The sequence below is a fragment of the Brachycentrus maculatus genome, unplaced genomic scaffold (assembly GCF_059751285.1).
Source record: "Brachycentrus maculatus isolate JH-2025_06_01 unplaced genomic scaffold, ASM5975128v1 h1tg000285l, whole genome shotgun sequence".
NCBI classification, from domain to species: Eukaryota; Metazoa; Arthropoda; class Insecta; order Trichoptera; family Brachycentridae; genus Brachycentrus; species Brachycentrus maculatus.
Window position 1 is genome coordinate 1,796,423 of NW_028281036.1, and position 72,089 is coordinate 1,868,511.

At 31.8% G+C, this 72,089-nt stretch overlaps 1 protein-coding gene across 13 annotated transcripts; it reads right to left on the reverse strand.

Moving 5' to 3' along the window:
• Positions 1-26,145: 26,145 nt before the first annotated feature.
• On the reverse strand, positions 26,146-56,156 carry LOC148305157 (fructose-bisphosphate aldolase-like). Of its 13 annotated transcripts, XM_088267248.1 has the most exons (10): positions 56,112-56,156; positions 44,522-44,678; positions 43,450-43,541; positions 42,310-42,484; positions 40,388-40,591; positions 39,869-39,984; positions 37,997-38,096; positions 36,405-36,604; positions 34,216-34,290; positions 26,152-27,202 (listed from the first exon to the last, which is right to left on the reverse strand). In XM_088267248.1, exons 2-10 carry the CDS (start codon positions 44,631-44,633, stop codon positions 27,107-27,109), a joined length of 1,170 nt encoding a protein of 389 aa, XP_088123374.1. In that variant the 5' UTR covers positions 44,634-44,678; positions 56,112-56,156; the 3' UTR covers positions 26,152-27,106. The 13 variants fall into 13 exon arrangements, with proteins under 13 accessions (XP_088123368.1, XP_088123362.1, XP_088123370.1 ...); XM_088267242.1 differs by lacking the exon at positions 34,216-34,290 and having other exon boundaries at positions 26,146-27,202; XM_088267236.1 differs by lacking the exon at positions 34,216-34,290 and having other exon boundaries at positions 26,146-27,202; positions 42,310-42,487.
• Positions 56,157-72,089: the final 15,933 nt, after the last annotated feature.

Genomic DNA, 72,089 nt, shown 5'->3' on the forward strand with positions numbered 1-72,089 from the left:
TAATGCTATATAAATCATCCAAATTTATTATTATTATTATAACCTTAACTGATTTAATTCAGAAGATACCTTGAACGTTCGAGTTGTGGTCCCGTGGTTAGTGTCGCGGACTACATATTCTTAAAAATAATTGTGCGTGAACAAACATGTGACCTCTCCGTTGGAATGAATGTGACTTAACGAATGCTGGGCCTTAATGTAGATAGTGTAGATAGCTGAGTGAAAAAAAATAGTAATTGGGAAAATTTTGGAACCGGTAGGTGATTTCGTATATTTAGGAAGTACATGTTCTAGGGATGGAAGGATTGATAAAGATATAGAAAGAAGAGTGAATGCTAGAAACAAAGTGTCCGGTTGTGGTCTCGTGGTTAGTGTCGCGGACTCTTGAGTCAGAGTTTCTCTGTTCGAAGCCACTATAGCACAATTTGATCCTTATTTCTAATAATAAGCCGCTTAGGCTCACAGAAATCGTATGAATTTGAAGTATTTTTGATAATTATAAAAACACAAATATTTCTCTTTTTATATAAAAGAATTCAATAATTATTAGAGTATAAATCCACTATTCTTTTTCACCCCCCATGAAAATTAATATAGATGAATAATTACCATTATTGATAAATAAATGTTAGCTATTTTAGTTTTTTTCGTTAAATATTGTTTAGTTTTTTAATTCAATAATAAATTTTGATACTTTACATAGCAAAATAACAATAATAAATTTGGGTCTTTTATATAGCGCCATTTTCGTTAAAAAAAAATAATAAAAAAATAAAACGTTTTAATTTTTTTAGATGGTTAATATTACATCGATAGTATTAAATAAAGTACATATCCCACATGTTTTTTTTAGATTCGACATTTACGTTGGATATGAAATTTTGTGATACGTGTATAATAATATACATTCTTAAGGTATTGTAAAACCCAGTACTGTGAATCACAATATACTGGGTGGGGCAATGGTTATTCACTTGGAGTGTTTTCATGGATATTGCAGTCGACATGAGATCTCTTAGACGAATGTGTGGTAAAACAATATATGATAGATATAAGGAAATAATACAGGGCTGATACTGGAATGCCTACGTCAATAGACATGTATGCAACTCTCTGATTTTTACTACATATATCTCCCTTTCATAAGACATTATTTATTTATAGTTCACAAACAATGAAAAACACATTATAAGAAATGAAATACAGTGGAATACAAATTCTTTGAATGTTTTTCAACAATTAGATGAAAACACAACAGACTAACAGAAACAAATAAAAGTGCAGGTTAAAAAATACATGTATAAAGAATAAAAAAATTGTTGTAAAAAAGAGTAATAACAATTAAAAGTAATAAAATAAAAATAAAATAAAAAACTTTTACTTTTTATAACTAGTTAGTGTCCAGGGGCGGTAGTACTCGCTTATCGGTACTAACTTTGTAATAAACCGTTAATAAATATTGCTTCACCCTGTATTTCCATTCCTTCGGATATCTCGCATTCATGAGATTCTCCTATCCAACGAATACGTTTGCATATACCGCCAGATTTGAATATCATCCCGGATGTGTCATTCACAGTGTTGCCAGAACACGAAAACGATTTCTAAGAAAGAGAAAAATTCACAGAGCAGCTCGAATTTGAATAAAAGTACCTACTTAGAGTGACAGGAGCAATACGTTTGGGATGTTAATATGTAGGGTCTTTAATACGTTCAGTTTGACATTATCAATCGATCACAAGTTGTCATCGGTTGGTTAAATGATCACACGTGCAACATTCACCATATTACCCATGATTGACAACCACACTATTGAAAATTTTGGAACTCCTACATGTGTTTCTTTTTTGTCTTTTTTTTATTAATAAAAAAGATCCCACAAAGGCATGGCCTGTGTGTGGGTACCTATACAATATAATTTAGTCATAGTAAAGGGTTTAAGGGTATAGGTTTTATAAGTAGAGCTAGAATAAAGTGTTAATATAAAATACAAAAAATACTCGACTCTCAGAAAAAAATATTCTTTTAAATAAAATTAAAAAACTTAAAACATAAAAAAAAGAAAAAGTAAAAAGTAAAAAGCTAGCGAACATGCACTACAAGAAAAATGAGCTTAAATCTGTCTCTTCTATAAATAATCCAAGCAAATTTTAAAATTTTAAAATTTTTATGAAAAAATATAAACATACATATAAACATATGTACATATAAACATACATATAAAAATAATCACATAAATAAATTTATATTTATATGATTATTTTTATGTGTATGTTTACATGATTATTTTTTGACATCTCATCAAAGATGAAGAAGATCCTACATGTATCATTAATCTTACACACTGCACATGTGAGTTTACTGTATCCGTCTACGCTTGGATTGGGAAAGCTTTTGTTCAACAGAGACCCTTTTGTTTGGCTGTGAACCTCAATAGTGTGATGGTCACCCCGCTCGGCTACCGTGCTGGAGGTCCCGGGATCGATTCCCAGGGGTGAGGTCAAATAATTATAAATGATTCTTTCACTGTAATATTTACTCTAACCGAGGGCTGATAACCTTTTTCATGTGTTAACTATAAAGATAACACTGCGTTTATATGATGCAGTGCCCTATGCACCATTAAGGTGCGGATAAGAGTTTGAAGAAGAAGAAACTCATCCATCCAAGAAGTTGGTGCCGAAAAGTAGCATGTGAAAAAAAGTATAGTTGAAGCAAAAATATAACTTTTGAAATTAAAGAGTGTGGTTGTTATTAAATTTTTATTTATTTATATAGAAAAATTAAAATAATTATTACATTCTCTCTCGTTTTTTCTAAAAAGGTGTCAACAGGTGAAAAAAGTCAATCGTCATTTCTGCGAAAATTGTGACGCTTTTATTTTTGAGAATACCGTAATATCTATTTAAAGAAATCACCAAGTAGTCTAAAATATTAATTTTCACTTAGCGTCTCGCAGTAAGCTGACAGAATTTTGTTTATTTAACAAAAATTGTGAAAACATTCCTCCGACGTCACTTTTGACTGATCCCGGAAAAAGTATTGTAGCATATTTGGGACGGAGGGAAACGCCAGTTTTCGTATTGTGTTTGTAAAAAACAGTCTGTCTTCGTCATAAATGCTTTCTAATGAAAATGGCGTTCTACGTCAATCTGAAATTTCTGTACCAAATATATAAATAAAAAATTAAGCAATAACATTTTATTTATTGTTTCGGCATTAACTTTGTGGTAAGACATGTTACAATGATTAAAGAAAACACTTGTTTTAAAACACTTGAGTTTTATTAAAGACCACATGTTTCGGATGTTAAATTTCCATCATTCAGGTCTGTATAGTAACTAAAATATAAAATATAAAATTTTTGTATAAATAAGGAGAGGGGAAAGTTAGGGGGAGGGGGTTAGTCAAGGGGCGGAGTTTTAAAACATAGGAAAAATGGAAAACAAAGGTGAAGAATTTTGAAACAATATCTTATTTAATAAATTATTATTAGAATTTTTTTTTTTTTTGATTTCAAATTTTTTTTAATAATTCTTAATTTGGCCTTTATGTGGAACTACGTGTAATCATTTTAATTTATGAGAGTGGAATGAGTGATTTGTATCTATTATCTATTCCGAAAAATCATTACTAACAAGACCGCTACGATGTTCTTTAATTCTAATCTTTAAATTTCTCGCGGTTTGGCCTATATATTTTTTATCACAATCTCCACACGAAATTTCATATTTTTTTGTCAACTGCATACCCTTTTTCGCACAATCTGATTCCAATTAAAGTGTTTCTTTTAAAAAAAAATCTTTCTTTTTAACAAATCCACACTTAACTACCAGTTAAGAAATTGTGGTATTTAAAAACTGTATTTAAATTCAAAATAAAATATTATATACATTCCGACTACAAGATACGAAGATGGTTTACAAAGTGTTAAGATTCTCTTCGCCCTATATGCCCATACCATCTCAATTGCCTTTTCTCTACCTCACTATTGATATCAGTTAAGATATAGTCGCATTTACCAAGTATACTTTAAATAAAAAATAAAATATTAATTCTAATTACAAGTTATCGCCCACATAATCGCATATGATACATATGTACACGAAACGGACGCGTCCGGACGGTGTCGCATATAAATTTACTACTTCTCTAGAAATATTAGGACTCGTGAATGAAGTCTGTTGAATGAAAGCTCACTGCTCCAAGTTTAGCAAAAGCGTAGGCTTACTATAAGAGACAAGTCAGTGCAATTTGTTGTGACTTGGTGCATAATATTCGTGTGTACACACACACACATACACACACATATATACATATATATATATTTATATATATATATATATATATATATATATATATATATATATGTATATATATATATATATATATATATATATATATATATATATATATATATATATATATATATATAATATATATATATATATATATATATATATATATATATATATATATATATATATATATATAAATATATATATGTGTATATATTTATCATATGTGTGTATATAAGGGTGTTTAAATAAGGGATGCTAATAAAAATATGAGATATTGTGCTTGGTATGACATTATGTATGTATGTATGTATGTATGTATATATATATATATATATATATATATATATATATATATATATATATATACATATATATAATATATATATATATATATATATATATATATATAAATATATATATATATATATATATATATATATATATATATATATATATATATATATATATATATATATATATATATATATATATATATATATATATATATATATATATATATATATATATATATATATATATATATATATATATATATATATATATATATATATATATTGTGCTTGGTATATACAGCAAAACCTCGATATATCGGACTAATTGGGGGGAGGGGGTGATCGTTAAAGCTGGTAGTACGTTATATAAAAATAGGTTTAAAATAAATGAAAAAAACCTTTAAAAACACTTTATTAAGATATAAATAAATAAACAATACAAAACACAACAATTATATTTATTGTCTTCGGACACTCGTCGTGAAGTGATTTTGTTGTTTGATATCGACGAGCATTTTTTGGTTATCCTGCTTTGAAAAATGAATCGAGTTAGTTTTTTTTAATTATTTTTATAATCAACTCTCTAATATTACGAAGATGCTTAAAATATAGTCGAACTTCGTTATCTGACGAAAAGTAAATAAATCATATTAGATCGTCTAGATGTGATCTAACCACTGATAACTTCATTTTTGGCAGTGTTGTTTTTGCTCCAGCTAGGTTTAGTCTACGAACAGGACGGCATTATGCCCCAAATTTTAGCGCTAGGCGTATGACGTGTTTATCATACCCGCAAAAATTGTTTACATGTGCCAATACTTGAATTTATGCATGTTTATTTTATTTTTATATTAATATATTTACATTTTTATTTATAACATAATACATTTGAAACATTTATACATATGGAAAACTTTTATATTTCGATTCGCTGTGCCTCTCCAAAAAGAGACTGAGTTCTTGTGCTTGGAGAGGGACTTACACTCATGGTTTAATGTTATATAATAAATGAAAAAATAGTTTTTTTGTAGATTTTTTCAAGATTTAAATGCACAGAGCTTTAATTTTTTTCCTAAGCATTTTTATATCATCTGTTTTTTATTTCTTTAGGGAGTTTATTGAAATAATTGATTGCCAAATATTTGAAATTTTGCTGAAATTGCTTAGTGTTGCATTTTGGAGTAGAATGTTTATGTATGCTTAAATTCAAGTATGACTTCTATTTGACGAACTTCTGATATAACATAAAGGTGGAATTGTATAATTGGCTTTATTTTCACTAATGTAACTATTTATTTTATTACTTTTTTAAACGTAAAGCTGTACAATTCCTGAACAAAGAAAAAAAACGAAAAAAATCCGCCTTAATGTGAAATAAAAAACATCCTATTGATATTATTATCAACAGGATGTGTTAAGTTTTTTTTACATTTCATTGGATGATTTATTCGTTATATCAGAAGTTCGTCAAATAGAGGTCCGTTATATGGAGGTTTTACTGTATTCGAAAAGCATTGCGTGACGTCACTTAAACGCTTTAACAAACTTTAACGCTTATCTCTCTTATTTAGTAATAGTTTGTCTCTTGCGAGTTTTCGCTTCAATTTATTTTCAAATATAAGTTAGATAATAACCCCATGATTTATGATATGATATTTTGGTCACTCACGCAATGTTAGACGTTTTGGAGACATTCTTATAAATAAATTCAACTCGAACCGCGCTGTCTCTAGTAAAAAAAATATTGTCTTCCACATAATTTAGGTGCGTGAACAAATTTTCGACGGAAATTAATGGCACCAATAATGAATGGGGTGTTTATTGGAAACTTTTATTTATCCACTTTATTTTTTTGCATATACAGGGTCGATCGGACAATATTTCTTCAGAATACATTATAGAGTAATACAGCTCAATAAATCAATAGTCAAGTAAACTCGTTTTTCTAGAAAATTCGATGAGAGAGAAGGTCGGAAAATATCTTACATAGCGAAAAATATATCTATATATCTGTATAAACATATCTCGGTATCTGCTATTTTTTTTGGTGGCGGAAAAAGGCACGAAACATTATCTTAAACAGCGAAATAAACACGTAACATAACCTTTATTTACGAAAAAATAAGTTACATTATCATTAACACTGAACAATCACGTTACATTATCTTTAATAGCGAAAAATTACATTATCTTAAATAGCAAAATAACAGGAACATAATCTTTATTTGCGAGAAAATAAGTAACATTATCATTAACACCGAAAAAACACGTTACTCTTAAATAGCGAAAAAACGTTACATTATCTTAAACAGCGAAATAAACACGTAACATAATCTTTAATTGCCAAAAATTAAGTGACATTATCATTAACACCGAAAAAACACGTTACACTATCTTAAAAAGCGAAATAAACACGTTACATTATCTTAAATAGCGAAATAACAGAGACATTATCTTTATTTGCGAGAAAATAAGTAACATTATTATTTACACCGAAAAAGCACGTTACACTATCTTAAATAGTGAAATAAACACGTTACATAATCTAAAATAGCGAAAACACAGGTTCAATTATCTTTAAAAGAGAATAAAACAACATTTTGAGTGTGTCCAAATACTTGTTTACAAATCTGGATTATCTCCAATTATAGGAGTTATTTTTTTATATTATTATGTGATATGTAGACTTCCTTATTATTCTTCATCTATGTTGAGAAGTAAAAAAAAAATTGATAATAAAACACATTACATTGTCTTTTATGCCGAAAAAAACGTCATACAATCTTTCATAGCAAAAAAAAAACACGTTACATTATCTTCTTTAACACCGTATAAATTTATAAAACATCATATAAATTTACACATACCTTCATGTGTGAGTTCTGGGCAAAATCTATGATTGAGTTAAGTAAGCATTTTATTTAGCAGAGCCCCTTATTTAATTAGATATATGCAATATTCTACGAATTATTTCACATACTAGAAAACGCCTGATTTTTTATATTATACTCATAGCTGGCCAGTTATTTGTTTTAAATCATTCTAAGTGTGTCCGAATCATAGTTCACAAATCTGGGTCTAATCACTTAAGGATTATTTTTATGCCAAATAAAATAAAAGGGGTAACATGTTGTGTCGGGTTGTGGTCCCGTGGTTAGTGTTATGGATAGTGTTAAGTTAGAGTTTCTCGGTTCGTACCTAACTCTACCACAATTTGATACCTATTTCAAATATTGAGCCGCTTAGACTCACAGAAATAGTATTAAATTGAATTATTTTTGTGAATAATAAATCTTTATATTTGTGATTTTATTATATTACTTAGAATTGGTGTCTGAAACCAAGGATTTACGACCTTCCCTTTATGTAAATTATCAACGAATTAATATAGTGCTAATTGGATGCAGTGCCCTATGCAAAATTTGGTAAAAAATATAAATTATGCAACATCCTAGAGGCGATTTCGAGAATAAGATAAATAGTATATGTGACAAGATTTATTCCTTGTAATTTCTATATGGACGTTAAAACAAAAATTTAAAATGTAAGAAATTAATTTAAAATATAATATATTTTTCATTCGAAAGCCATGGTGTTTTTTTCCGCAAGAGATGGAAGATTGCCAACCGGAACTTAATAAGCTCTCGTGATAAAGCTTTTATAACTATATGTGGTTCTCATCAGCGATGAGAGAAGAGAATTTTTACAATTTCATAAAAATATTCTTTAAAATACTTAAGAATTATATATATATATATATATATATATATATATATATATATATATATATATATATATATATATATATATATATATATATATACACTTATATATATTTATATATAAATATATATATATATATATATATATATATATATATATATATATATATATATATATATATATATATATATATATATAAATATATATATATATATATATATATATATATATATATATATATATATATATATATATATATATATAAATATATATATATATATATATATATATATATATATATATATATATATATATATATATATATATTTATATATATATATATATATATATATATATATATATATATATATATTTATATATATATATATATATATATATATATATATATATATATTTATATATATATATATATATATATATATATATATATAATATATATATATATATATATATATATATATATATATATATATATATATATATATATATATATATATATATACATATATATATATATATATATATATATATATATATATATATATATATATATATATATATATATATATTTATATATATATATATATATATATATATATTATATATATATATATATATATATATATATATATATATATATATATATATATATATATATATATATATATATATATATATATATATATATAAATATATATTTATAATCCCTTCAAGAACGTCATAAATCAAAAAACTTGATTTTTCAGGTGAACGTTTTTAATGTTTAAAAATAAAATACAATGTATTAAAAATACATATCAAGCCACCAGTTGAACTTTTTACTGTGCAACAGATCTTTTTAGGTAAAACCTAAAGGTTTTTTTCTCCAATCGAAAAATATTTAGTTCATTTAAAAAAATAATTCAACAAAACCTTTTCTTCAAAATGCAAAAACAATACTTTCTGCCCTGTAGCGGGTAAATATTAAGTTAAAAATATGCCCTTTTTGCTGGGATATAGTACATTTTCTGGGTACTCCGAAAACATTCACAACTAAAAATTGTCGATTTTTGATTTATGACATTCTTGAAAGGACTGAGCGATATGTATATTTACTTCCTATGTATTATTATTATTGGTTTTTTCCCTCTTTCTACTGCTGGATGTAGACGTCTTCTATTTTCCAGACTTGCTTGTTTTTGCTTATTTTAAATTGTTGCTTTATTTATTTCTAATTTTTCTAGATTACAGTCTCTGTTTAGATAATCTAGAAAAATTAGAAATAAGTAAAGCAAAGCAACAAAGGCTTACCTGCAATAATAAATAACCAACTAAATTTGACTACAAGTACACTTTTAAAATATTTCATTGTGATTCTAATGCCTTCTTTCTCTTTCAAAATTTTATTTTTGTACAAATGTCAGACGATCCCCGTTTATTCCCCTCCCTACAGATATCCATCTCATCCTGGCGAGCAGGAACCCAATTTTGTACAGACTGTTAGTTGTTTTTCTGAAATTAAATGCAAAAAATTTATAGTTTATCTTTATAATTTATAGTCTATCATATTTTATAATTAAGAATTCAATTAACTTGACATTGGCAAATGCATTGTATTACATGTGCAACGCCATTTCATATTAAAAAAAAAATGTCAGATAATAATTATTTTATTTTTAATGACCGGACGATGGAATGATTATTCTGAAACTGGTAGTCACGAATTAGTGTTTATAAATGTTGTATTACTTATTTATTTATTTATTTATTTCAAAACATATTACATACATAAATCATATATACATAAATATTCTTGATAAGTAATTTATATTTCTCATTTTGGGACATGGGATTAAGGTCAAGAAGACTGGAACACAAATAATAAAGTAACAAAAAAGATTTTTTTAAATAACCAAAACTAATACTTACACAAAGTAAACGATGAATCATAAGGAGAGTGTATGGTTTATGTGTATGTATAAGAGGCCATAGATTGTTTGCAATGACAGATTGATTTGGCGTTCAACTCTCTTTTGGCGTGATGGTCAGTTAGCAAGTCAGTTTTATGAGCAATCGAGTCCGGAGAAGTGCGATTTGATGATGGCTTAGTTCCGATGGTCACCTGATTGATTCGCTGACCTTTATTCGCAGGTGTTTCCCGGGAGCCGATATTCCGTTTTGGAACTCGGTGACAATCGCGTGGCTAGCTGGCTTGTCGCCAAACACCGCTCTGCCAAAATATTCATCTCCCAATATATACTCCACTCTGGACGCCGTGGTCTATTTAACATTCGAAGGGCTCAGATTACAAGTGACATAAATGCAAAAAAGGTCAATTTTTCTCATTTTTTAAACACCGTATCCGATTAATCAGAAAATCTTTATTACGATTAAGCATTGTTTGTTATATCAAACAGTATATCTCTCTACAACAATTTGAGTTTGTCGAAATACTTGTTCGCAAAATCTGGATTATCTTCAATTACAGGAGTTATTATCATATTATTTTTGACATCTCATAGCCCCGTAAATGCCCAGACTTCCATTCTTCTTCATCTTTGATGAGATGTCAAAATAATAAGTATATCTCTCTCTTACCTTTATCCGCATCCAATGGTGCATAGGGCACTGCATCGTATATGAAGGCAAGGTGATCACTCCTGTGCTAAAACAGTATACATATAAGAAATTGGATGTGGAACAGATCCGCTGAGGCGCTGTTTAAAGCTGCCTAAGATAAGGGCAATTACTCTCAAGTGATAGCCGACGTCAGAGGGACCTGACATGACATGTACAGAAGAAGAGAACATATCTCTTTCATGACTTCATCCCAACTTATCGTCTTTGTAGACTTTTGAATCAGCTCTCCTCGTCTTCAGGTTGTAGGTCCTTCTATCATATACAACGTCACCTAGGCCATGCTTTCGAATCATGTTATCTTTCTGCAGCATCCATGAATTGTTTGTCCTTCATCTAGATGTCTTTCGGGGAAGATTCATGGCGATTGCCTGGTTCATAATATGATTAGGTTTTCTACGTCCTATGTGCCTTTACCATCTCAATTGCCTTTCCTCTACCTTACTATTGATGGCTGTTACACCCAGGCTTCCATGAATGCGTGAACTCTTTATTTTGTTTTTTGACATCTCATCAAAGATGAAGAAGAATATGGAAGTCTTGGCATTTACGGGGCTGACGACCGTCATAGACTGATTTAAGTGATCACTTTACACACGTGTAACATTCACCAATTCAACCCATTATTGACAACCACACTACTCAAATTCTTGGAAGTTCTATATATATGAACAGATTTTAAAACATTATTCTTGAATCACTAGAACTTCACTAGAGATATCTATTGGTGAGATGATCTATATTTCATCATCTTTATTTTGTCTCTAAGGGACACTCCAGCTGACCACTGACCATATAAGCATTAGCATTTCAGCAGTTTCTAGTAGCCTAGAGTAGGTGTTAAAAATCGTCGAACATTCGGAGTCATAAAGGAGTTCGGGTCTGACAATTGTTTGGTAGACTTTTCCTTTTAGCTTGGCTGGCATTTGGTATATATGTATATTATATAAATACACATACATAAATGGGGAAAACGAATTTTTATTACGGAAATTGTTACTTATACCTCAATTGCCTCCACATAGCTGGCCGATGATGAAGACGAAGTGTGAACTGTCAGCGACACTATGACGCAAATTTAAATAACGACTCTTTTGATGGCAAAAATCAAAGTCACATCTTATCTCGGTCATCAATCATTATATAAGGTAAATAAAGTACTGCTAAACTTGTACACACACACACATATGTATATATATATATATATATATATATATATATATATATATATATATATATATATATATACACTGTCCGCCTCCGTAGTGTAATGGTCAGCACGCTCGGCTACCGTTCTGGAGGTCCCGGGTTCGATTCCCAAGGGGGGTAAAATAAATATAAGTGATTTTTTTCACTGTCATATTTATTCAATATTACCCTGGACTGGTACCTGAAGCGGAGGGCTGATCACCTTTCCTTCATGTGTAAACCATCAAGATAACACTGCGTTTATATGACGCAGTGCCCTATGCACCATTGAGGTGCGGATAAGGGTTTTTATTATTATTATATATATATATATATATATATATATATATATATATATATATATATATATATATATATATATATATATATATATATATATATATATATATATATATATATATATATATATATATATATATATATATATATATATATATATATATATATATATATATATATATATATATATATATATATATATATATATATATATATATATATATATATATATATATATATATATATATATATATATATATATATATATATATATATATATATATATATATATATGTATATATATATATATATATATATATATATATATATATATATATATATATCGAAATAGTTAACAAAAATAGAGAACAACCATTAAAGTCATAAAATAAAACTTATCCAACGAAATTATTATTTTCAACATTTACATAAAGTCTCTAATGTAGATTTCAAAAAACAGCAATTCTCCAAAAGGTGATAAATATTTTAATCTAAATTTATCTTTGAGATCCCAAAACGATAACCTTCCGACATATTAAAAATAAAGAAGATATTAAAATTCTTAAAATAAATTAATATAAAATATATTTAATACAATAAAACAATGCAAAGAATAAAACTCTCATATCATTTTTTAGGATTAAAAATAAACAATGAGTGTAAGCACCTCTCAATACTTGTTGAACAGAGAATATAACTAACGTTTTGATGAAAATATTGATGATGTAAATATTTCTCAAAATTTCCAAAATGTTTGATGTATTATTTAATCATTGGTTTTCCAAGTTTTGATTATGCAACGCTAACACCCGCGCTCACTGCGCATCAATAGTTAATAGTAAGGTCAAAGTCACTTCATATTATGATATATTTTTATATATTATTTACAGCACCTTGAACTTGATAAAAATATTATTTTTATAGTAGAAATATAAATGCTTCTTATCGACTTATTATTTTCTAGGAAAAAATATATGTTATTCTTTTGAATTGTGTTAAAATATTTATTTTTGTTGAAATATAATTTCAGTTCAATATCTGATCTTCTGATGTTTTAAAATGGTGTTTTTTTTTTGGTTTGCTACTAATTTCAGGATACATTGTCTCATCTATCGTTGAGGTTCAAGTCTTTATTTTTTATACTATGTGTACCCGGCCACGCGTTGCTGGGGCTCAGTCTAGTTAAAAGGAAAAGACAGAAAATAGGTAGTATTACTTACAAAAAAGAGAAATATTTGTGTTTTTATTATTTACACAAATATTTCAATTTCATACTATTTCTGTGAGCCTAAGCGGTTCATTATGAGAAATAGGTATCAAATTGTGGTAGAGTGGGTTCGAACCGAGAAACTATGGCTTTAGAGTCTGCGACACTAACCACGGTACTACATACAACCCGACACAAATATTCATTTCGAGAGATCGCATTGCAACTGCATTCGGTTTACTTTTATCCTTCTTTTGCCAACTCCATTCTTCCCTTTCGTGCATTAGGGTTAGAACCAGGAGTCCATTGTACATTGCCAATTTAATCCATAGGAACTTGGTTTAAGGCTCAATATACGAAAAATCACCAATAAATCCAGGTTACATTTGACGTTATTGAATTTTTTTGTTTAAAACATCGCTTTTTAATAGAAAATTAGTTTTTCTGCTAAATAAAATTTCTGTCCGCCTCCGTAGTGTAATGGTCAGCATGCTCGGCTACCGTTCTGGAGGTCCCGGGCTCGATTCCCAGGGGGGTTTAATAAATGTAAGTGATTTTTTCACTCTAATATTTATTCAATATTACACTGGACTGGTACCTAAAGTGGAAAGCTGATCACCTTTCCTTCATGTGTAATCGATCGAGATAACACTGCGTTTATATGAAGCAGTGCCCTATGCACCATTGGGGTGCGGTAAGAGTTTTATTATTATTATTATATATTCTGAAGCGGAGGGCTCATCCATTTTTCTTCATGTGTAAAGATCAAGATTACACTGCGTTTATATGATGCAATCCCATATGCACCATAAGGTTGCGGATAAGGGTTTGAAAAATAAGAAATATTGTAAAATAATCAAATTCCAATATATTCTATAAAAAAAATGTCCGCAGAAACACTAACGAGTAATTCTTTAAGTATGAATGCTGAATTAATAAACATGATACATATTTTAATTTATTGGGTTTGAGGAAATATTTTAATCGTTGACCTTGAACGTTTTCCGATCACAGAATTTAGTTTTTGTGAGACAAATCAAAGATTTCCTGGGTATTTCCCATTACTACTTCCGGGAGGCAAAAACTACCGTTTATTAATTCAATTAATTGTCTTCTTCCTAACGGTAGTATTAAACGAAACAAGGACACTCTCTTTTTTATCAATTAAGGTAAAAAAACAGTACACTGAACTTACTTTTTACACGTTTTTTAATTAAACGAATTTGAAATAACACGGTGCAAAAAGGAGAAATTAAAACATTCATTTAGGAATGATACAATTATTGATTTGGAATTTCCTACCCCTCTCGCTTTCCGAAATCAAGCTTCCATAACTTACCACGAAGGAATCTCTTAAGATCCCTTAGGTGTACTCTCAAACATACAAATTCAGTACGCGACTGTTGTCTGCGCGCATTTTTTTTTAGAATATCGTGTTAGTCCACAACACTAACTTATCGTATGAGTCCACTACAGCCATTTATAGTTAGATTGAGACAATCTAAAAATTAACTCCTAAATCCAAATCCATTAATATCTGGGTTTCTCCACATAGGAGTTATTGTATTATTTTATTATATATATTTTTAATTTACAATCCAACCATAGATGGCTGTAGTGAAACCACGCATACAATCACGAGATTAATAATTTATTTGTGAACAAGTATTTGGGCACACTAGAAATGTGTCATTTTTGTTAATGTTGATTTAAAAAAATAATAAATTAAGATACAAAAACAAATAATAATTTTATTAATTGATTCGGCAGTCACTTTGTAGTAAAAACTATTAATTTTTAATTAAAGTTTTTCTTAGTAAATACCACTTTTATAATAGTGGTATTTACTATGTAAAACTGAAATTATAATTTAATAAATATATTAAATAAAACCCTTATCCGCACCCCAATGGTGCATAGGGCACAGTGTCATATAAACGCAGTGTTATCTTGATCGTTTACACATGAAGGAAGGGTGATCAGCCCTCCGCTTCAGGTACCAGCCCATGGTAATATTGAATAAATATTACAGTGAAAAAATCACTTATATTTATTTTACCCCCCTTGGGAATCGAACCCGGGACCTCCAGTACGGTAGCCGAGCGTGCTGACCATTACACTACGGAGGCGGACAAAAATAATTAAATAAATAATCAATTTAATTTCTTGATATCCTGAAATGATTTTTATACTAGGAAACCTAATCATCATTTTTACTTATATTATTTCAGTGTGTTTTTTTTTTACACGGTATCGCTTTAAACGTATCCACCGTGTAAATGGAGGTCGTGTAAATAAAAACACCGTGAATGTTATACTAGACCGGTCGCAGATGTCGCAATACTCGAACGGGCATTTGTTTGAAGAGGAAACAAGCCACAAATCCGGAAGTTTAATTTTGTCCCCTAATCCATTTCCTCTTTGTTTTATGTAGCATTTTTTCCCAGATAGCAACATCAACTTGTTTTTATCGGAAAAGACGTTAAATAAGGTTTTTCTACCATCAAGGTTATGTGTTATTTAGTTACACCAAGTATGAAGGAAGAGATATGGTCTCGTTTTTCAAATTTCTTAGGACTTGCCAACAGTAATGTTCTCCTTCTTTTTCTTCTTAGGCATTGTGGTCTGTTTTTAAGAGAGATTACCCTCCTGCAATGTTGATTCCCAGCTGTCAATCCATCTCTTTGACGGTCTGCCCAGGAGTCGTCTACCTTGGGGTCGGTTTTTGTGTTTAGTTTAGTTCAGCGTTAATGTTTGTACAAAGATATAAATAAATAAAAGTAATATATGGTAACATAAATTACTATAATGTACAAATAATAACGGTATTACCACCATTGCATATACTTATATGAAACTGTAAAAAAAAAACAGACTAATGATGCTGGTTCAAAATAAACATAAATACAGCTCTCGATATTTGAGTAGTGTGGTTGTCATGGGTAGGAAAGGTGAATGTTACAAGTGTAAAAAGTGATCACTGTGCACAAAATTATGTCATACAGATAAACTTAAATTCGTGTAATTTTTGAAAACCTATAACTTTGTTCAAAATCTACTCTCTATTTAAACGTTATAAATACCTGTATTTTATTCAGTATAATCAATGACAATATACAAACATACACACACATATATATATATATATATATATATATATATATATATATATATATATATATATATATATATATATATATATATATATATATATATATATATGTATATATACATACATATAAAATAAACAAATATGGACATTTTTCATTACCTTTTGAACCCGTTTTTATGTCTTTATAATTTTATGATTTTTCATACAATTAACTTTTTAAAGTTTTTTTTTAAGTTTTAATTACGAAACGCTTCAATGATTAAAAAAACTCATTTCAACTAATAAAAAACGCATTTTATTTTTATGTTGAACTCGAGGTCCGATGCTCGAATGTTTTCGACAAATTGATAAATTTATATTTAATTATTTTTTCAATATCTTTAGTCAAGTGTTAACGATATTTATTGTAATTTTTAGCATCCCAGGGCTTACGACCTGTCTTTATCCAGCTTAAGTGATCACTCGTAACGTTCACTATTCTGATCACTTTTGAACATTTCCAAACTGCATTGATTTTTAAAAGATGTATATATATGCACTGTTGATGGATGCTTTTCAAATGTTGGTTGTTGTTTTGATAGATGTTGAATAGATGCTCACGGTGCTACACTCAGTTGAGAAATTTTCCGCTTCCATAGTATAGTGGTGAGCGCGTATAGCTACCGTGCTGGAGGTCCCAGGTACGATTCCACATGAGGTGAAAATAAATAAATGTAGTTTTTCACACTTGTATTTATTTATCGTAACCTTGGACTGGTACCTGAAGCGCTGGGCTAATCACTATTCCTATATTCCCGTATTTAACGATCAGGATAACACTGCTTATATGGCAGACGTCCTGCATCTTTACAAAAATAGACATAAACAGTGTCCTATGCATCATTGAGTGCAGATGAGTGTAAGAAAGGAAGGTTCTGATTGACTACTTATAAATGATGAAGTTATTTGAAGTGATTTTGAGTCCAATTTATATATTAAATGTTAAAATCAAAGACTGATTTTCAGAGTCTAATAATTTTTTTACAGATTTTACTGTATAAAAAAAAACACCAAAATAATATTATTGACAATTCATTCACCTTGTTATGACATTTTCAAACACTACATAATATAACTATATAACATTACATAACATATTTCACATAACATAACTAGTTTGAATATGCCATAACAAGACGAAACAATTATCACGTATTTTATTTTGTTGTGTTTTTAAAAAATAATAAAAAAACGACATAGTAGACTAAATAAATCAGTATTTGATTTTAACATTTAATATATAAATAACGAAGTTCCCTATGCAGCATTGGGCGTGAATAACGGTAAGGAAAAAACTAGCCTTGTTAGAAGATAGGATAAGCTATGCCTATTCATGGGAACTTCTGTTCATCTGCCTTGGGGATAAATGTATATGTATATGTAGGTATGTACTACATGTATAAATACGAGATGTCGTTTTGTCGTAAAATCACCTTAAGATTCAAGAATCGGACCTGCAATTAACGCTAGGTACATCTAAATTACAAGATTAATACGCTTAAAAGGTGTTTTCTCGGTAAATAATGCATCGAGTCTAAAGTTTTTCCATTAACAAATTAATATTTGCTCGATAAATTCAAGGGAAAACCTTGGATTCGATAATTTTGAAGTACTACTTATGTTTTTTTATCTTATAAGATTATTAATGCGGTGAAAATCATTGACACAATTACAATATACATTTTTTTGTTTTAATGTTTTTTAAACACAAATTATGCTCATCGCCGAAGATAACCGCGAATATCACTCTATTTTATATAGGTATATATATATATATATATATATATATATATATATATATATATATATATATATATATATATATATATATATATATATATATATATATCTGGATTGAAAATTTCTGCCACTTGAAATATCTACATCTATATATTTATTTAGTCAATCATAGGTAAGTATTTCCTGATAATATCCAGAATTTAATAACGTTTCCATCTATGTTGGGATCAAATTTAGGTTTTCCTAAATATATATATATATATATTTATTATTTATTTAATATTGGTCAGCACGCTAGGCTACCGTTCTGGAGGTCCCGGGTTCGATTCCCAGGGGGGGTCAAATAATAATAATTGATTTTTTCACTCTAATATTTATTCAATTTCACTCTGGACTGGTACCTGAAGCGGAGGGCTGATCACCTTTCCTTCATGTGTAAACGATCAAGATAATTCTGCGTTTATATGACGCAGTGCCCTATGCACAATTGGGGTGCGGATAAGGGTTTTATTATTATTATTTAATTATATTTATAATATAGTTAAATTTTTAAGTACAACATGGTACAATTTCGCTGTGCCACTCCAAAAAAGAGACTGAGCTCTTGTGCTTGGAGAAGGACATACACTCAAGGTTTAATGTTTTATATAATAAATGGTACAATAGTCTTTTTTACATTTTTTTAAAGATTTTTATGTGATGGGCATTATTTTTTTTTAAAGAATTTTTATATTTTCTATTTTTTTAAATTTCTATAGGGAGTTTATTGAAATATTTAATTCCCAATTTTTGATACACATACCTCTTTTACTCAAGAGAACAAAGATTATTATGCAATAAAGTTGCACAACCTGCTTCCATTATCCATAAAGTCATTAAAAAAATAAACTAAACATAAAAAGCTTATAATTAAAATGTAACTTTATTTTAAAATCACTATGAATTCATAGTGATTTTAAAACAAAGTTACATTGTAATTATAAAATGGAAAATCTCAAAGTTAGTACTCCAAATATAAATTATATAAAAAAAGCTATTCATACATGGATAATGATGGTTTTGTGCATTTAAAAAATAATACATATGAATATATCGTAGTCGTACAGGAGAAAGTGACTAACTAAGAAAACGCAAAATGTTCAGGAGGGTCATTTAAGTCACATTTGCTCGGCAAGCAAATAAACATCAATGCAGTTAGTCATTTTTAACAAGTCAATATATTAATTTTCCAAGTTTAAAAATTCTTTGGGATTTTTTCAGGGTAATATTAAGCCAGTAAGATATCAAATAGTCAATGATCACGTTTTAGTAAAAAATACACTTGGTCACTTTCTCCTGTATGACTACGATACGTACATTATAATTGGCTTTGCTGTCATGTAACTATATGTAAATTTAAATAAATAAATAAGGTTCATTAACAATTTTCATTCATTTAGTTTTTTTGTTTAGCATTGTATAATGCGCCCTCGACACAGGAAAACTCAGTAAGGGCACATCATAGTAATTTGTAATTATGTGTACGATGAAAATTAAATAAATAAATTCCGGGACATCAAGGAAGTCAGGCCGCATTGACTAGAGGCGTGCATAGATCGGTTTATTGATTTAAGGTCAGTTATCAGACGCTCTGTAATTATCCATGACCTTGGCCTAATCTCCGAGAAGAAATCCTAACTGGGCGGATGCAATAAAGGTACTCTTTCTGTACTTACATGGACAGATGAACCCACACGACAAAGGGACGAATGCTAAATACTGTAAAATAGGTCAAACAAAAGACTTCCTATAGGTGTCTCAAATTGAGACGAAGTATGTATTGTTTGGATACGGTAGATGATGGATGGATGATATATGATAGATGATAGATGATGTCCAGTGCAATGGTCAGCACGCTCAGCTGCCGTTCTAGAGGTCCCGGGTTCAATTCCCAGGGGGGTCAAATACATAAAAGTGATTTTTTCACTCTAATATTTATTGAATATTACCCTATATATTATAATATTAATATTATCTGAAGCGGAGGGCTGATCACCTTACCTTCATGTGTTTACGATCAAGATAACACTGCGTTTATATGATGCAGTGCCCTATGCACCATTGGTGTGCAGATAAGGGTTAGAGAGAGAGAGAGAGAGAGAGAGAGAGAGAGAGAGAGAGAGAGAGAGAGAGAGAGATGATGGAAGTCCGAGCATCCCAGGGCTTGCTGGGACTATCACAGTCTTTATATAAAGTTATGGAATGCTCAGACTTCCATCTTCATTCATAGATGTATCATATCAAGTTAAGACCCGAACTACGATAAATCGCATCTTAATTTTCTTTAAAACCGAGTTACATTTGGCGTGATTGAATTTTTTGCTTAAAACACCGTTTATGTATTGAAAATATAAGTTTTTCATCGGGTTTTGAAAAGAAAAGACTTATTGAATGGTAAGGAGCTAAAAATGTTTTTTTTTCATTATAAATTGTATTTCTAAAAATAAATTGTTCAAATCAGAATGCGTTCAGCTACGCTCAGGGCTGGTCGTGTGCTCATGCTCAATTAAAAAAAAAAGGATTTTATTTATTGGATTTTTTTGTTGTTTTTAATAAAACATAAGTATATGGATTTTTTTTACAATCCTTACCTTTCAATAACACTTTCCTTTTACAAAACCTTTTAATGATTTCGATGAAAAACTGATTTTTTTCAATGTAAAAACGATGTTTTAAAAAAAATCATTTACGCGAAATTTTGATTTATGGGATTTAGATAAAATAAAGTTACGACATAACGAATACTTCGGCTGTCCAATTTTAAAACACAGTAAGGGACATTTTTTTGTAGTACTTTTTTTTGCATTTTTGGACTAAGTAGAGTCTACTTAATCCATAAATGCAAAAAAACGTACTACAAAAAAAAATGTCCCTTACTGTGTTTTAAATTTGGACAGCCGACTTGGCATTCATATTTTTTCTTCACGTGTCCAAACCATCTCAACACACCTTTATGTATTTGATCGATAGTGCTTATCTCAGTCTTGCATTCTTTCATGAATATACCTTTAATTAATTTTGATTAGATAGTCAGAATTCCCGATTTATTACAATTTGGCACGTGCCACGCATATTTACTTTGGCAAGCGAGTCATAGAATCACGACTTTGTAAAATAATTTGATTAAACGTCTGTTTCAACGTAATTATGCAATATCCTTTACAAATTCATAACCAATTTGTTCCATGAATATAAACTAACTAACTAAAACTAACTAACCATCACGCCGCTTCCTCGCAGGGGTAGGCAGAGAGAATCGAACGCCACACCACTCTGTCTTTGCAAACATTCTTTGCCTCTTCTACATTCATGCATCTCCTCATACATACCCGACGATTATTACGACTCCTGACCCGGCCGCTTTCAAGTATTTGACATACCTGATTGTGCCAAGTTTTCCTCGGTTGTCCTCTGCTTCTTTTTCCAACTACATTCGCCCCATAAATTTGTTTAACCGTTCTTTCTTCACTCATATGCTCCACATGTCCAAACCATCTCAACACACCTTTCTTAATTTTATCGATAATACTTATCTCCGCCTTACATTCTTTCCTTATTTCATCATTCGAACATCTATCAAACATCGTTTTGCCACACATTCGTCTGAGGGATCGCATTTCGACTGCATTCAGTCTGCTTTCATCCTTCTTTTGCCAACTCCATGCTTCGCTTCCATACATAAGGGTTGGAACCAGAACTCCATTGTGTACTGCCAGTTTAGCTTCCGCTGATAGATTTTTATTTGCTAAAACTGATTTTAGTGCACCATTCACTCTGTTCCCAGCATTCACTCTCCTTTCTATGTCTTTATCAATCTTTCCATCCCTAGAAAACTGCTAGTAAATATGATTGTATGTTTATACATACCTTCCTCCTTCTCCCTTCGAACTTCTTATTTATTTTGAATTTAGGATTTTTTTCATAGATGTAAAAATTAACAAATAACAATATTTTGAGTGTGTCCAAATACTTGATCACAAAATCTGAATTATCTCCAATTACAGGAGTTATTTTCATATTATTTTTTGACATCTCATCGATTCTGAAGTTTTATATATATGAACCAATTTTGAAACGTTATTCTTGAATCAATAGAACTTCACTAGAGACATCTAAGGGTGAGATGAAAAGATTCGGACCCCACATACTAATAAAAGAGTTTCCGCCCAATAAAAACCTTCTTTTCATCTCACCGAAAGATGTCTCTAGTAAAGTTCTAGTGATTCAAGAACAATGTTTCGAAATTGGTTCATATAATATATAGAACTTTCAAGAATTTGAATAGTGTGGTTGTCAATGAGTATAATTGGTGAACGTTACACGTGTGTAAAGTGATCACTTAAACCAGCCTATGACGGTCGTCAGCCCCGTAAATGCCCAGACTTCTATATTCTTCTCCATCTTTGATGAGATGTCAAAAAATAATATGAAAATAAATAACAAATTAGTATGATATTCGTTGAGTCGCAACTAAGTGTTCTCTAAATATAGATAACATTTTAACTAATTGATTTTTTTCTTCTTCTTAAAATTGGCCGTTTTTTAATTGAAAAAATAAGTTTTTCTTCGAAGTAATTTTATGGTATTGAAAATAAAAGAGTAATTGAAAGGTAAAAACTAAAAAAAATATATAAAAATATTTTTTCTACGTATATTCTAAATAAGCAAATTAAAATCCAATATACCAACGTACCATGTATATATTTTATGGCACGTATGTACATTCTTAAAAAAATTGGGCGTGAACAGACATCTGGCCTCTCCGGTGGAATGAATTCTGTGTTTACGAATATCCCCTTTAATTAAAATCTCAACAAAGATGAAGAATATGGAAGTATAGGGCTTATAATGTTCAAGGTGTTGCCTCGGTACTCCCTACTGCTTAGATGTCCATCGTAAATTTTACGAATGTCCGTAATGGAGGGTTAAGGCCAGATAGTAGTACCATCTAAGTTTAAAAAAGCTAACTCGTTTATATATACATACATGCATGTATTTGGTTCTTGACAATTATGAACTGATTGGTCAAAATCTCGAATATTTATTTAATTCACCCTGGACTGATACCTGAAGTGTGGGACTGATCACTTTTTAATTATATAATTAACGATCAAGATAACACTGCGTTGATAATATGCAGTGCCCTTTGTGCCATTGAGTTCGGATAAGGGTTAAAAGAAAAAGATATGAATAGCAAAGTTGTCAAAAAAAATTATCGGCGCCTGTAGATAGGCAAACATTGTAACACATAAGACAACAATTTGCATTAACATGGCGCTAGTTTTATAAATGAAATTTATAAAACTAGCGCCATGTTAATGCAAACTGTTGTCTACTGTGTTACATTGTTTGCCTATCTACAGGCGCCAATAATTTTTATTATATTTTTTGACAGATTTGCCTTTCATATTTTTTTCTAAACTAACTTACTAACCATCACGCCGCTTTCCCGCAGGGGTAGGTAGAGAGAATCGAACGCCACACCACTCTGTCTTTGCAAACATTCTTCGCCTCTTCTATTCATGCATCTCCTCATACATACCCGACGATTATTACGACTCCTGACCCGGCTGATTTCAAGTATTTGACATACCTGATTGTGCCAAGTTTTCCTCGATCTTCCTCTGCTTCTGCAATCTTTTTCTTTTAAACCTTATTATACGAACTCAATGGTGCATGGGGCACTGCATCGTATCACGAAGTGCCATCTTGAATGTTAATAATATGAAGGGAAGGTGATCAGTCCTGCGCTTTAAGTACCGGTCCAGGATAAATAAATATATTATATATATATTAAATAAATATTAGAGTGAACATCACTGATTTATTTTGACCCCCTGAGAACTGAACACAAGACCTTCACAGCGGTAGCTTAACACGCTAACCGCTACCTTACGAAGCAAGAATGTTGTTACATTTACGCTATTTATTTCAAATAACAATACTGGCTAATGTATATAACCCCATTTTTGTACATAATCATCTCAAGGGTGTTTTCTTCATCATTTGACCCTTATCGACCCATCTAGATGGTATCAGGGTGTAAGCTCCTTTTTCCAATTACATTCATCTAATAAATTTGTTCTACCCTTCTTTCCTCACTCATTCGTTTTACATGTCCAAACCATCTCAACACACCTTTCTTAATTTTATCGATAATGCTTATCTCAGCTTTGCATTCCATCCTTATTTCACTCACATTTCACATTTCTGTTAATACCCAGAATTAAATAACGTTTTCATCTTTGTTGCAATCAATATTCTTAAGGTTCCTAACACATACCTCTTTGGTTTAAAGAACTTTGATTATTACGCAATAAAGATGTAAGACCTACTTCCATTCTTCATAAAATCACTAAAAAAAGAAGCTATACATATCGCTCACTCCTTTCAAGAGCGTTATAAATCAAAAAACTTGATTTTTCAGGAGAACGTTTTTAAAGTTTAAAAATATAATACAATGTATTAAAAATAAATATCAAGCCACTTATTGAACTTTTTATTATGCAAAAGATCTTTTTAGGTAAAACCTGAAGGTTTTTTCTCCATTTGAAAAATATTTAGTTTATTAAAAAAAATGATTAAACAATACCTTTTCTTCGAAATGAAAAAACAATACTTTCTGCCCTGTAGCGAGTAAATATTGAGTTAAAAATAAACCTCTTTTGCTGGGATATAGTACATTTTGGCATTCCGAAAACATGCACAACTGAAAATTGACAATTTTTGATTTATGACGTTCTTGAAAGGAGTGAGAGATATATAAAAAAGCTATTCATAAATGGATAATGGAGGTGGATAGATCTGAAACCGAGTCATTTTGCCATATTGTATTTGATTGCATGTCATAAACAATTTTATTTAATATAGATTTATAAATAAGCAATAATTAAAATGTAACTTTGTTTTAAAATCACTATAAATATTTTATTACAATCAAGTTATAATAAAATATTTATAGTGATTTTAAAACAAGTTTACATTTTAATTATAAAATGAAAAATCACAAAGTTAGTGCTTCAAATATAAATTATATTGTAAATAATAATAATAATAAACCCTTATTCGCACCCTAATGGTGCATAGGGCACTATGTCGTATAAACGCAGTGTTATCTTGATCGTTAATACATGAAGGAAGGGTGATCAGCCTTCCGCTTCAGGTACCAGTCCAGGGTAATATTGAATAAGTATTACAGTGAAAAAAACACTTTTATTTATTGTACCCCCCCTGGGAATCGAACCCGGGACCTTCAGACGGTAGCCGAGCGTGCTGACCATTACACTACGGAGGCGGACAAGAATTGGCGGACATATTGTAAATAAGTATTGTAAAATGATGACATTGTCGCTGTGGGGGGTAAAAACTGGCTGCAAGCAGCAACCGACCTCAGGAAATGGAAAGAAGGGGAAGAGGCCTATATCTAGCAGTGGAGGTCAGAGGGCTCAAAAGAAGAAGACTGTAAAATGTGTCCTCGGCACGGGAAAACTCAGTGACGGCACATTATTGTAATTTGTAATTATTTGTATGATGAAATATAAATACATAAATTAAGAATAAAACAAGTTTGGTGTTTTATAGACTGTATTTTATTTATACATAAGTTACATTTATTGATGATTTAAGGATGTGTTTTTGAACCTGCATTTCTCGTGTGTTTTAAATATACGTACATTAATTATAACTTGATCAAATTCCTACACATTAAACTATGTATAATATTCACTATACTTTTATATAAAGTTCATTTAAATATCAGAAAAATAAAAACATGCATTCTATTTTAACACACATAAAGAATTTCATGATAAAGATATAATTATTTACTAAGAAAACCCACCAAAGAGAAAACAGTACAATAAATATCAATTTGATAGATATAATATTTTTTTCGTTATAATATGTAACAAGTTAATTATTCCACACATTTACGTGTCTAATTCAACAGTTTTTTAATCGTAAACTTTAAAAGTTACATAACGAGTGAGAACATTAAAGGATTTTCAAAAATGTATATAATTATAAAATAAACACGAAAATGATCATGTATATAAAATAAAAATCATACTGTTCAAATATTTATCAGCTGTGAAACAAAATGCCAATGAAGCGACACTGCTTAGTAAAAATAAAAATTTTTGAGAGATCAACAAGCATACATAGTGGTTGATAATGTTAGCTTTGCCCATTTTAACGAGACATAAAATGGCAAGACTTCAAAAGATAATTAGAATTTTAAAAATAATAAATCATCTTTGAAATGGCTTCTGAAATTTGTTTTAAATTTCAACAGAGAACGATCAATCTTTGGTGAATGCTTTCCAAATGTTTTAACTTGATTAATTTCCTAAATTGTCGACAGATGTCGACGCTACGTTTAATCGAAGGAGAAAGCCATTAAAGAGACAAAGTGGATAGATAGACATTTATATAATTATAGCATTTTGGTTTACTAAACATTTTGCGTACACTTTTGAGGCAAAGGTTCTGACTATTTGAGGTTTGCTGCAGGATCAGCTAGGAGAACTTAATAAGCGTGGTTCTGAACGAACAGGGATGCATCGGCTCCGGCTCCCACGACTGACCCGGCAACGTATTTGCCAAGAGAAGCGTCTCCGTTGGCCTAGAAAGAAAGAAGAAAAAAACATGATAAAGTAAACATTTAAGTATTAACCTTTCCGTTTGTACTGCCACAACAGTGGGGACATAAAAAACCAGGTTTGAGGCATGGTGATTATTTCAAATTGACAATATTTATTTATTATGTGCATGCCCTATTTTATTATTTATTTAATATTCATTCATTCAAACCCTTATCCGCACCCCAATGATGCATAGGGCACTGCATCATATAAACGCAGTGTTATCTTGATCATTAACAGATGAAGGAAAGGTGATCAGCCCTCCGCTTCAGGTACCAGTCCAGGGTAATATTGAAGAAGAGTGAAAAAATCACTTATATTTCTTTGACCCCCCCTGGGAATCGAACCCGGGACCTCCAGAACGGTAGCCGAGCATGCTGACCATTACACTAAGGAGGATATATTTAATATAGTTACAAAAAATATTATAATTTTATATTTTGTATTTATAAAGTATTGTGGCAATATAATACACTCTTATCATTCACTGTCATGATTTAGTTCTTATTAAAGTGGTATTACACAAAGTGAACGATGAATGATAATGAGAGTGTTATATTATAATTTTATTCATTTGCTAGACATTTCTACTTTTAACAACGAATAAGCTGTTCTCTCCAAAAAAGAGTCTAAGCTCTTGTGCTTGGAGAGGGACTCATGCTCACTGTTTATACTTATGAATAATTTAACAGTTTTATTTTTATTTTGTGTGTGTTTTTTTCCCAATTAATATGTATAGAAGACATTTTATGTAATATTCAGTTTTGAAATTTAAAATGCATTTATGAAAAAAACTCACTCAGCAGGTACAATCTTTTCATTAATATCTTACTACTCAATCGGTTAATTTTATAAAACACCGAAATTTGCTATCAATGACCAAACTTTTCCTTTTTTTAGACCCTCACTCCGAAATTTTATACGAATCAATTAATTTTTTAACCCATTATTTGTGAAATGCGATGACAAGTATTTAAAATAAAAATATTACAATTCTATACTAGTGTCATCTGTCAACGAAATCATGAAACTCTAGATGATTTGTCAAAGTTATTATATACAAATCAGTAGCATTTTTTGTATGTGCGTAGGAAAACCATAAATGGTTTCATAATTTTGCCTTTTTACAGATTTTATCAAAATCCTTGGATTTTGACCATTTTTCAACTCTTATTTTGAACTTATTCCCTAGAAAGATTAATTTCGATCTGATAATTAACCATTTTTATTCATGTGTCAACCTACAAATAATTTTTCCGGTTGTACATAAACTTTGTGATGTGAAGGAAGCTAGGAGTGTATGTCAGGACAGAAGAGTGGCGTTCCATCCTCTCTGCCTACCCCTGCTTGGAAACAGCGTGATGGTAGTAGTAGTAGTAGTAGAAGTAGTACATAAACTTTTGTATCGTAGTGCTACTGTTTTGTATAATGGCATTGCCATGTTTTATAAATCTACATTTTTAATTTGGATTATAATTGCAAGATCGCTTCTTTAAATTGTTCTGGGTAATGTATTATATTTTTCAAGTCATAACTTTCCACCTCTTCTTACCTTCAGGTAAACTTTTGACGAGGATAATCTTTTTTAAAAAAAAGCAGAAAGGGCGATTTCGGAGATTCCTGTCTTTGATTCCAATACCCTAATCGTACGAAATAAGGACTTCCACATATAGCGACATCAATTGAATTAATTTACATCTTAATAAAATACTTGCCATCATCTAATTTGCGATCAGGAAAACACAGCATTGACACAAACCAGTGCCTTGCGCACCATAATAATAAAATACGAGTTTGCTTAAGAAACTACTTACCATACTAAGTGCTCAATTAATATACAAACCATCCAATTTCTAATCTACAAAGCAAGCAAAGCTAGGGAAATCTCAACATCAAAATAATAGGGTGTCAGGAATGTATTCTTATTCAGCTATGGATTGTGTTGAACTCCCCACTTACAAGGTAGATACAATAAACTCAATACCGAATAAAAAACGTGATCCCGTGGTTAGTGTCGCGGACTCTTAAGTCAGAGTTTCTCGGTTCGAACCCACTCTACCACAATTTGATACCTATTTCTAGTAATGAACCGCTTAGGCTCACAGAAATAGTATGAAATTAAAATATTTGTGTATATCGCTCACCCCTTCAAGAACGTCATAAATCAAAAATTGCCAATTTTCAGTTGTGCATGTTTTCGGAATGCCCAGAAAATGTACTACATCTCACCAAAAACGGCATATTTTTAACTTAATATTTACCCGCTACAGGGCAGAAAATGTTGTTTTTGCATTTTGAAGAAAATGTATTTTTTAATTATTTTTTTAAATATACCGTAAAGTGGGTATACTTTGCACCATGGGTGATACTTTGCACCACCTTCTGTAAAGAAATTGTAAAGCTGGTCATCTCTGATACATGTCATTTTTCATTCTACTTTCTATTGTTTCTGATAGATGGCACTTCAATCTACTTTTTAGTTTACTGAAGTAACAGTCGGTCGCTATTGCTTCAATGCGTTTTTCCTGTCCAAACGTAAAGAAAGTTTTCTGTCTGAAAATTGTGTCCGAAAAAATCCAGTGGAATCAGTATACTGAAACTAGTTACAACAAGTGAGTGGTCTCTAAATCGTAGGTAGATAGGCCCTGCTTTTCTCAAATGCTGTATTATTTAGTTACGTTGTCAAGTTTATGTAAAAATAATATTTTTTTAAGAACTGACTTGTATTGACCACATTTGGGGTAACATTGCACCAAGTGCAAAGTATCCACAAAAGGCCATAGTTAATTAATTTGATGAAAAGTCTTAAAAAGGCTAGTACAACTTGACATGTTTGCTAAATATCTATTGGTTTTGTGTACTTACTTAATTCCTGATGGTATATTTTTTTCAAAAATGTCAAGAACACACAAACAGCGGCCTTATGCCAGACGATACTGCGATTTTACACCGAAGAGAGTGGAGCAGTGTTTGGAGGCCATTCGAAATGGTACAATCAGTCAAAGAAAGGCTAAAGAAATTTTCAAAATCCCCAGAAGGACGATTAACTATAAGCTCAAAGGTCAGCACACAAAACCTGTGGGAAAACCTCCGATATGTGACAAGGGCGAAGAGCAATCCTTCGTAAACTGCATAGTAGACATGAGTGAGTACGGTTTCCCAGTGAGTGTTTTTAACATTCGCTACATTCTAATAGCCTATTTGGATAGATTTGGCAGAAGAGTACGAATATTAAAGAACAACGTACCAGGCTCTGAATGGATAAGATCATTTTTGTAAAGACATAAAACCTTGACTGTTGCTAAAACTAGTCAGTTGCTTAATCGGTTGCCATTAAAAGCGTATGACGATGACGTGCGCCAGAGTTTTCAACAGTTTTTGGAAGAAAACAGTTTCAACCCAAAGAATTCAGTCTTAAAACGCAGGAAAACGATACTGATAGAACCAGGTAAGAGCATTGCTCACGATCCAAATGTCGAAATGAACGTTGACGAGACACAAATGCTACCTGAACCAACTACATCAATGATCCCACCTTCCGCATCGAAACTTCCAGCATATCTATCATTAACTGATTATAGTTCACACGGAAGCTTTGAGGAAGAGGGAGAAGAACAAAAACGATGACTGAAACCAGTTATCGTATTTGTTCTTCCGTTTCATTAGGACCAGTAAAAAAGAAGGTGGGAAAATATGTCGTATTTCATTATGAAGGAGAAAAAATTCCGGGACAGATTTTGGAAATAAAGAAAGACAGAGCTGTTAAATCCATGCAGGAGAGTCTCAAATCGTGGAAGTGGCCGATGAAGGATGACTTTCTTCAATATTCTTGGAAGGATGTAGCGGGTTCCATAAAAGAACCGAAAATGCAATCCAAAAGAGGTTTCTTTACCGTCCCGGAACTTGAACATATTTAGACCTAATTTAATTTTAATTCCTATTACCTATGTAGTACGATATGTTTTAATATCCACCTTTTATTTTATATAATTTTAAACCTTCAGTATTGAAAAAAAAACATTTTTGTTAGATTTTTCAATATTTTTAAAAAAAAATTTCTATCAAGTGTCTTATTTTTCCATAATTATACAATATTATAATCTGCATTTAGTGAACTGTGAGCCAAAACCCTTCATAAGGTGCAACAAAACTTGTAGGATAGCCTTTACTTTGTATAAATTTGGATTCTAGTACGAAAAGTGTAGAGAAAATATCATGGTGCAAAGTTGTACTTTACCCCGGGATACTTTGCACCAAAATATAAATATTAAAAAAAAATACAGGCAAAATAGATAAAAATTTAAAAACGTATCAGACATGTTACAGGTATATGTGTTATTACATTGCAATAGTTGAAACCTCAGAAAAAGTAAAAAACCTGATCGGAATAGACAATTTTTTGAAAAAATGCAGTATTTTGGTGCAATGTAAACCCACTTTACGGTACTAAATATTTTTCAAATGGAGAAAAAACCTTCAGGTTTTACCTAAAAAGATCTGTTGCACAGTATAAAGTTCAACAAGTGGCTTGATATTTATTTTTAATACATTTTGTTATATTTTTGAACTTTAAAAACGTTCTCCTGAAAAATCAAGTTTTTTGATTTATGACATTCTTGAAAGGAATGAGCGATATAATAAAAACACAAATATTTCTCTTTTTTAAATTAGATTAAAAAAAAAAGTGTTGTATGACGTATTCGTATGCGTAGAGCGAGTAGGAACAATTTCTGTGATTTCGGATATACTTTTTTGAACCTGAACGTACAGGATACGGCTTGTTGCATTCAGGCGATAATATAGCGAGCATGTCATGTACCTCGTATGGGTAGGGTGATTAATAAAAACCTAACCCTTAACCGCACCCAATGGTGTATAGGGCACTGCATCGTTTTAATGCAGATTTTTACTTACATGAAGGAAGGCAACTCCTGCGCTTCAGGGACCAGTCCAGAGTAACATTAAATAAATATTAGAGTGTAAAATCACTAATATTTATTTTTTCCCACTGGGGAATCGAGCCCGGGACCTCAAGCATGGTAGCCTAGTGCGCTAGCCACTACACTATTAATAAAAATACATAGTTTTATCTCCAATTTTGGGAGGACTTTGTTCAAATCTCAAATTGCTATTTTATATGAATTTTAAATATAAAATTTTCTAATTTCTGCAAAATGACTAACAAGCTTTAACTATCAAAGGGCATTTGTTCACTACACGGAATTTCACTGTCCGGCACGTCAGTTAGCATAAAAACGGATGATTGGCTTGTGCTTTTGTCCATCTTTCTTCGGATTGGTGCTCTTGATCGGTGCGTGAACACGTTGCGCGTAAATTCGATCACGCTAAACTGTCGTAGTAGCTTTCATTTTTCAAAACTGGACTGCAGGACAGTACAATTCCGTGAAGTGCACAAGCGGCAAAAGGTTCCTTTTTAAGATAATATATTAGATTACATAACTAAAATACATTACACATATCCCTCACTCCTTTTAAGAACATCATAAATCAATAATCGTAAATTTTCAGTTGTGCATGTTTTCGGAATGCCCAGAAAATGTACTTTATCCCACCCAGCAAAAGAGGCATATTTTTAACTTAATATTTACCCGCTACGTGGCAGAAAGTGTTGTTTTTGCATTTTGAAGAAAAGGTATTGTTTAATTATTTTTTTAAATATACTAAATATTTTTCAAATGGAGATAAAAACCTTCAGTTCAATAAGTGGCTTGATATTTATTTTTAATACATCGTATTATATTTTTAAATTTTAAAAACGTTCTCCTGAAAAATCAAGTTTTTTGATTTATGACGTTCTTGAAAGGAGTGAGCGATATTAGACTACATAACTAATCTACATTATACACATATGAGTATTTTTAAAATGTGCACAAAAAATAGAAAAATTGGTGAGAGGGTGAGAGGTTAGGTAAGGATTGGTTAGCAACACAAGGGAAAAGAAATAGAAACATAAAACATTCAATTGTTTATTGAAAAACAAAAAAACATAACAGTAAATGCAGGACTGATTAATTTTGTTTAAAAATGCATGCCTAAAAATATAAAGCTTTTTTATATTTTTACAAAAGCGGTAACAGATAAAAAAATATCTAAAAATACATCAGAACAAAGCACATTGAGCAAAATAATTATAAATGTAATAAAAAAATAATTAACAGTTAAAAAAATAACATTTACAGATTTCTGCTAGGAATTCTGAATATAAAAAAATGTATTTAAGTATTAAAAACAGATAAAAAAATAAAACAGTCTTTTTACCATCTATGGGAGTGTATTTTAATATTTTTGAATAAAATTATTAGTTCAATTCTTTATTGGAACTTTTGTGAGCTAAACTCTACTTGATTAAGTTTTTTTAGCCATTAAAATGTTTCTACTTTTAATTTTTAGTTTCATAAACTGATTCGGCAGTCATTTTGTAGTAAAATCTATCCATTTTTAATTTATGTTTTACTAAGTACTTAAATGCATACCACTATTGTGGTATTTACTAGGTAAAACTTAAATTATTTAAATTTTTACTTGCATGAAATACACAATAGTGCACATTTTTTAGAATATATATTGGAATTTGATGTTTTTTTTAGAAATTATTTAAAAAAAAATTTTTTAATTTCTTTTAAACTCCTTTTAATCACTTTTTTCTTTTCAAAACCAACCAAATTTATTTAGAAGAAATAACTTTTTTTCGTTACAAAAACGATGCTTAAAGCAAAAAAAACAATTATGTTGAATGTTACCTTGGCTTAAAGAAATTTATGTTACGGGCTATCAATTATCTCGCCTGAAAGTACATTATTATCAAAATTTGGTCTCAAAAATTATTCATTTAAAATTGTTACGAAAAAAAAACTCCCATAGTGGTTTTGGTGAGAAAAAGCGATTTCATTAAAAAAAATCATTGGCACAATATTGGAATAAAGTCCGGAATGTGAGTGTGTTGTTTGATGCATTAATACGCATGTGTTTTGACAAAGTTTGACTTGGCGCCGGCCAAAGAGCCAATTGAGCCGGCTTCGTATTTTCCCTGGCAAGCCAATCCATTGGCCTGCAAAGTTGATTGGAAATGTTTAAATTTCATTTTGGTGTTGAGATTTTTTAGTGTCAATAGCGGTGTCGTATCCAATGTTGCGTTTGAAGGAAGACACATGCAAAGCACGGTAGACGTCGGGCGGGAAGAGAATGAAAATGCAAAACAAAGTAAATTAGGAAAATGAAAAATACACACACAAAACAGATACCGTTGAACGGGACTTGAACTTTGATGTGTTACTTGAGCCCAGTACAAAAAAATATTTAGATCTGTATTTGGTCTACAATAATGAATGCATCGCCATGATTCATTGTTTCCCTGACAGGTGACACTCATTGTCACGATACATTAATTATTGTAGACCAAATACAGGTTTAATTTATTTTTTTGTACTGGGCTCAAGTAACACATCAAAGTTCAAGTAACCCCGTTCTACGGTAAATAAAAATAGTGGAAAGTAAGTACAGTGCCAGCTCGGTAATTGGAATGTAAATCGTGCTTGTTCGAATTAGGGAATCTAATTCGGACTACTGAGTTAATAATAACTGTAATGTTCGAATTATTTCGAATTCGAACGTTTGAATTAGGGAATCTAATTCGGAGTACTGAGTTAATAATAGTTAATAATAACTGGAATGTAAATCGTGCTTGTTCGAATTAGGGAATCTAATTCGGACTACTGAGTTAATAATAACTGTAACGTTCGAATTATTTAGAATTCGAACGTTTGAATTAGGGAATCTAATTCGGACTGCTGAGTTAATAATAGCTAATAATAGTTCGGACTACTGAGTGTTTTGAGAAAAATGAGAGATAAAAACGAAATTTCGGTTAGTGAAAATTCTCCTAATTTTCCTTTTTTATACAGGTAAAGAATGGATAGTTAAAAACTTTATTTAAGCTTGAAAAAGATCAGATACAGCGGAATCTCTCATAACGAGAGTAATTCGTGAAACAAGCAAAAAAATTATGAAAAAGTTGCTCCCTTAACGAGAGAGAAAGCATAAAAGAGAAAGCGCAAGTCCCTTTTTCACGACATTCACTTGTGAACCAGGGACTTAAACGACAGTCAAAACAAAACTGTTTCGGTTAACGAGTAATATTCCGGAACGAATTATGCTTGTTATGAGAGGTTCCACTCTAATTTCATTGGAATCAACGAATTTAACTGGTGTTTAAGGGCTAAATCACGCATTCATCTTAAAACCATCAATTGCTCAGTGTTCTGGATGACTTCTTCAGCCCAGTTAACTGACTGATGGCTATATTGAAGGTGGAAATTTTGAAAACTGGCATAGTTTAACATTCAGATTAGCGAGCTAGCACTGTATATTTCGACAGCTTGAAGGTTTTGAAGTCAACTGGTTTAAGCTGCCACAGTCGGGGATTCTGCAGTTTTGATACAAAAAATTTGTTGCGCGAACTCTGTTCTGCAGTCGTAACCGACAGCTGCAGTCGATTTGAAGACGAGTGTATGCAGAACCGAGATTTTTATATTGAATTAAATTTGATGACTTACAGACGTCTCTTTTAAAGAGGTTTTACTTATATTCAGGTTCGACTGCATATGTATGTATGTACTAAGAAAAGTAAATTATTGTTAATTACAGTGTTATTTAATCTAATACTACGTGTGCAGAAAAGCAAGTATAATGCAATACATACGAGGCATCTATCTAAGTTTAAAAAAAGCAATAAAAAATATAACAACGATAGAAATGAGACAAGGTTTAGAACATATTGTCGCGCCGCCCAGGACGACCACTGCTGACAATCCATCAGCGGCTCTCGTCTGAACTTTGGGATGCAGACCTGACTTTGGAGGGTGTAAGGGAGCTGGCGGCCGATAGAAAAGCTTGGAGACAGTTTGTGGTCTCCACATGCTCCACATAGGGAGCGGATATGGTTAAACGAAAAAATGAATAATGTATTCCTTTCTCCTCTATATAAGAGGATATTCTGTCAATTCCGTATCTTGAATCGACAAAATATTTCAGCAGGGGTGCTCGGCTAAAAAGCTTGAGAATCTGCGGTTATTTAAGATAAACCACAGATACTCAAACTTTTTTCACCCGACCACCGCCTAGATTGGATATTCAGAGAAACAGTCTGGGTTGATTATTAGTTACCTTGGCCCTCTTGAGCAGCTCCTTCTGCGCCAGGGGCACGTTCTCGGGCTTGCCGGCCCAGGCGCGCAGCACGGAGGCCTGCAGGGCGCGCCCGTAGCTGAAGGTGAGCGCCCAGGGCTTGCGCCCCACGTACTTGTTGATGGCGTCCAGGTTCACGGAGGCCTCCTCCTCCGACTGCCCGCCGGAAAGGAAAGTGATGCCTGTGGGAAGAGGCAGACACAATCAGGACTAGACCCTAATCATTTTGCATTAACTACACTAGACGTTTATAACGGTACTCGCAAGACTCCCGTCAGATTCAAAGAAATTATTTTTTTTAGCAAGAAAAAACATTACTTTTTTTTGGGCAAATATAGAGAAAGTCTGGTGTTCATCCCAAATGTATTTTTTATAAGAATTTGTGTACTAAAATAGTATTCATAAATGTATGCGAGAAGAACAAAGAGACGCAGTTCATCGACTTTTATTTTGTTTATAATATTGTCCCCACCACACGTAACTCCTTTAAAATCATATATAAAGGGTGGAGGGAAATTTTTTATGTGCTCGCTCTTTTTCTATTGGTGTCGCATTGTTCTTCTCGCCCTTATAAGTGTGTTATAATTTTTGATATATTGGTGTAGCTTTGTTCTTTTCGCCCTTATAACTTTGTAATTTTTTATGAATAAATAATTGTCTTCATTTATGCCTTTCCGTCTTCCTCATCACAAGTGTTCCAGTACCATTAGCAGTAACATCTGGTTTAAACCAAGTATGGATCGCTCTGTGCATGTGACTTTCTTTGCATTTTCTTTTCTTAGAGCCATGGTCTCTAAGTGCGTATGTATTCACTGGCAGTATGCAGGATTCATGTGCCGGGCGTAGTTGGGTAGACGCTCGACTGCAAAACTGGCGTTGCGGGTTCGATTACCAAGTGCAAAATAAATTCAAGAAAGATTTATTTTCAATAGGTATGGGTGTTTGTGATGTATTTTTCACATTTACCTTCCCAATCCTTACTATCCTTTCTGCAGACAAGCCTCTAATAAAGGGTTTGGGGGCTATTCCTTTTAAATTAAATGCGTTTTTCTTTTTAGACAGTAAAAACTTTTCTCCGCCTCCGTAGTGTAATGGTCAGCATACTTGACTACCATACTGGACGTCCCGGGCTGATTCCCAGAGAGGGCCGAATAAATATAAGTGATTTTTCACTCTGATATTTATTCAATATCAAACTGGACTGGTACCTGAAGCGGAAGGCTGATCACCTTTCCTTTGTGTGATACCGATCAAGATAACTCTGCGTTTATATGATACAGTGCTCTATTCACCATTGGGGTGCAGATAAGAGTTTTGAAGAAAGTCTGGGTATTACAGGGCTTATGACCTGATCCGTGATCCGAACCATGACCACGATCCAAATAAAGGGTAATTAAAGCTTTCTCGATCCAACTATAAGATGGCTCTAGTGAACTCAAGTGTGCAGTGTCATGAGATTAATTATGTATGCAGGAGTTAAGAGGTGAGGATTTAGAAAAATACTCAGGCATATTTTACATATTCTTTTTCATGTATATTGAGATGTCAATAGTGTTTAGAATTTGATCTCTTACCGACAACGGCGGCTGGAACAGTCCTCTGGAGAGCTGTCACGGTGGCCTTAGCAATGTCAGCGGCGGTGTACTTCTTGGAGCAGGACTGTCCGGCTGTGACCTGGCGAGGGGAACATTCATTCAATTAATAATTAATTCAATTTATTTATATAGGGTCCGCCATCTAAAGTTTTTTTTTTCAACTAGTGCTTATTTCGTGAATGGTAACACTTAGCTCATGTCTGATTTGACAGATAATTAGTTTTATCCTTCCGCTGAGCGAATATGGTTGTGTATACGCTTGAACAACGCTGGGAAATATTGCGACATTACTTTGAAAATCATGGTAATGTTGCAGAATGTGTGCGAAAATTGCGTACGGTTTTTGGAAGAAGAGAAGCACCGTCAGCTCCGTATGTTCGTTATCTTGTGAAAAAAGTGAAAGAAACTGGCATCCTCATCGATAAACCAAAGCGTGAAAAGCCAAAAACAGTGCGTACACCCGAGAATATCGATGTTGTGGCAGAAAGTGTGCGTGAAGCGCCATCAACATCAATTCACCGTCGTTCTCAACAATTGAACATTTCGGAGACATCATTGAGACGAATTTTGCATAAAGACCTTGGTATGACGCCATACAAAGTCCAATTGGTTCAGGAGTTGAAGCCAACTGACCATCCAATGCGTTTTCGCTTCGCTGAGTGGGCCTGCGATCGACTTACAGAAGATGCCGATTTTGCCAAAAAAATCATCTTTTCGGATGAAGCTCATTTTGATCTTGGCGGGTATGTAAACAAGCAAAATTGTCGTATTTGGGGCACAGAAAACCCGCACGCATACATTGAAAAGCCGGTACACCCAAAACGAGTCACTGTTTGGTGCGGATTTTGGTCCAGAGGCATAATTGGGCCATTTTTCTTTGAAAATGAGCAAGGAGTGGCCGTTACAGTCAATGGCGATCGTTATCGGGCCATGTTGAACGGATTTTTGTTCACAAAAATTGAAGAGGAGGATATTGGCAACATTTGGTTTCAACAGGACGGCGCTACGTGCCACACAGCCGAAGCTACACTCGATAGCACTTATAGCATTTTCAAAAAAAAAAAGTTATTTGGCGGACCCTTTATTATTCTCAATATTATTAATATTTAAAGCATTTACTATGTGGTAAGTCATTTTTACTTTTATATATTTTTTAGTAAAAATGTTACAAAAACTTTTGGTGTAGTTTTTAGTGTGTGAATAGTGCTATGGTAGTTATGTTTGCATGCTACGGTGGTGATTGTCCTGACGAAGAGACGGGTACATCTCGAAATCGGTAGACATAAAAATCTCAGTGAGTGGTTATATACTAATATAACTATAAATTTTGAAAAAATTTTTTAAGCCAATTTATTTATTTTTAATAAACATACACATTACAAACTAAAATTTAAGGCGTATACGTTAACTAAAATCTGAAATAAGCAAGAATACTACTGCTAAAAATGTAGAAGAATCCCGCTTCGGAATACTCCTTCAGACACATATCCGGCGCTAGCTATTTCTACAGGCATAACCATCGGCAGGTTGGTCCTGTGTATAGGAATGTGAAACAATCTATGCTGACGCTGTCTTAGGTAACTATTGCGAACATACAGACCAATGCTCTGGATAAATTCAGGATTATCGATCATACCGCGCAGCAATTGATAAAAATGCGTAATCAAATACACATTCCTTCTAGTCTCTTAACTGTTGTAGCCAAGCATACCCCGGAGAAACTCGGTCAAGTAGAGCCAAGGAAAATAGCCATCCTCTTCCATGTAGAAATACCTCATTCATCAACATTCATCCGATTATCCAACACTGAATGCAAGTTATTCCGGAGCGTGTTGGGAAAGTGCTACGTACCATGTTGGGCTTGAGGAGCGTTCCCTCGAGGAAGACGTGGTGGTCGCTCAGGGCCTTGTATACGGCGGCGAGGACGGTCTCCGTGACCTTCTGGGCACGCTCCAAATCATGGTCACCTGGAATTCAAACATCAGAGTTGCAGTATAATTCATGAAAATATATATTCCATTGCTGCTATCTGTAGTGTTGGGTGGTGTTGGGTGGTGATGGGTAGTGTTGGGTGGTATTTGGTAGTGTTGGGTGGTGTTGTGTAGTATTGGGTGGTGATGCGTAGTGTTAGGTGGTGTTGTATAGTATTGGGTGGTATAGGGTAGTGTTGGTGGTGTTATGTAGTATTGGGTGATGGTAGGTAGTGTTGGGTAGTGTTGGGTGGTATTAGGTAGTGTTGGGTAGTGTCGGGTGGTGTCGGGTAGTGTTGGGTGGTGGTTGAACACGACTGCGTGTGAGTAGCGGGGTAATGTTGGGAGGTGTTGGGTAGTGTTGGATAGTTTTGGGTGGTATCGGGTGGTGCTGGCTCACCGTCGGGCAGGACCTCGGGCTCCACGATGGGCACGATCCTCTGGGACTGGCAGATGGAGGCGTAGCGGGCCAGCACGTTGGCGTTCTCCAGGATGGACTGGTAGGAGGGCGTGTTCTTGCCGATCTTCAGCACGCAGCGCCACTTGGCGAAGTGGCAGCCGTCCTTCTTGTACTGAGCGCAGCGGGCGGCCAGGTCATCCAGACCTGGAACCGAGAAACATCTCAATATCTCCGGAGCACTAGACAAATGCTACAATATACTATAGGACTGCCTTGGAGAATCACATAGGCAATTAACCTTTCCGGGAGTACAAAAATTGATGTCCGACTTTCTGTGGAGAGTGGGTTTTTTATACATGGAAAATTTTTTTTTCTTCATTAAATCAATGCATTATGAAGAAAGAAATTATGTTAAAATAATTTTACAAAAAAAACGCCTATTCAATATGACAAAATTACACACAAATATCCACAGACGTCATTGCTATACAAGTTACATCATACTAACTGACAGACAGACTTCGACATTCATTAACTTCATACTCCTTTAAGGAAAATTCGCACTGACATTCATTTACGTACATACTCCCGGACAGGGTTATTAGTCTTGGGAAGAAGCTGTTGAAGATGCCTTCAGACTATATTTTCCCTAAAATGTTTGACACAAAGTTATACAACATGTATTCCATTTTAAACATACAATTTATATTTCATGGGTTTTCTTTGACAGCAAAAACTTTGTATAAGTAAAATATTGTGGGTCAAACAGAATTTTTTTATTTTTCTACATCTCATCAAAGATGAAGAAGAATATGGAAGTCTGGGCATTTACGGGGCTAACGACCGTCATAGGCTGGTTTAGGTGATCACTTTACACACGTGTAACGTTCACCAATTATACCCATTATTGACAACCACACTATTCAAATTCTTGGAAGTTCTATATATATGAACCAATTTCGAAACATTGGTCTTGATTCACTAGAACTTCACTAGAGACATCTATTGGTGAAATGAAAAGCTTTTTATTTAGCAGAAACTCTTTTGATAGTATGTGAGGTCCGAATCCTGGATTAAAATCACATACATGAGAAACGCCAGAAAATATCATTTTCTCCTCACACTCAAAATGTTGTACATAATTTTTTTAGTTTTAGTGTTTAAATACCAACCACAGATAACAGTAAAAGAGCCATTTTATAAATAAATGTCACTGGGCTGTAGTTATAAGAGCGGCTGTTCATGACTCCTTTGAGGAAAGTCCAAAATCGGCATGTTTAGTCACATGCGCACTCATAATAGCCCCACATGCTGAAGACATGTACTGGGCACGAGTTGGGAGCTATTGTAATTAATTGTTGGGTAATATATCCAAAATTAAGCAAGGTTTATTTGGTTGAATTCTAAATTTACTTATGTATATGTTAATATGTGACGCGTTTCGTCTTCTTAGGACATTATCAAACACTCAGTGTTTGATAATGTCTAACAGCAGTGTTTGATAATGTCCTAAGAAGACGAAACGCGTCACGTATTAACATATACATAAATAAATATAGAATTCAACCATATAAACCTTGTTTAAGCAGTGTTTGATAATGTCCTATGAAGACGAAACGCGTCACGTATTAACATATACATAAATAAATATAGAATTCAACCATATAAACCTTGTTTAAGCAGTGTTTGATAATGTCCTATGAAGACGAAACGCGTCACGTATTAACATATACATAAATAAATGTAGAATTCAACCAAATAAACCTTGTTTAATTTTTGATATGTAACCCAACAATTCAATATGGAATCCTACAAACTGTCTGCAGTTACAATAAATATATTATGATTAATATTATTACTGTTAATTATTAATATTATTATTATTAGGACAGAAGGACAGAAGTGTTGAGGAGATCAGTTACCCTGGGTGGTGCACTCGTCTTCGGACCCCATGAGCGGCACGACACCCTTGTCCACCTTGATTCCGGGAATGATCCCCCTCTTGTTGAGCATCTCCACGAGCGGGGTGCCATCGGCGGCCTTCTGGTACAGAGTCTCCTCGTACAGGATGACTCCCGAGATGTTCTCCGAGATGGCCTGCTGGGAAAGGACGCAGCACCGGTAAGGCATCGTTCAAACACGAGACAGCGTTCAGCGGTTTAGTGGAAGCAAGTCATAATTCGTGTTTGTGGGCGGCATATCGCTCACTCCTTTCAACAACGTCATATATCAAAAAACTTGATTTTCCAGGAGTCATTTTTAAAGTTTAAGAATATAATAAAATGTATTAAAAATAAATATCAAGCCAATCATTGAAATTTTTACTGGGCAACAGATCTTTTTAGGTGAAACCTGAAGAGTTTTTCTCCATTTGAAAAATAATTAGTACATTTAAAAAAAACAAACAATACCTTTTCTTCAAAATGCAAAAACAACACTTTCTGCCCTGTAGCGGGTAAATGTTAAGTTAAAAATATGCCTCTTTTTCTGGGATATAGTACATTTTTAGGGTATTCCGAAAACATGCACAATTGAAAATTTATGATTTTTGATATATGAAGTTGTTGAAAGGAGTAAACGATATCACAAATGTTTCTGTGGTTGCTGGTGTATTTTATTGTTCCTGAATGTATGGGATACAGCTTATTGCATTTGGGCGATGACATAGCAGACGTATCACATATGTTTGTATCGGTAGAGAAGTCAATATTACCCTGGACTGGTTACCTGAAGAGCAGGATTGATTCACGTGATAAGCAAACAAATTAACATTGTATCAATTTGATGCAGTGCCCTAAGTATCATTAGGTGTGGATTAGGGTCGGCAGTAATGGAATTTTTTAAATATTTTATCAATGAATAAAATTTAAAAAAAAACATTAATAGAACATCTCGATGCTTCAATCAATTCCAATAATAATAATTATGAATACTGCCATTTGGATATTTGTCATTCTGAAATAGTTGATTGCATATTGATCTTTGAACTGTCTCTAGCGTCTAGCTGTCTGTGATGATTTCAGCAGTTGGAGCGAAATGTAAAAAAATAATGGCGGACTCACGCTCTCAGTGCTGAAAAGCAGTTCTCTGTAGTTGCGACGGTGTTCCTCATTGTTTTCAACTCCAATGTCTTGAAGACGCTTTCCCATGGTTCCTGTAAAAAATGCAAGAAAATTTTTAACACATTGTTGTTGGGTATAACAACATTTTCCCTAATTGTGTGAAAGCAGGATACGTATAAATACATTTTATTCTGAATCATCCTGTTGGTTTATGCGGAACACATTAAATATTAAAACTATTGTGTTCAGCTAATGTACAATATAATGTGCAATCGTCTACTAGTTCTCTATGCTACATATTAACCTAGTCGGCTTGAATACGGGGATTGAAATCTCCCATACGAGAATTTTAATTTGATAACTTTAGTGTTATAAGAGCTACTTACAAAATATTTTTTGTAATCTTAAAAGTAATATAAAAGAAAATTTTCCTTTTTTATTATTATAAATTGAAATCATTAAATGTTTCAAATAATGTTTTTAATAAAAAGCACTATCAGTCGGTAGGTACCGCGAGTTCTACATACTTATATATCAAGACGTTTATTTTTGTCTGATAGAGACATGTTATTTCTTTCACTCTAATAAAGGTGGTATTACTACAAAGAGAGAGTGAGACAATTAGAATAGTCTGTTTTCGTTTGATCTGATTTTCGGCATTTCGCATATCGTCTTGCTCTCGTTTAGTCAGCGCATAGTTGCACGCTTGAAAGGAAATGGAATCTGTGACTCAGCTGGTGGCGAGTTACGAGCTGCGTACTACAATTTCCATACAAATATGAACTAGGGTATTTTGGTACCCCGCTTCGGATCACATTTAATTTTTGGATGATCAGTACGGGAAAGGTTGTACATGCGGAGCATGCACTTAGACTGTATATAACATATGCAACGAAGAGAGCTACCAGTTTAATTTGGAGAAGGGAAGCATTTCACTTTTACGTCTGATACAGACCAACCTCTAGAGCGCCTAAAAAAGTTTCACTCCAATAAAACAAGTGATCGGGTATTAGGGCAGCATAAACAGCAGGATCGGATGGTTGAGGGTTATATTAGAGAGAAGTTTCCGTACCGGTGGACTCATCAGCGGCGAGGATTCCCTTGCCGGGAGCCACGATGGCGTAGGCGATCTTCTTCAGCTCCTCCTGGAGCTCCGCGGACGGGTAGTTGAAGTAGGTGGTCATCGTGAAGGGGTGAGATTAGGAACTGCTAATCTGAGAACTGTAGAACTGGAAAGAAGAATAATACACCATTATACAGTAATTCAAAAACATTTTTTACATATTTTTTTTCAATAAAAAGAGAAATATTTTTGTGTTTATCATTTTCAAGAATACTTCAATTTCAAACTATTTTTTGTGAGCTTTAGTAGCTCATTATTAGAAACAGGTATCAAAATTGTGGTAGAGTGGGTTCGAACCTAGAAACACTGACTCAACTGCGACACTAACCACGGGACCACAACCCGACACATTTTTGATATTTCGACATAGATGAAGAAGAATATGGAAGTCTGGGCATTTACAGAGCTTACGACTGTAATATTCGCGGCGAGCAACCGACTTCGGATGGAGCACTCGTAACGCTGTACTGACTATACCAATGCTCGCATCGTAACGTGTTCCATTACGAAATGACACCGGTCAGTCCCCACATGATAATTTTAACATTCTACCTATGATTGACAACCACACTTCTCAAATTCTTGAAATTTCTAGATATATTAATCAAACTCGTAACACAGTATGAGCGAGTTCACAATAAATCAATTAATGAAAATAATAATACATTTTTTAGCATCTCAAAATTGATGAAAAAGAATATGGATGTCTGGGTATTTACAGGGCTTATGGCCTGTCATTGGCTAGTTAAGTGATCGCTTTACACACGTGTAACATTCACCATTCTACCCATGGTTGACTACCACACTACTTGCGTCCATTATAGTCTATAAATGTTCATTATTATGATAATTTTTAAGTGTTTATTTTTATTGCCAACATTATTTTCGTTTTGTTTTTAGAGGTAAGCGCGATTGGCTGCCGTGCTGGAGATTCCAGGTTCTATTCCCAGGGAGGAGGTCAAAATAAATAAAAGCGTTCTAGTTTTCACTCCAATTTTTATATATTAAGTATTACCCTCACCTTGCCTTCATATAATACTGCTCAGCACTGATCACCTTGCCTTCATATACTAAACAACCATCAATTTTATACAGTGTCCTATGCACCATTGGGTGCGGAAAAGGGTCAACTGACGTGATAATTTAATAAATGTATACTGAATATTCATGAATTTATAGCTTCCTTATTTTTAGTAATAGCTGTTACGCCTTGCAAAAAAAAATGCTAAAAATTTCACTGCAAGTCGAAACAGATGTCACAAAAATACAGCCATTCGAAAAATTATCAATATTTTTCAGTAAAAAGTTATACACATTTTTTTTTTAATTCAAGAGAAATGTCAAAATTTTATCTTACCCAAATTATGTATAGAAGAAGAAAAGAAGAGTAAGTTGATAAGTGATTTGGAAAAAAAAAGTATAATTTGATATTTTTTCTTAATTTAGGATTTTTTAAAGGAGGAACTGCAGGCAGCCCCGGCGGGCGCCGGTGCAGCACTGCGCAAAAACTGACCCCAGACAAGCGAACTATTCACGGGGATGTTTCAGTTACGTGGGGGGCGGGTTTATAAAACGAGGTTTAATAATATAATAGTTTTGAAAAAAAATTTCGACGTATTTTAACGCCTTTATACTCCAAGTCAAATTATTATTTCGTAGGTTTACCAAAGGAAATGGAAAGTTACGTTAGAGGCCTATATCCAGCAGTAGAGAACAGAGAAGGCTATAGAAGAAGAAGAAGAAGGTTTACTGTACCTTTAACGTTTTTATTTATACTCAAATTCATCATTTTTATTTTTATTTTTTATAAAATGGAAGGTTTTTATTTCAGAAAAAAAAATAAGTATAAAATAATCCAAATTCATTAAATACTTCGGCAGTCACTTTGTGGTCACTACGGCTTATGCAACACTGCTTCGCAGACTTTTGACACCACCCGATTTTAGGTTCTGATTGATCTGATCGTGCCAAGTCTCATTCGGGCTCACATTCGCCAAATATATGTTTTTAGTCGTCATCTCTTTATTCATTAGCTCCACGTATCCATACCACCTTAAATAACTCTTCTTAATCTTTTTGATTATTTTCATTGATTGATTTGGAAGTCCTCTGAGTTAAAATCTATTTATAATTTAAGTTTTACGAAGCAAATACATAACACTATAATTTTAATCGATTTTTCGATTCCGGTCATTAAAAAAATACCTTTTCAATTATCCCTAGCTTAGCCTTGCATTATTTTCTAATATCACTATTTATTGAAAATGCAATTTCACAGTTTTTATATGCAACACCAAGCAATTTCAGCAAAACTTCAAATATTTGGCAATCAAACATTTCAATGAACTCCCTAAAGAAATAAAAAAAATTGATGATATAAAAATCCTGAAGAAAAAAATTAAAGCTCTATACATTTAAATCTAAAAAAAAATATATAAAAAAAACTATTATATCTTTTATTATATAACATTAAACCACGAGTGTAAGTCCCTTTCCAAGCACAAGAGCACAGACTCTTTTATAGAGAGGCACAGCGAATCGAAATATAAAAGTTCTCCATATGTTTAAATGATTCAAATGTATCATGTTATAAATAAAAATGTAAATATATTAAATGAATAAAAAAAAATTGATTGGGCATAAACTTTCTGAAATGACATGCCGATTTAAATAAAAAAATAAAACACTCGTATAAGAGCACCTTTTTGAGTTTATTAATCAATTTTAAATCAGAAAAATGAATTAAAAAACCGACCTTAACATGACCCGACCTGCGCAGTTGGCAGACTCGCTAAGGGCGTAGGGTCCTTTGCGTAGGTCACGTTATCGACTCGGGCCTACGTGCAAGGCGACACTTGGGGCGGGTTTACATCGAGTCAGCTACTGGCGCCAGTACTGGCATCGAGAACTGGCTTACACTGTTTACGCGTAGTCAGTTGAGGTTTTTATTTCACGGTGCCCACACGCTTTTAAGGCCTAACATACGATAAACCGCAACAAATTTTTCTTTAAACCCAGGTAACATATCGCTCACTCTTTTCAAGAACGTCATAAATCTAAAAACTTGATTTTTCAGGAAAACGTTTTTGAAGTTTAAAAATATAACACAATGTATTGAAAATAAATATCAAGCCACTTATTGAACTTTTTACTGTGCAACACATCTTCTAAGGTAAAACCTGAATGTTTTTTCTCCATTTGAAAAATATTTAATATATTTTTAAAAAATAATTAAACAATACCTTTTCTTCAAAATGCAAAAACAACATTTTCTGCCCTGTAGCGGGTAAATATTAAGTTAAAAATATGACTCTTTTGCTGGGATATAGTACATTTTCTGGGCATTCCGAAAACATGCACAACTGAAAATTGACGATTTTTGATTTATGACGTTCTGGAAAGGAGTGAGCGATATAACGTAATTGATTTTTTTGCTTAAAACACCGTTTACGTAATGAAGAAATAAGTTTTTCTTCGAAATAAATATATGATTTTGAAAATAAAAGAGTTATTGAAAGGTAAGTAGTTAAAACAACTGTAAAATTATTTATTATATCCGACTTGAATTTAAGCATGTATAAATTATAATATTTTTTTACACATTCATTATTTTTTATTTTTTTTTTATTTGTATACATTTATTTAAATCACAATTTTGACATATTAAGAATATTTTTTTGCAGATCCACCAAGCCACCTTGTGTGTCTTGTCGGTGGAGTTCTTTTTTAATAAATTTTGTATTGTTTTTAACGATTTTAACCTAATATACACACAAAAAAACTTGACCGGATTTTTGTCCGTTATATCCGAAGTTCGTTAAATAGAGGTCCGTTATATCGAGGTCTTACTATACAAGTACAGTGGAATCTCTTATAACGAGCACAATTCTCGCTAAGCGAAACATTTCCCCCATAGAAATCAATGTAAAATACGCGAATATCGTGAAAAAGAGACTACCCCTTTCTCTGTAACTGGTTATGCAAAATGTAGCTCGTTAAAGGAGCAACATTGTCACATTTATTGCTCGTTTTGATAGATTCCACTGTAATAGTAATACGTTAAATTAATTTGCTCCAACTCACTCACTTCGAGACAGCGCATACAGCTCTGCAGATAGACTTAATTAATATACTGACTACAATTAAACAAATAAACACATTTTTATAGCAAATGTCAGTCCCAACAGTGCGCGATTCAAGGTCCGAATGCGAGCCACGCGATTGGTCGAGACGGAGGCGCGTCAGACAGGCCCCCGGACAGCTTTCAGCTCTCGGTAAAATTCCGACAAACAAGTTTGTTTGAATAATAATATAATATATTAATTAATATGTATCTCCGATAAGACAATCGCGGCGAAAACAACAGACGGATCCCGGGTCGCCAGGGAGACGACTTCAATTGAAAAACGTGGACATGATTGCGTCATATTTTAGTAAACAAATTATTTATATATTTTTTTTAACATCTCAACTTGACATTCTATCCCTAATCGGCACCCAATGGTGCATATGGCACTGAATCGTATTGACGCGGTGTTATCTTGATGGTTACTTTCATGAAGGCAAGGTGATCACTCCTGCGCTTCAGGGACCAGTCCAGGGTAACAGTCGTCGGGTTGTGGTCCAGTGGTTAGTGTCGAGGATTCTAAGTCAGAGTTTTTCGGTTCGAACCCACTCTATTACAATTTGATACCTATTTCTAATAATGAGCCGCTTAGGCTCACATAAATAGTATGAAATTGAAATATTTGTGTTTATAATAAAAACACAAATTTTTCTCTTTTTATATAAAAAAAATTCAATAAATATTATAAGTCCACTAATATTTTTTTTCACCCCCCATGAAAATTAATATTGATGAATAATTACCAATATTGATAAATAAATGTTAGCTATTTTAGTTTTTTTCGTTGAATATTGTTTAGTTTTTAAATTTAATAATAAATTTTGATACTTTACATAGCAAAAAAACAATAATAAATTTGGGTCTTTTAGATAGCGTCATTTTCGTAAAATACTACCTCAAGAGTGTGATAATATCAGCACAGTTGTCTGCATTCAAAATCGGTTTCATCCTCACAACCGCCAGTTGTGACATCCTCCCTTAACCTGATTTTGAGTGTGCCAAAACGCTCGATGCGTTTGTAAATGAGATGTGCATACCGCAAGACGAGATTGGAAGTTCAATGCCATCGGGAGATGAAGCGTGAGGTACTGACTGTTGACACTGTAGAATTTCTGGCATCGATTCACTGCCAAGTATGAGATTACAACATACGATGCAGAGCTAGATCAATATTACATAACAGAATGTGTCAAGCAAAGTGGAATGACAATTGTATCGATAACTCGACAGAAACAAAGAACACTTTCTTTGAGTTTATTAATGTAAACATGACTAGCTTCGAGAACATCTGTAGTTTTCGAAACTTGTCGTGTTTACATTATTTATTACATTTGGTATTAACTTAGTGGAATGAAATGTTGATTAATTTAAAAATTAAACACTCGTAGAATACCAATAACTGAGTTTTATTTTGTTACACACGACTAGTTTCGAAAACTACAGTTGTTTTCATTGACAGATGATTACAAAAACTAAAAAGCATTTTTTTTTTTGGTAAATATAGAGGTGGGTGGGGAAATAAACCTTAACCCCCCCTCTATTTATTATTATCACTTTTACCAGCTATTGACAGGTCATATGTTTAATAAATACCCAGATAACTCCTTGTAACTCGAATCTAGTATTTGTATGCTAGAATTTGAACACACTCAAAATATTTTAAATTACATTAATTTTAAAAAGGGTAATATATAGTTTATTGATAAAAACTTTTAAAATATGTTTTTGTATAGAAAACATTCAAATCCAAGCTTGTCCTATTCATGACCTTCAGACCACACTTTCTCTAAAATATTCAGCACAAAGTTGCCTAACATGTATTCTATTTTAAGCATAGTTTTATATTAGAGAGAGAGAAGAGAAGCAGCGCAAACAACACCTACTCTAGGCAACTAGAAACTGCTGAAATGTGAATGCTTAGATGGTCAGTAGGAGTGTCCCTTAGAGACAAAATAAAGAGTTATTTTTTGACATCTCATCAAAGATGAAGAAGAATATGGAAGTCTGGGCATTTGCGGGGCTCACGACCGTCATAGGCTGGTTTAAGTGATCACTTTACACACGTGTAACATTCACCAATTCTACCCATTATTGACAACCACTATACTCAAATTCTTGGAAGTTCTATATATATGAACCAATTTAGAAACCTTGTTCTTGAATCACTAGAACTTCACTAGAGACATCTATTGGTGAGATGGAAAGAAGCTTTTTACTAAGAAGAAACTCTTATATTAGTATGTGAGGTCCGAATCCTGGATTATAATCACACACATGAGAAACGCCAGAAAATACCATTTTCATTTTTATTATTAAAGCTTATAATTTGACCAGATAATTTATTTACAACATTTTGAGTGTCCAAATACTTGTTCATAAAAATCCAGATTTTGTGAACATGTATTTGGACACACTCAAAATGTTGAAAATAAAGAGATCACGCATTCGTGGAAGCATGGGTGTAACAGGCATCAATAGTAAAGTAGAGGAAAGGCAATTGAGATGGTATGGGCACATAGGACGTAGAGAACCTGATCATATTGTGAACCAAGTAATCGCCATGGATCTTCCTCGAAAGACATCTAGAGAAAGACCAAAATATTCACGGATGCTACAGAAAGATAACGGCATAAGACATAACAATAAACAGACAGCATGATAACCCAGAAATACGCTTTCAGCATATCTGTCCATAAAAATCTACAAAGCATAAGCACAAATTATTGTATAACAGAATACACAAAAAAGTAAAAATATGTTAAAAGATACAGTACAACATTTTGAGTGTGTCCAAATACTTGTTCACAAATCTGGATTATCTCCAATTATAGGTCGTCAGCCGCGTAAATGCCCAGACTTCCATATTCTTCTTCATCTTTAATGAGATGTCAAAAAATAAAAGATACAGTAATGGAAATTATTAAGTTGGCAGAGAGAATAGAACACCACACCGATCTGTCTTTGCAAATAATCTTCGCTTATTCCACATCATGCATCTCCTCATACATACCCGCCGATTATTTCGACCTCTGACCACGCCCAAGTATTTGAAACACTTGATCATGACAAGATTCGCTCGGTCTCCCTCTGCTTCTATTATCAACCACATTTGCCTCATTAATTTGTTTTATCGTTCTTTCCTCACTCATACGTTGTTGCACATCGCTCACTCCTTTCAACAACGTAATAATTAAAAAAAACATGATTTTTCAGGAGATCGTTTATAAAGTTTCAAAATATAATACAATGCATTAAAAATAAATATCAAGCCACTTATTGAACTTTTTACTGTGCAACAGATCTTTTTAGGTAAAACCTGAATGATTTTTCTCCATTTTAAAAATATTTAGATTATTTCAAAAAATAATTTAACTCTACCTTCTCTTCAAAATGCAAAATCAACATTTTCTGCCCTGTGGCGGGTAAATATTAAGTTGAAAATATGCCACTTTTGCTGGGATAAACTAAATTTTTTCGGCATTCCGAAAGCATGCATAACTAAAAATTGACAATTATTGATATATGACGTTCTTGAAAGGAGTGAGCGACATGTCCAAACCATCTCAACACACCTTTCTTAATTTAATCGATAATGCTAATAACAAAATTGTCGTCAACTTAAATTATTTCATTCAGTTATATTATTTAATACATAATTTCATGAATGTTAATACGACATTTTTAAATAAGTTCCCACATATGTTGCTGGATATAAATAATTTATACTGCGAGATCCGCAGTTTGAATGTTATAGAAAGGTCAGAGATCACATGTAGTAGCGTGTAATAAAAATAGTCTAATAATGTATGCTTAAATGTTCTAACATCTCTTATGCAAAACTGACATATTGAATGATAATTTAATATATTTTGCATATTAAAAACATTGTCAACTTTGTGGTATGGTAATACAACACTCTCCTTATCATTCATCATTCACTTTGTGTACACCACTTACTACTTCACAACTGCCACTATTGGCTAAAAAAACTTAATTTTTAACATAATGCGGTTTGCAAGCGGACTACTCATATTATGAAATTGTTTGGATAGTTGCATTGGTCATATGTAATGATAAATTAATATAATAATGGAATTAAGTCATATGGCAACACGTTATTGACATAAATATACTAACATATTACAATTCTTAAGATAACAAAGCGCTGTAAGTAAAAACATTGTAAAATATTTGCTATAGCAGATAAGAAGTAATACGTAAAACAGTACCATTTGCAATCGTTCTCATATAGGCGCTGTGGCGTAGTTGGGTAGACGCTCGACTGCGTAACTGGCATCGCGGGTTCGATTCCCGACAATTGCAAAATGAATTCAAGATATATTTATTCTCAATTCGTCTGGGTGTTTGTGACGTATCTTTTCACATCTACCTTTCCTATCCTTACTATCCTACCTGCAGGCAAGCGTCTAAAATAGAGGCTTTGCGGGTATTCCTTTTAAATAAAATAAAACATAAAATAAATAGAATATTAAAAAAAATCATTAATGCTAATTAATTTGTTATAATACTTATTAAGTTATTTATTTCTTATTTTTAAATTGGAAAAAAAAATAACACTTGCGTAATACCACTTAGATAGTTTTATTTCATTACACACAATTAGTTTAGAAAACATCATTCAAACCCTTGTCCACACCCCAATGGTGCATAGGGCACTGCATTATATAAACGCAGAGTTATCTTGTTCGTTTGACACATGAAAGAAAGGTGATCAGCCCTCCGCTTCAGGTACCAGTCCAGGGTAATATTGAATAAATATTAGAGTGAAAAAATCATTTACATTTATTTGACCCCTCCTGGGAATCAAACCCGGGACCTCCAGAACGGTAGCCGAGCATACTGACCATAGCACTACGGAGGCGTAGAAAACTAACATATGTTTTTATCTACAGGTGAAAAGTAATACATAGTTAATTAAGTAAATCATGACAGGCGTTGTCGTGTAGCCGGGTAGACGCCTTCTAATCGATTAGAGAGCGCCTATCCGGTTCGGATTAGACAATCAAACGATTCTCTAATCCGAACGACCCACTGCACGATTTACATTCGGATTAGCTAGCTGACACTGTATTATGAAAAAGTACCGAAAAGTCATTCTAAGCTGAGACAAAGATATGGTTGTCAGGGAGTTTAATCAACATATTTACTGTCGCAAGGCAATATTATTTATTCAAATACTGAAGTAGGTACAGTACTTATTATTCCCAACATTTTGATTGATAAAACTATCAGGAGAGGTCAAAATGACACAATTTTTATTTGAATGTCTCCAAATAAAATACTGGGATTTGATAACAGATGTAACACGAAGAAAATTTAAGAAAACATTCTGTATTTGCACTGATAAATATGGTGCTATATTTAAAGAGAATTGGTAATTAAAATAATAATGCGATAAGTGATATTAAATTATTTTATACAAAGTACATAAATTCGCTTTTTAAGTTGGTAATACTTTAAACATGTGTAATTTTTAGATGACTGCAGTCCAATTTGACAGAATGACTTGTAAATTTAGATGGTCGTATTTAAATCGTGTATTTAGTTATTATAAAGCTTTAAACAAGGAAATATGTAAACTATTCTTTGCTTTTTTTACAATTAACATCTTCATCTAATGAAAATAATAATTTTAAAATTTTTTGTCCGCGTCCATAGTGCAATGGGTCAGTACAGCCAGCTACCATACTAGAGTTCCCGGGTTTGATTCCCAGGGAGGGTGGGGGTCAAATAAGTATGAATGATTTTTTCACTCTAATATTTATTCAATATTTCCCCTTATGTGTTAACGATCAAGATAACACTACGTTTATATGATGCAGTGCCCTATGCACCATTGAGTGCGGATGTGGGTTTGAAGTAAAATTCTATGTAATAAAAAAATAAAAAAATAGCCTGATTGTAGAAAACTTATTCTAACTAAATATTGAATACTTAGAATCATATTTATCAAAGTCCGTTTGGTATGAATTGATCTAAGATTGTAGTTTTTGCAGAAACCATTGTCGAAATATTGATAAAAATGATTTTTTGAGGAATTATCGATAAATATTAATATTAACCTTTGATGTATGAAAAATAATTTTATTTCACACAAAAACGCATTGATTTTTAATATACATGCGAGCATACTACAAAAATAGAACAAGTCAGTAAAAATAATTTTGACATAAGCTCGTTATTCTTCTTCAAACCCTTATCCGCACCCCAATGGTGCATAGGGCACTGCATCATATAAACGCAGTGTTATCTTGATCGTTAACACATGAAGGTGATCAGTCCTCTGCTTCATGTAATAACAAGGTTCAATTCCCAGGGGGGTGTAAAATAAATATAAGTGATTTTTTCACCGTAATATTTATTCAATATTACTCTGGACTGGTACCTGAAGCGGAGGGCTGATCACCTTTCCCTCATGTGTTAACGATCAAGATAACACTGCCTTTATATGATGCAGTGCTCTATGCACCATTAGGGTGCGGATAAGCATTTGAAGATAATTAAAAATGCGATGTAAATAATGCTTTGAAATATGGAAAATAAAATGTGGTATTCTTAATTTAACAAAAACTGATGTAATTCATTTGAAAATATTAAATTAAAGCAATAATTTAATAGTTATAATCATATAATAAAGAAAAAAGTATATTATTTCTTGTAAAACAGAAAAATGAAGTACAAAAATATATATATGTTACTTGGTACAGATAAATCAATAAAAATATGGAAAACCTGACATAAGTCAGTATGTTATAATGTAAGATAACTCATGTGATAAAGAATACAATATAAAATGTAATATACTTAATTAACCCTAGTACTGAACGCATGTCCTTGAAGGGGTCAAAACATAAGGACTTGAAGGTTAAATATATTAATAGATTTTTATTTTCTATCATAACCATTAAAAAAATACGGTGGCTTCGACACCCATATTTGACACGTACGCCTCGAAATGGTCTTCAACGCAAATTAACGAAAAATCAAAAATACTCCATTGTACGTAAATTATTTCGGTCAAATTATGAATTCTGATATCCAAAAAGCTTTGACCCGCGAATGCCGACCGGTTATTATATAAAATTTATGCAAGACGTGTCGGAATTGTGAGGGAGTTGGCCAGTTTTATCGTTTCACATTGATATAACCTACAAAGATTCCGGGATAAATATATTGATTATCACAGAGGACACGAAATAAAGCTCGAAATAACTGCGCATATTTGATCTAGAGACCCATGAACGAGTAACATCAGTTGGACCATTGAAAAAACTGACAAAAATATTAAAAATCCGAACTATTATTTAAACATTGACAGGACGTCAGTATGATAAAAAAAATACATCACTTATGGTAATAGAATCCGGCAAATCATTAAAATTATTCACTCACCGAGCTAGGGAAGCCTGTTCGCTCGAACACAAACGAAAACTATCTGGATGAACTCTGGTCTCTATCGTTCAGAACTCTTCGCCAAAGGTCGTTTGAAGGTCCAACAAGATTTGTAAATTCTGACTGAAAATGTGAAATAACCAACCGCCCATCTGGCGGACATTTTCCAGATCAAATGAAAATTTTGTCGGTAAAGCAGGGCGCGGCAGTTTTGAAGTTGAAAAGTGAACGATATAGTGCGCTCTTTTGTCGATAGATGGCAATATAAAATTACAATAAATTTGTAATTTTTGGGATAGATGTCGCTTTAAATAAAATTACTCATCTGTAGAACGGGAAAAATGAAAACAGTATTTTTAGAAACTTTTCATGGTTTAAATATTTTTTAAATAAATTAAAGAAGTCATCCGTCCGCATTCTTACATTATGCATAAAATAAAAATAATATGTACGATAAGTTCTTTGTACGAAGTCTTTGATGTGATAATTTACAAAAATGGCGCTTAACTTGGCTTTTGTATACTGCAGCTGTCTAGTTCACAAATGTCAAATATGATTGACGTACAACGCCATTGGCAAAAATTATAACATCCGATAGGGTGAATAATTTTGTGTCATCAAATACATGTAAAAAATAAATCACTTGTATACCACCATTTTTGAGTTTATTAGTAAACACGACTAGTATTGAGAACATCTGAAGTTCTCGAAATCTTGGATAGTCTTGGATACTTTTCATACCATTTATAAACGTAATGAGTTTATTACGACTGAACGAATTCGATTGAGTCAGCCAAATAATGAATTTGGCTTCGGTCCAAAATATAATCGACCACCACATCTATTATCTATATCCAAGTTAACCCTTTGTGAGCTTCAAACTATTCCCAAAACTATGAACTCGTTATAAATTAAAAAAAATATATTTAAAAGACTTGAATGACTTTACAATACCAAAATGCAATACCACACAATTCCAATTGAACTTTAAATATGTATTTGGGAACCAAATACTTCAATAACCTTCCTAGAGATATAAAAAAAATTGAAGACATTAAAATGCTTAAAATTGATTATATACTTACCTGTTAATCGAAGAAAAACATTAATTTTTTTTTAAAGAAAATCTATCACCCAAAAACATAAACATTAAATAATAAATGTAAGTCCCTCTCCAAGCACAAGAGCTTAGTCTTTTTATTGAAGAGAACAGCGTAATTAATTTCAAGATTGTAATGTAAAAATGTCTACAAAATGAATGAAATTAAAAAAAAACTTTTGCAGCTACATACTTATATTAAATAAATAGCAAAAAAACTTGTATAAGGCCAGTTTTTAGATAATTAATGTAAACACGATATATAGTATATCGAGAACTACAGATGTTCTAACCTACAGATAAACAGGTAAATACACAAAATTTTTGCTGTTGTTGTATTTTCATCTGTCCGTGGGAACATCTATAGTTCTCAAAACTAGTGGAGTTTACACTATTCAACTCAGATTTTTTAGAATATTATATATGTTGAAATTTTTGTCAATTATAAATTTATCAATTTTTGAACCTCTCAACAACTCTTTTCTTTTCTAAACCATAAGTATATTTATTTCGAAGAAAAACTAATTTTCTCAATATAAAATCGGCGCTGTAAGCAATAAACAACCAATTTATTTAAATAATACCTGGGTTTACAGAAAATGAAGTGCGGGCCATCGAATATCCCGCCTTAAATGTAAACAAATTTTCAATCAATTAACAGTGGAATCAATACAGTGTTATTTCGTGTATTGCACTTTTGTGCATTGTTCATATTTATTTTTGTATTATTTAAATTAAATAATTATAATTAATACAATAATTAATACAATAATTAACGAATAACTTTCCCAGGTTTTCCTTATTTCAGGGATCCGTAAAATATTTCATGAGGGTCCCGCCGTCAATAAAGTTTGAGAAACGATGCAGTCAATAAATCTCATATTATCACTAGAGTAGGTACCCCCATGGTCACAAATACAATATAATAGCATTATAGTATTAAAGTAAACCACTAAAACCAGTAGCTAAGCTAAAAAATAGTAGTGTATTTTGCCCGCACAGGGGATAAAAGATATATTCGTCTGCCAGTTCCGAAAAACAAGGCAATAAATCTATCAATGGTATTTGTGAGAATCACACCAAATCAAGTTTTTTTTGTTTATTTTAAATAAATAAAAAAATACTGAGCGTTTCTCACCAACGAAAAGTGTGTCATTTCATGAATTGATTTGTCACTTTATCGTAATATCTATCGATTTTTAATTTAAGTTTTGCTTGGTAAATATCACTATTATTTAAAATCTGTTTTCATTATTCACAATTGTTTAAAATCATTTTCTATTTTAATTTTTTTTCCATTTCAACAATATTCATCATGTTTCTAATTTTCAAAATAATTCATATTTATTTTCCGCATTTCATTATTAAAATCTAATGTGACAAGCATTTTGATGCAATCTGGATAATTTTTTTCATCATCACTAAATTTTAAATTTTCATCTGTACCAATAATCTTTATTATTTTTCATTTTTCCGCGTTTCATTCTTTAAAAATAGATTGACACGTATTTCGATGCAATCCGCATAATTTTTAAAGTATCATAATTTTTACAATTTCATTTTTCATCACATTGATAATTTTCCATTAATTTTCGTTTTTCCAAGTTTTATTCTTAAAATCTAATGTGACACGTATTTTGATAAAATCCACATTATTTTTTTCCCTTTTCACAATTTTCCATTTTTGACTTTAATTATTTTGTCCTAGAATAAACAATGTATCATAGAATATCACAGCGAAGCGCCCTTGAGGTAGTATTTTACGAAAATAGCGCTCTTGTAAATTTTTAAAAATTACTCCTATTATTTAATTTTTCGCATCATACGTATGTGATCGCTTTTCATATAGTTTTTTCTTAGTATATAAACTAGTTTCAACGTACTCTGGGGCCTAATTTTACACTTTTTTGTTGTTGATATTACACTCCGAAAAAAAATTGTTTCATATTTCAACCTTTATAATTTATATTTGTTTACAAGATGTAAACTGAATAGGGTCTTTTGACATTTACCATTCCCTCGGGGACCTATAATATAATACATTCTATATTAAACATTAAACAACAAAAACGCTTTTAAATAAAACTTGAATGTTGTTTTTAACCACTTTTATTTTTTGGTACTTTTCTCCAACCGTTTTTGTAAACCTTGTCATCTTCAGCGATGGACATGTCAAAAACCAGTTGGAGAAAAGTACCAAAAAATGTTGTTTTAGTTTTATGTAAAATAAAAAAAGTTCTAGGTTTATTTGATTTAAGTTTTTTAAATTGTGCCACAAAGTATCTAACTATAAAAAATATTCAACAAAAACGTTCGTATTTTCACGAAAAAAGAAAAACAACATTTCATTCGATAACTTAATAATCATTTAAACACCTTGATTCGCATTTTTTTACAATCATAATAATAATACTTATAGGAATAATTTGTCATTTTTCGTTTCAAAATATTTCGCACGTATAACCTTCACAACATTTTATGTACCGTAGAACGGGGCTACTTGAACTTTGATGTGTTACTTGAGCCCAGTACAATTTTTTAAAATTTAGATCTGTATTTGGTCTACAATAATGAACGGATCGACGTATTCATTGTTTTCCTGACAGGTGACACTTATTGTCACGATACGTTCATTATTGTAGACTAAATACATTTTTTTTGTACTGGGCTTAAGTAACACATCAAAGTTCAAGTAGCCCCGTCCTATGGTATGTCAAAAATATTTCTATGAATAGCATTGGGGTCTTTGAATACCCCCTCTTTGGAGCATACGTAATTTTTAGATACTTCACTCGAGGAAGGTTAATGAAAAAAAAATTAGATAAATTAACCAGATTGTCTGACCCTTCGGTAGGTTGACCCTTAACGAATTGTATAAATTAACTTTTTTTATAATAAGGTTTTTTTTTTTACATGGACCACTTTTTGCCAAACGACTCATTTAAATAAAGTTTAAATTAAGCGCAGTCAACTTTTAATCCCTTGAGAAAATTAAGTATTTATTTCTGGTTTCTTTAGTAGCCATTTCCATATTTCGGGGCATATTAGATTATGGAAAGTTTTCAGCCACAGGGAATTTTATTTTGACTTTAGTAATAAAATGAATACTAATAAATGTAAATTAATTACAAACTTTGTAACAGTCTTAAATTTCTTTATCTCTCTTTATATAAAATTTGATTTATATAATGTCGGAATAATTAACCGCGAAAATGGAAAATGAACGATTCGGTGGGCCAATTATGGCAGTGTTTCTCAACTTTGGGGTCGTTAGAAAAGTGGGGATGAATATATTAACAAATGGGACTGATGAGTGTCAAAATAGTGTTAAATACATTTTTGAATGGTAAAATAAGGCTGAAATATTTATTATCAAAAAAATAAAAGGTTAGTTTAGATGTAGAGAAAATATGCAGGAGATGGCGTTAAAGGTGTATAATGAGTGCAGGGAATGTAATTTGTTGATGAATGTTGACAAATCCAAAATCATGGTTTTTAAAAGAAATTCTATTTAAAAAGAATAACCTGCAAAGCCTCTTTTTTAGAGGTTTATCTGCAGGTAGGATAGTAAGGAATGGGAAGGTAAATGTGAAAAATACATCACAAACACCAAGACCAATTAAAAATAAATATTTCTTGAATTTATATTGTAAATGGCGGGAATCGATCCCGCGACACCAGTTTCGCAGTCGAGCATCTTTCAACTAAGCCATAGCGCCTGTCAAGCATGGTGATATAGGGAAATAATGCAAGGCTGAGATTAAGCATTATCGATAAATTTATGTAGATGTGCGTTTAGATGGTTTTGACATTTGAAACGAATGAGTGAGAAAATAACGGTAAAACAAATAAATGAGGCAAATGTAGTTGGAAATATGAGCAAATGAAGACCGAGGATGACTTGGCATGATTTAATATTTCCTATACTTGGGCATGGACAGATTAAGAATCGAATTAGTTGCCTAATTAATACTTACAAATTTTACGGAACACTAATTTAAGTCTCGAACACCAACGCAATGTTTGGGAAACCTGGGATCAGGTAAAAGGGGTCACCAATTAAAAATGTTTGGGAAACATTGGATTCGGATTTTCAATTAACGTTCAAAGTTTTGTCCGTAAGGAAATTCTTCTGAGACAAAACTATTTTAAGTCGCTGGGAGTATGCAGAGACGGTTTAAGGACTTAATTTTGAAAACTCAGTAATTTCTATTTTGGATTACATTATACAGATCGCTCACTCCTTTCATTAACGTCATATATCAATAAACTTGATTTTTCAAGAGATCTTTTTAATGTTTAAAAATATAATAAAACGTATTTAAAAAAAACATCAATTCACTTATTGAACTTTTTATTCTGCAACATATTTTTTTAGGTAAAACCTGAATGTTTTTTCTCCATTTGAAAAATATTAAGGATATTAAAAAAAATAGTTGAATAATACATTTTCTTCAAAATGCTAAAACAACCTTTCTGCCCTGTAGCGGGTAAATATTAAGTTAAAAATATGCCGCTTTTGCTAGGATATAGTACACTTTCTCGGCATTCCGAAAACATGCAGAACTGAAAATTGACGATATTTGATATGTAAAGTTGTTGAAAGGAGTGAGCGAGATGCATCTACGTGATGTATAAAATATTGCATGAATACGAGCCTTATACAAAAAATAACCTTAAAAATTAAGAATACATTTATGAAAATCATCGCTTACAATAATCATCACTATCATAAAATAGATTGAATACAACACAATAGATTTTTAAAACAATTCGTCACACAAATGACAGTTACATACTAGAAAAAAATCGGGAAATTATCGCTTGCGAATTCTCTCTTAGTTAAGCGGACAAAACCGTATGTTCAGAACAATACAGATTTACAAGTGGAAGGTCAACACTATCCAATCATTTGATCTTTCAGAAATACATGTCAGATTCACTAGAAAATTACGGAGTTTTCCGCGGTTTTCTCTCAGCAATAAGCAAGCTGAGAAGTTCCCGATAGTCTCGCACTAGATTATCCCTCCTGTTCCCAACACAGATGAAAATAAAACATTCTTTAGCTAGAAGAGAAAAAAATCCATTTAATGATATATAAACCTTGTACGTAATAAGCTAGGTAAATAATAAATGCAACTCCCATATATTGTATAAAAAAGACAGTTCCGATGGTTTTACAACTAAGGAGCCATGATCATCACTCTTGTTTTTATTAGGTTGTTAAAAAATTCCCGGTTTTTGTGTCACCTTATATTTGACTGAACAGGGAAACAGTATTTGAAAAAAAACAACAGAGATTAAAATAATACTTTTTTTAGCTAAAAGAGACAAAAATCCATTTAATGATGTATAAACTATTAAATGATCTATAAGAAGTAAGGTAAATAACACATGTCGCTCACTCCTTTCAACAACGTCATATTTCAAAATTCAACAAGTTTTAGTTGCGCATGTTTTCGGAATGCCCATAAAATGTACTATATCCCAGCAAAAGCGGAATATTTTGAACAAAATATTTACCCGCTACAGGGCAGAAAGTGTTGTTTTTGCATTTTGAAGAAAAGGTATTTTTAAATAATTTTTTTAAATAAAATATATATTTTTCAAATGGAGAAAAAAAAACAATCAGGTTTTACCTAAAAACATCTGTTGCGCAGTTAAAAGTTCAATAAATGGCTTGATATTTATTTTTAATACATTTTATTATATTTTTAAACTTTAAAAACGATATCCTGAAAATCAAGTGTTTTGATATTTGACGTTGTTGAAAGGAGTGAGCGATGTAACTCCCATCTAAAAAGAAGATTTTTATTTATTTTTATTTAGAGCGATATCTATCGAACGTATATTGGGTCTTAATGCAAGTATTTTGATTTTAAGTTGAAACGTACCGAAGGTGCAACTTTTCCCCAAAGCTCAATACCGTTGCTGTCATGGCGACGGTTGGCGAAGTTTGGGCGCCAAAAGTTTCAATCTTTTCCCGCCTAATTAATAAGGCTCCCCGCAGATTACGGAGTACGGTAGATCGAGACGGGAATCGGGAAAGTTGAAGGTATAATTACGCCGACATCGGCCAAATCTCTCTCTGCTTAATGTACCTTGGGGTAAATGAAATATGCTCGGCGGACCAAGAAGGGCGGTCCAATTATCTTTTGTAAATGTGGAAACGAAATGGAAGAATTATTACCAATTATGATTATTAATTTCACTATAGAATCTGAGATATTACGTTTTTTTAAATAAAGGGATTGTTGATTGTTTTGACGTTCTTAGGAAAAAAGGTTGAAATCGGTACAGGTGATATATATTATCGGCACAGGTGATATACTCGTACATATATCGCTCACTCCTTTCAAGAACGTCATCAATCAAAAAACGTAAATTATCAGTTGTTCATGTTTTCGGAATGCCCAGAAAATGTACTATATTCCAGCAAAAGAGGTATATTTTAAACTTAATATTTACCCGCTACAGGGCAGAAAGTGTTGTTTTTGCAATTTGAAGAAAATGTATTGTTTAATTATTTTTTCAAATATACTAAATATTTTTCAAATGGAGAAAAAACATTCAGGTTTTACCTAAAAAGATCTGTTGCACAGTAAAAAGTTCTATAAGTGGCTTGGTATTTATTTTTAAAACATTGTGTTATAATATTGAACTTAAAAAACGTTCTCCTGAAAAATATTTTTTTTTGATTTATGACGTTCTTGAAAGGAGTGAGCGATATATGAAACTAGTTGGTTTTTATAATTTACATTTGAAGCACTAACTTTGTGATCTTCCATTTTAAAATTGAAATGTAATTTTGTTTTAAAATCAGTAAAAATATTTTATTTTAACTTATTATAATGTCTACCGGATTCGAAGCTGACCGCTTCTTTATCAATACTGATTAATACTAAAACACAAACCAATCACTCATCATCCCTGATGACGATTCCATTTTTTGCATCCGTACATCAAAGTTGGTACTAGCACTCTGTTGTGAACTGTCAGTTTAGCTTCCAAAATTGTTCCAGTTTAGTTTCATTACTAATATTTTATTTAAAAAAAATGGTGTTCATTAAAATTTGAACAATGTTTAAATTTTAATTTTTAAATTGGAACGAATTTAGTAAAAAACTATTTTTTTGTTTGATTTATTTTTTTATTCTCATTAACTGATTTGGCAGTTAGTTTTTGCTAATATCTACCCATTTTTAATTTAAGTTGTATTTTATAAATACCGCTATTTCTTAAAATCTATCGTACCACGTGTTTCGATGCATTCCGCCTCATTTTCAAATGATTTTAAGAAATAATGGTATTAACTAAGTAAAATTTAAATGAAAAATATATTATTTATATTGAATTTCGTTGCCTCTCGTTTGAAAAACATTTAATTAAATGAACTGCCAGGCCATTTCTCAATGGGACGCAATTCGTGAAATTAGTATTCTCATTAGAATGAATACGTGAAAAGTCCTGAAATATTTCCTGAAATTGTAAAAAAACAATGCCTTAGAAATGTCCAAATCCGGAAGAGAGATTTATGGAGTTACCCCCCCTAGATGTAGGGAGGGGAGGATAAGGCTATAAATTCTATTGGAGGGCGTACTGATGAAAACAATTTATACCCAACTTTGTCCAAATGATAATACATAACTGCTTTAAATAGAATTTCCTAATTTATTACCATGGTCCATTGATTCCTTACATTTTTCATTTGACAATTTTACCATGCTGAATCGAACTTATAAAAATACTACAAAACACTTAAAAAGCTACAAAAATGACCATTATTTTTTTTAACATTTTGAGTGTGTGCAAATACTGATTCACGAATCTGGGTTTCTCTACTTCGTATTTTAAAAGTATGGACATGTCAATATGTATAAATAACTCCTTAGCTGATAAACCCAGATTCGTGAACAAGTTTTTGGATAAAATTTAAAATGTTGTAAATAAAATAACTGGTCAAAATATAAGCTACAAAAAATGTAAAATAATTTGTTTCGGCGTCTCCCAGTATGTAAAATTGTCCAGTTAGCATCTCGCATACATCTTAATAAAAGGGTTAAATACTTCACGATTCCTGTAATCATCATATGTGATATCATCAAATATCATCATATGTAATATCATCCGTAGGGTAAATAATCCAATGTTTAACGGCGTAAATAATAAAAAGGTTAAGAAATCGTTTGATAAATAGCACATTGCCTTTAAAAATAAACGCTTAAATTCACATACGTAGCTACTTACGTATAAGTGGTTAAACTTTCAAAATTTCCTTTGATTTTAATCCAAGCGCGCACTTTGAGATTGCTTTAGAAGTAATTCTACACTCATTAATATGCCTGAAAGAGTCTGAATTTTCACATTTTTATTTGTTTTTTCTTCCATTTCGTTCTGTATGGTTCTTTGTAAACTTGTTCCAGTGCATTTATTCTTTTAGCATCGTATCTGTCCGCCCCGACGAATCTTATTTATTATTCAAGGCTTTTTCTCGAAAAAAATTCTTAAATTTTAATTAAAATTTTACTTGGTAAATACCACTATTAAAATATGTTGCGACACGTGTTTCAATGTATTTCGATGATTGAGTATCGAGATCAAACACCATATCGCTCACTCCTTTGAAGAACGTCATAAATCAAAAATCGACAATTTTCAGTTGTGCATGTTTTCGGAATGCCCAGAAAATGTACTATATCCCAGCAAAAGCGGCATATTTTTAACATAATATTTACCCGCTACAGGGCAGAAAATGTTGTTTTTGTATTTTGAAGAAAATGTATTATTTAATTATTTTTATAAATAAAATTACTATTTTTCAAATGGAGAAAAAACCTTCAGGTTTTACCTAAAAAGATATGTTGCACAGTAAAAAGTTCAATAAGTAGCTTGATATTTATTTTGAATACACTATGTTATATTTTTAAACTTTAAAATCGTTCTCCTGAAAAATCTAGTATTTTGATTTATGACGTTCTTGAAAGGAGTGACCGATATGTGTAGTTAAGTCTAAATTTTAAAGTAGTGCCCTTGATATTGAAGGATGAAGAGGGGGTAGGAGCTTTTTCTTATTTTTTTTATCAGTGGGAATATTGAAAATTGTGAGGAGGCTTTAGTCATTTTGCTTTTTTTTTTTAAATCGTATATATAACGTCATATATATAAAGGAGACCTATTTTAAAGTTTAAAAATATAAAAAATGTATTAAAGATAAATATCAAGCCACTTATTGATCTTTTTACTGTGCAACAGATCTTTTTAGGTAAAACCTGAATATTTTTTTTCCATTAGAAAAATATTTAGTACATTTACATTTTCTGGGCATTCCGAAAACATGCACAACTGAAAATTGATGAATTTTGGAGTAAGCGAATTGAGGCAATTGAATAATTTTTTTCTAGACCTTGACAACTTTATAGTTTGTTAGATTTGCTTTATACCGTTGGGCTATCCGCTCATTAATTTCAATCAGCCAAATACGTGCCCAGAAAATATTCCCAAATCGATTCCTACACTGTGAATTGCGCACACTCCTCGGAGGCTGTTAGTTCCGAAAACCGTCGCCAGGGTCGTGCGCCTATTTTGTTTATCGAATCTCGCAATTTTAGGTTATGTCATAATTTCACACATTTCCTAATAACCGTCGCGTTTTTTGCATTTATTTCGCGTTAATATATTTTGAAATGATTTATTTACACCCCCCCTATTGGCGCGATGAAGACAAACTATTTTTTGTAGCATGTTTGAGGTTACGTTTCCTCGACGACATCTCGAAAACTCGTTGTTGTTTTGTTAATAAATATGACTTATCCTAAGTTAAACACGGGATTTTAGTGATTTCAAAGTAATATTTGTGGTTGTGTAAAATGCTATAAGTAGATTTAAAATGTTATAAGTGTTAAAATGTTATTAAATCGTTTAATGTAAGTTGGTGATTATTGTCACCACTTAAAGTTATTGCATATTTTTGTATCAGTATCTCACGAGCAATATGAATGAAAATGTTTAAGTTTTGCCTGTTGTTATCCGAAATCATTAAGTTTGAAGTATTTTTAATAGATATATCGTAAAAATAATTTCCGAAAAGCATTGAAACTTGGCTATAAAAATATTTTAAAAACATGTGACATATCTGTAAAGAGCGGCAAACTTTATAAGGTAAGCACTATATAAATAAGGGTGACTTTCAACGAAATCAAAATATTTCCTTGGGAAATTTTTAAGGCTTTTATAAAAAGTGTGATGACTCTCTGAATTGTTAGTTTAATGAATTATAAAAATTGCTAAAACTTATTTTTATATTCACAACATTTTGAATGTGTCCAAATACTTAATAGGAGTTATTTACATTTGTTATATCTCAACATAGATGAAGAAGAATATGGAAGTATAGTAATTTAGAGGGTTCCGAACTGTCATAGGCTGGTTAAGTGATCATTGTACACACGTGCAACATTCACTATTTTACCCTTGACTGATAACCACACTCCTCAAAATTTTGGATCTCCTACGAGTACATATCGCTCACTCCTTTCAAGAACGTCATTTATAAAAATAACTTGATTTTTCAGGACAACGTTTTTAAAGTAAAAAAATATAATACAATATATTAAAAATAAATATCAAGCCACTTATTGAACTTTTTACTGTGCAACAAAACTTTTTAGGTAAAACCTGAATGTTTTTTCTCCGTTTGAAAAATATTTAGTATATTTAAAAAAATTATTAAACGATACTTTTTCTTCAAAATGCAAAAACAACACTTTCTGCCCTGTAACGAGTAAATATTAAGTTTAAAATATGCCGCTTTTGCTGGGATATAGTACATTTTATGGGCATTCTGAAAACATGCGTAACTGAAAATTGACGATTTATGATTTATGACGTTCTTGAAAGGAGTGAGCGATATATAATTTAATCTCATGACACTGTACATGTGAATTAACTAGAACCATCTATAGTTGGATTTAGAAAGCTTGAATATAGCAGAGAACCTTTTATTTGGATGTACATATGCAAGATCCGAACATTGCAAATTATTTTATATCTTACATTATTAAAACGATTTCCAAAAAAAATGTTTAAAATTTTAATCAATGTTCCAATCATTTACTGGATATTGATAAATAATATGGAGAGTTGTCAAAAAATATACAATAATTTACTTTTATAAATAAATAATGTCATAGATGCAGAATTCGGTGACGGTAACAAGACTATCAAGAAGCACAGTGACTGCCATAAGCAAAGTTTTTTTCATTGCGTAAATTGCTGTTACGTTCAACAGATAGCACTGCCATTGCGTTAAAAAAAGACTGTTTAAAAAACATGTTATTAACTGTAGGAGATTTATGATTTTTAATATATGTTTTTTTTATTTATATTCAACAAGCACATTGACCGCCATCAGCAATTTTTTTATTGCGTAAATTGCTGTTACGTTCAACAGATGGCACTGCCATTGCGTTAAAAAAACTGTTTAAAAAACATGTTATTACCTGTCACTTTCTTTAAAAAAACATGTTATTTACTGTAGGAGATTTATGATTTTTAATAAATGAATTTATTTATTTATATTTATGTGTGTATGTGTATGTGTATTTATTCAATATTACACTGGACTGATACTTGAAGCGTAGGGCTGATCACCTTTCCTTCATGTGTAAACGATCAAGATAACACTGCGTTTATATGACGCAGTGCCCTATGCACCATTGGGGTGCGGATAAGGGTTTAAAAAATGTGTATGTGTACATACATAATACATATTGACGCGAAAATAAGTATTTTCGAATGTCGTTTTAAATGTTAAAATTACTGTGAATTATAATTACGTGATAAAAGAGATTTATCATGAATACGGCGCCATATAAATTATCCAATAGATAATATTATATTCTCAATATTATAAATATTTAAAGCATTTACTTTGTGGTTAGTCATTTTCACTTATTTTTTTTTTCAAAAATGTTAATAAAATTAGTATATAACCACTCACCGAGATTTTTACGTCTACCGGTTTCGAGACGTACCCGTCTCTTCGTCAGGACAATCACTAACACAGCATGCAAACAATACTACCCTTCACCACCATAGCACCATTTACACACTCAAAACTACACAAAATGTCTAACACATGCGATTTTTGGTCGACCCGAAGACCAACATGCACTATAGTTTTCAATACAGACATGCGTTACGAGCCGAGGTTAAACGTACATTAAAATTAGACTAGGAATCGAATCTACTTATATACTTGTAGGATGAAAGGAATGGGGGGGGGCTCGAATTGGATATTGACGAATCGTGTTTAACCGATGTCGAATCAAACAATGGACTATATGTAAAATTTATTTGGTTGTTAATTAGAGGAATATTATTTTTAAGTGCTTTCCTAATATAAAAATCTCCATATTATTTAGTTTTAACCCTTTATTATTAGTGTTTAATATTTTTACTCCCGTGTCTTTTTTGAAGACGTGTTTTGATTCTATGAGGTGATTGGCAATTCGGAGAAGTTATTATTGTTTAGACATCGTATGTGTTCTTTTATTCCGGTATTAAAATTACGCGACGTTCTAAAATAATATTATAATTGGATATTCAGGTAAGTTTGCTTACATATTTGTATATATATACATATTTCCTTTGTTATAAAATCTCCTTAGGCAATATTTACTGGAAAATATTTGGAAAATCAATCCGGAACAACATCACAATATTATGATCTCTTGTATTAAGTTTCGTAAAATGAAAGGAAACATGACTTTGTCGAATAAAAGCTTTGATCTCAAACTTGTGTCATATGGTTAATTTTGCTTTATAACGTATCTTGAAAGCTTTTGATGAAGCAATTACCTTGAAAATGTATGGATTAAATTACATAATGAAAAGCCTGAAGGCTCGAATTATATTTTTCGATAATTGTTTACGTGGTAAAAGTATGTTTGGTTTATGCTGAGTTGGTATATCACTCATTCCTTTCAACGTCATATATCGCTAACCCCTTTCAAGAACGTCATAAATCAAAAAAGTTGATTTTCTGGAGAACGTTTTTAAAGTTTAAAAATATAACACAATGTTTTAAAAGTTGGGTTAAAAACTAAATAAAATATCCACAATAGTAATATTTCATTTAAAAAAATAAAACTCGTCAATTTTCAGTTGTCCATGTTTTCGAAATGCCCAGAAAATGTACTATATCGCAGCAAAAGCGGCATATTTTTATCTTAATATTTTCCCGCTACAGGGCAGTAAGTGTTGTTTTTGCATGTTGAAGAAAAGGTATTGATTATTTTTTAAATATACTAAATACTTTTCAAATGGAGAAAAAACATTCAGATTTTACCTAAAAAGTTCCTTTGCACAGTAAAAAGGTCAATAAATGGCTTGATGTTTATTTTTGAAACATTTTATAATATTTTTAAACTTTAAAAACGATAAATCAAGTTTAAAAAAAAAGTATGATGTTGTTGAAAGGAGTGAGCGAAATGTTATACCATATTCCCATGGAATATAATGTATTCCACCTTTAATGGCAAATTTAATATTTATGGTTCGCTGTTTATATTGATAAACATAACCTACAAACTATATATTCGATTTTGATCATTTGGATGCCTTCGCTTCTGATGAATTATTCACAAAGCGATATAATATCAAGACCGTATCGCATCCCCTCGTGATCCCTAGAGGCATATAAATACCATTGCTCTTACAATTCCGAAGGATATCGATAGGGTAATATATTAAGTAATGATAAGAACAAACCGAAACAATGAATAGTATTTTTGGTAACTGATTAGAAATTAATTACATAAAAATGTGATAAAATTGATGAAATGCTAGAAAATTTACAGTTAATGATAAGAAATTAATTAAAAAAAAATTGGTATTAACCGATTAAAAATTAATTTTTTGATAATGTGATATTATTGATGAAATATGTTATATTTATCGAAATTTATATTAATCGATTGAAAATTATTTATTAAAAATTTATATTAATCGATTGAGAATTAATTTGATGAAAATGTGATACAATTGATGACATATGATAAAATTCATGAAAAAATTTAAAAATCGATATTAACCGACTAAAAATTTATTTTTTGAAAATGTGATATAATTGATGAAATATGATAAAATTTATGTTAACCGAATGAAAATTAATTTGATGAAAATGTGATATAATTGATGAAATTTATAAAAGTTATGAAAAAATATAAAATTGATATTAACCAATTAAAAAATAATTTTATGACAATGTGATATAATTGATGAAATATTATTAAATAGATTTGAACAGATTCGTAATAATTTTTTTAAAATGTGATAAATTTTATGAAATATTATTAAATTGATAATAACTGATTATTTCGTTTTAAAAAAAGTGAAATATTTAATTTCAATTAGTCTGGGTGCTTGTGATGTATTTTTTACATATACCTTCCCAATCATTACTATCCTACCTGCACTCAAGCCTCTAAATAAATAGAGACTTTGCGGGTTATTCCTAAAAAAAGGAATGATTGCCTATGTATATAATCGATTGTAAATTGTGATTAAATCAATACTTTGAACTTTTTCAGATCCGGAAGTCGTCCCGGGATACCGGGCATCCTCAGGAATGGGTAAAAAGGCAGCTGGGAGCCGGAAACGCGACAAGAAGTCCTCGCCAGTCAAAGGGAGGTCGCAGAGCGAGCAGGAGGCGGAGCCCCAGGCGGCGCCACCGCCGGATGTAGTGCAGTTCAAATATGGAATACGTAAGTCTTCACTTCCTGTGTACTTCTAAAGTCAATATCCGGTTTCTGTAGCGATTGGAATTGGAAAACTGAGATCGGGGATTCAGACTAATACCAAAATTCCAACTTATCGTT

Excerpts from the sequence above, each read along its gene's own strand:
- LOC148305157 (XM_088267248.1), bottom strand. The coding sequence starts at position 44,633 with ATGACCACCTACTTCAACTACCCGTCCGCGGAGCTCCAGGAGGAGCTG. Across the intron at positions 39,985-40,387 it reads GCCCGAGGTCCTGCCCGACG|GTGACCATGATTTGGAGCGT; the intron begins GTGAGCCAGCAC and ends TTTGAATTCCAG. Across the intron at positions 27,203-34,215 it reads CCGGCGCCAAGTCAAACTTT|GCCAACGGAGACGCTTCTCT; the intron begins GTCAAAACACAT and ends CTTTCTTTCTAG.